This window comes from Mustelus asterias, chromosome 7 (assembly GCF_964213995.1).
Source record: "Mustelus asterias chromosome 7, sMusAst1.hap1.1, whole genome shotgun sequence".
In the NCBI taxonomy this organism is placed as follows: domain Eukaryota; kingdom Metazoa; phylum Chordata; class Chondrichthyes; order Carcharhiniformes; family Triakidae; genus Mustelus; species Mustelus asterias.
Window position 1 is genome coordinate 95,161,775 of NC_135807.1, and position 72,089 is coordinate 95,233,863.

The following is a 72,089-nucleotide window of genomic DNA, read 5'->3' on the forward strand; positions in this document are numbered from 1 at the left end:
GTAAAGGTTAAAATCTATCTCCATCTGAAAAATGCATAACTGCAAAATAGTTGAAAAAAAACAAACATTCACAAGATTGAAAATCTGAGATCTTTTAACTAAAATGCCACAAATAGCTCCTTATTGAAACTGTTTCCTCGAGGCAGTCTTTGCAAGTAAAGTGCACATTTCTCTCGTGCCATACCAAAACAGGTAGGACCAGTATGATGACACGTTTCACCACGTTCAGTGAGTTAGCTGGAATTGTCTTTTCAAATATTAAACTTTGCACTCCTGAGAAAGAAGCTGGCTTAGTGAAATAAAAGAATGCCTATCAGGCAGCTACTGAATACAGAGAATTCTTGTTTGTGTAATCAGTGACTTCAGACATGGAGGAATAAACACACACAGAGGTTCAATTCAAACTATTTAGTTACAGTAACTCCATACCAGCCATTGTTGCTTTATCCTGGAGCATGGGGGTACTATGCCCTGGGGCTCCTCTATCCTTTGTCTAATCTCGACTCCAGCTATATTGTCTATCTTTACATTCAACTAATTTGCTCCAACATGAACCCACAGCGCAATCTGGTCACTGAACAGGAGGGCTATCTCATCTGCATACAAAGATCATCTGTTTATTCATTCTCTTTCTACACAAATGGGATAAAGATGAGTAACAACATGTGACGACAATCAAATATTCACACAGACGTTCCAAGTTTCCATAGACTGGGGTATTACAATGGGCACATAATCCATTCTGGCAGGTTAACTCCCAGGTAGTGAAGTTGAAAATTATCCCAAGTCACAGGGAGTGGTTGGTAGCAGATTGCAAACCACATTCCAGCGTTTGCAGCTCACACACAAAAAAGAAACAGCCAGGGTAGGAATCATTAATGATTAACTTCAAACAAATAGTGAATAACCTGCAAGGCAGATTTGCCTTGTTGAAGCAAATAAAATCCTCTTCACCCTTTTGCAAACTGTAGATTTTTTTATTAACAGCAGACCCCTAAACTAATAGGAAACATTTATTTTGCGGCTGTAGTTCAGACCTGTTGTTCTCTTCCTTTGGTGATCTCAGATTAAATTAACCCAGATCAGTGATGTATTTAACAGCGACAGTCTCATTACTGAGGAATCTGCTCCAATTGTATTAAAGGGCAAGTTCCACAACATAGCTTGTGAACAAAGATAAAACAAACATGCAAAGTTTCCTTTTAGTCAAAGTTCATAGCTTTCACGATGCCGGGACAAAATATGGTTACTTGTGGAATTTATTCGCTCTCCCTTATTTTAGTCATCCCCCCTCTGACTGGTCCCTTGCAGGTCACCCCTATCATTGGAAGGGGTCTTTCAGTCTCCCGCATACTGTGCTATTGAATTCCCTCTGCCCCACCAGCTCCTTCTTGTCCTTTAAAATGACTCTTTAAACCTGGCCACATCATTGACCAAGCTTTGGGTCACCTGTCCACCTATCTTCTCCTTCAGCTCACTGTCTACTTCTGTCTGATTACACCTCTGTGAAGTGTCGTGGGATGGTCACCATATCGCAATCAGTAAAGACAGGTAGCAACACCTCCTCAATGATTATCCTCAACACTGGTGCCCTGCAAGTCTGTGTCCTCAGCTCCTTTCGATACTCCTTATACACCTATGACTGCGTGGCCAAATTCCACTCCAACTCCATTTTCAAGTTTGCTGATGACACCACCGTAGTGGGTCAGATCTCAAACAATGACGAGATGGAATACAGGAAAGAGATAGACGACGGGATCTTACAGTCTCACTCATCCCAAAACCATAAAATCCCGCTCAAGGTCAACGGACCTCCCTGTTGTCCGCTCCTTGGGCGGGGAAATAAAATTCTGGCCAGAGAATCTGGTGAAATGACAATAATCTCTCCTTCAATGTCAGTAAAACAAAGGAGATAATGGAGGAGAAAATGCTGGAAAATGTCAGCAGGTCGGGCAGCATCTGTAGGGAGAGAAAAGAGCTGATGTTTCAATTCCAGATGACCCTTTGTCATCTGGACTCGAAACGTTAGCTCTTTTCTCTCCTTACAGATGCTGCCAGACCTGCTGAGATTTTCCAGCTTTTCTCTTTTGGTTTCAGATTCCAGCATCCGCAGTAATTTGCTTTTATCTTGAGTTGGTGGAGGACATGCCCCTGTCTACATCAACAGCGGTGAAGTGGAAATGGTCGAGAGCTTCAAGTGTCTAGATGATTAGATCACCAACAATCTGTGCTGGTCCCTCCACGCTGACACTATCGCTAAGAAAGACTTTCACCAATTTTTACAGATGCACCATAAGAAGCATCCTTTCCAGATGTATCACAGCTTGGTATGGCTCCTGCTCTGACCAAGACTGCAAGACACTACTAAAGGTTGTGAGTGTAGCCCAATCCATCACGCAAACCAGCCTCCCATCCATTGACTCTGTCTACACTTCCCGCTGCCTCAGAAAAGAAACCAGCATAATCAAGGACCCCGGACATACTCTCTTCCACCTTCTTCCTTCGGGAAAAAGATACAAAAGTCTGCAATCATGTACCAACCAACTCAAGAACAACTTCTTCCCTGCTGCCATCAGACTTTTGAATGGACCGATCATACATTAAGCTGATCTTTTTCTTCATCCTATCTGTAACTGCAACACTATACTCTGCATCCTCTCCTTTCCTTCTCCCCTATGTACTCTATGAATGGTATGTTTTGTCTGTATGTTGCACAAGGAGCAATACTTTTCACTGTATCCTATACATGTGACAATAATAAATCAAATCAAATCACCAAGGCCCTGTATAATTGTAGCAAGACATCCCTGCTCCTGTACTTGAATCCTCTCGTTATGAAGGTTAACATAACAATGAATGCTGTTCAAAGGTACAGGGACAACAATATCTTGAATGGGTATAGTGCCAATAATATTTTAAAATTTCCCAATGTGCTTCAGGTCCCAGGAACATTATCATAAAATTTAACACCTGGTCACTTAAGGAGATATTTAGACCAGAATAAAGGTTTCAGGAGGGTCTTGAGTGAGGAGAGAGACGCAAGAAGACTGAAGGGTTCAGGGAGGAAATTTCAGAACTTAGGATCTATACAGATCAAGGCACAACTGCTAATGGAATGGCCTCGGACATACAGGCCAGAACTGTAAGAATGCAGAGTTTGTGGAAAGTTGTCAGACTTGAGGGGCTTTTGAGATAGGGAAGGACAAGCCCATGGAACAATTTAAGCTTAAGAATGAGAATTTCAAATGTGAGGCATTGCTGAGCGGGGAACCAATGTATGTCTGTGAGCACATGCGGTGATGGGTGAATGGGACTCGATGTGAGTTTGGATATAGGCAGCAGAACTTTGGATGAGCTGAAGTTTTTTAAAGTTTATTTATTTGTCACAAGTAGGCTTACATTAACCCTGCAATGAAGTTACTGTGAACATCCCCTAGTCGCCACACTCCGGCACCTGTTCGGGTACACTGAGGGAGAATGCAGCATGGCCATTGCACCTAACCAGTATGTCTTTCAGACTGTGGGAGGAAACTGGAGCACCCGGAGGAAACCCACGCAGACACTGGGAGAATGTGCAGACTCCACACAGACAGTGATCCAAGCCGGGAATCGAACCCAGGTCCCTGGCGCTGTGAGGCAGCAGTGCTAACCACTGTGCCGCCTATTTACAGAGGGCAAAAGATGAAAGAGAAAGACAATTTCTAACTCCCTAACATTTAATTAGTGAATATTTTGCTCGTCCAAAATATGTTGGGCAAATGAGGAGCAATGTAGGTATGGGCGAAGGCAGAGAGGGTGGGATAGAGTTGGATGTTGCTAGTGTAAATGTGGAAAATGGGACTCAGTCTTCAGATGATATCACCGAGGGGTAGTGTGTAGGTGAAAAATTAAAAAGGGTCAAGAGCTTATCTTTGAGAAACTACAGAGGTAACGGCACAGGCATTACCTGTGGAAATGGGTGGGATTTTACAGCCTCGCTCGTCCCGAAAACATAAAGTCCCACCAGAGATCAACGGACCTTTCCATGGTCCGCCTCTCGCACGCTCCGATTCCCATGGCGGGCAAGGTGGTAAAATTCCGGCCGATATTACTGACTATTTTCTGGTTATTAATGGATAGAAAGGAATGGAATCAAGGGAAGACAGTCACATTCAACTGAATAAAATAATTCATTAACTATCAAACTGTGGGGCACTCTGAAGACATCAAAATCAATATATAAATGCAAGTTCTTCATCTCTTTTTCAACATCACACAAAATTCACTGATTCTAAAAGCATGTTTTTATTCTGTGGCAACAGTCTTGCTGCGGCAACAACTTTTTCTCTTTCCTTGAACTGTAGCTGAATATTACAATAAAAGCTTGGCATCTCAGTGTGAGGCTATGTTACTGACAACCAAATCCATCCGCCACTTCCTGTCTCTTCATAAGCAAGCAAAGCTCAGGTGTTCCTCAGTGTAAGAAATACTTAACTCCTTAAACAAGACATTCTTCTACTCTAAAATTGACCTAACAATCTTGTAAGACATTTGAAATATTGGAAGGAATTTTTCAAAAATTATTGGGCAAAGAACAGGAAAATCCATCTAAATGGCTCAATCACTTCTTGAAAAGAGAATTTTGACAATAATTGATCCCCACATTCCTGCACTTCAAACTCCTCAAAATAACAATCTTGATGAGGAAATGTTAGATTCAAATGCATGTTATGTCAATGCACTTATTGCATATTATAGGACCTGGAAATATTGGGGAATTAAACAGTTTACACGGTTTGTCAATAATGGATCCTGTGCAAAGAAATAATATTAACTCAACTGAAGAACATACTGAGACCCTTTCGGGGTCAAGCTGTCAAAATGACACTGATGTGTTACATAGAAAGTAAGAGTGTGATTCCAGGCCCTTCCACACTAACTAGGCAGTTTGTGGTTTGTGCAGTCTGAACAATCACAGAATAATCAATAAAACTAAAAGGCAAAAGACTAAATACTGTTATGATTCTTTGAGGTACCGTTAACTGGTAAAGAATAAATCTTAATAACTAGCAATTAACCAACAGAACTACACTCCAAGATTTTAAACAAAATCCTATTTTATTGCATACGTGAAGAACTAAACAATTGACGAGCGCTATTAAACACAAGGGGGGGAATTTTCCTGTCCTGCCCGCCATGGGAATCGTAGCGGGCGGGACATGGACCACGCAAAGGTCTGTTGACCTCGGGCGGGGTTTTCCAGTTTTGGGGCGAGCGCGGAAGGAAAATCCTGCCCAATATCTTATAAAGCCTTATGCTATGAACTGAGTTACATTTTGTAACTTCCACCTCCCACCTCCCCGTCAACCCCCCCCCCCCCCCTCCGCCCCCCACCCCTCAAGAGTTCTGTTATCTTATGAAATCTTGTAGATTAATTCATTTTTTCCTGGGACCAACCCCAAAAGGGATGCCACAGTACTCTGGAATTTACTTTAATTCTCTTTAGTATTCTAGTTATTCCTCGGAGGTAAAATTCTATGGGGGTCCTTCCATTAGCTTTTTGGATATGTGACCCTCCACCTTTTCCTTTACTGACCTTTGGACTGTGGGTGCCTCAGCTCCTTGTTCAGGTTGCCATCAGATCCAACTGCCTTCCCACAGCTTTCCCAGTTAACCCTGCGAACTGTTTTCTGCTACGAGGTTCTGTAAGGAGTGCTGTAGATTTCTTCATCTAGCTACAAGCTAGAATAAATTTTACAGCTGCTTTTCCCTCATGAAATCTAGACTGAACTGCCTGCTTCTGTCAGCAAATTCAAACAGTTAAATTACACACAAGTACATTCTAAGCAAGGCTGCACCCTGAATCATAACTTCCACGGAAACAGGGCATGCTTTGGGATAATTCAACTAGAAATGCAAACAAGTGACAAGTGGGAGGGAAAGGTTGGGGAGAGGCTAGGTCTGGATTTGTAAAGATTTTTGTTAAAATGCTGTATTAGACAAATGATGATGTGGGATGGAGAAGCAGGACAACAGCAAGCTAAAGAGACCCAAAGCTTTATAGATTTGGCTGCAGAAATATTAGCAAATGGGCACAGCATGCCTCTGGTGCCACCTCAACTGGTTTGCATTCCCCATTGGTCCCGGTCTTCTCTCTCCAAAAAGCAGAGATCAAGCGGGATTGCTACGGAGGAACCCATTTCAGCATTATTGTGGCTGTTAGGAAAAATAGCTGTGTACAGCATTCCCAATCTGAGATATCATGGATCTGCAAAGTGTCCAGGCACAGTATATACGTATGTGAAATGCATATACATATAATCTGTTATATAGTATATATGTACATAGAGAGAGGTTTGTTGCTCCAGCGAGGAATGCTGACCTTGAAGATCAGCTGTAACACTCTTAGGGGGAAGGTTACTGGAAGGCACATTTCAGGAGATCCTACAGATTGACAGAGATGGTGAAATGATCTGATTGTCATCGAAACCAAGTGGGATGGGAATGGGTGACTGCCTATAGGAGGGAAGAGGACACAGGAGGAATCAGCACAGGAAAACACGGAATGTATCCAGCAGACATATCATTCTCAACAACAAAGATGAGAACAGGGACAGAAGCATAAAGAAGAGTAAATAAGAATGTCTCATTGATGTAGACCAAGTAGTTGTTCATGAGAACGGCAGACAAGAATTTGAGGAGATTCTACAATTAGAGCAATAGATACTATGCATTGCATTCATGATCAGAAGCACATGAGCTGGAAGAAGATCTGAAGCCACAGTCCGAAGCTTCTACAGTTCTTCCATGCCAATAAAAGTCACAATAGCATTCAATTTTGCCACCAGTAGGTGCCACAGCTGTACATCATCCAATAGATGCAATTAGGGTTACTGATGGCTTATTCTTAACATGGCACTGAGACACATAAGGCAATATTAGGTCAGATGACCAAAACCTTGGTCAAAGACATAAGGTGGGATCTTCCGGCCGCACTCGCCTCGAAATCGGAAAATCCAGCCTGAGGTCAACAGACCTTTCTATGGTCCGTCCCTCACCCGTTCCAAATCCCGTGGCAGGCGGAACGGGAAAATTTAAGGCGTGTAGGAAAGGAGGAGAGTGAGAAGTTTCAGAAGTGCATTCAGAGTTGGGTCCAAAGCAACTGAATAGAACATAGAACATTACAGTGCAGTACAGGCCCTTCAGCCCTCGATGTTGCGCCGACCAGTGAAACCAATCTAAAGCCCATCTAACCTACACTATTCCAATATCATCCAATAACCATTTGAATGCTCTTAATGTTGACGAGTCCACTACTGCTGCAGGCAGGGCATTCCACGCCCTTACTACTCTCTGAGTAAAGAACCTACCTCTAACATCTGTCCTATATCTATCACCCCTCAATTTAAAGCTATGTCCCCTCGTGTTACCCATCACCATCCGAGGAAAAAGGCTCTCACTATCCACCCTATCTAATCCTCTGATCATCTTGTATGCCTCTATTAAGTCACCTCTTAACCTTCTTCTCTCTAACGAAAACAAACTCAAGCCCCTCAGCCTTTCCTCACACGATTTTCCCACCATAGTGGAGACATTAAAACTGGGAATGCACAAGAGGCCAAAAATGGAAGAAAATAGGAACTAGCGATCCTCAGAGATCAGTTCCTCAGGGATCAGTGCTGGGACCTTTGCTGTTTGTAATATACATAAATGATTTGGAGGAAAATGTAACTGGTTTGATTAGTAAGTTTGCGGATGACACAAAGGTTGGTGGATTTGCGGATAGCGATGAGGATCATCAGAGGATACAGCAGGATATAGATCGGTTGGAGAGATGGCAGATGGAGTTTAATCCAGACAAATGTGAGGTAATGCATTTTGGAAGGTCTAATACAGATAGGAAATATACAGTAAATGGCAGGACCCTTAAGAGTATTGATAGGCAAAGGGATCTGGGTGTACAGGTACACAGGTCACTGGAAGTGGCAATGCAGGTGGAGAAGGTTGTCAAGAAGGCATACGGCATGCTTGCCTTCATCAGCCGGGGCATTGAGTTTAAAATTGGCAAGTCATGTGGCAGCTTTATAGAACATTAGTTTGTCCGCACTTGAAATATAATGTTCAATTCTGGTCGCCACACTACCAGAAGGATGTGGAGGCTTTGGAGAGGGTACAGAAAAGATTTACCAGGATGTTGCCTGGTATGGAGGGCATTAGCTATGAGGAGAGGTTGGAGAAACTTGGTTTGTTCTCACTGGAATAACAGAGGTTGAGGGGCGACCTGATAGAAGTCTACAAGATTATGAGAGGCATGGACAGAGTGGATAATCAGAAGCTTTTTCCCAGGGTGGAAGAGTCAATTACTAGGGGGCACAGATTTAAGGTGTGAGGGGCAAGGTGTAAAGGAGATGTACGAGGCAGAGTTTTTACACAGAGAGTGGTGGGTGCCTGCAACTCGTTGCACGGGGAGGTAGCGGAAGCGGATATAGTAGTGACTTTTAAGGGGCTTCTTGACAAATACATGAATAGGATGGGAATAGAGGGATACGGTCCCTGGAAGTGTAGGGGGTTTTAGTTAAGTCGGGCAGCATGGTCAGTGCAGGCTTGGAGGGCCGAAGAGCCTATTCCTGTGCTGTAATTTTCTTTGTTGGAGCAGGAGTAGGCAATTCAGCCCCTCGAGCCTGCTCCACCATTCAGTCCGATCATAGCTGATCTCATCTCGGCATCAACTTCACCTTCCTGCCCACTCCCCATAGCCCTTCAACCTGCTACCAATTAAAAACTTATCTCCTCCTTAAAGTTGCAAGTGTTAGGGCATCCACTACACTCTGGGGTAGACAATTCCACAGATTCACAATCCTTTGAGTGAAGTGATTCCTCATTTTTGTTTTTAATCTGCTACTTCTTAGCCTAAAACTATGACCTCCCATTCTAGAATGTCCAACAAAGGGAAACATTCGCTCTATGTCTATCTTGTCAATCACCTTTAACATCTTATAATACCTCAATTAGATCTCCTCTCATTCTTCTGAACTCAAGTAAGTATAAGTCTAAATTTCACAATCTCACTCCATAAGACAAATCCTTCATTCCTGGAATCAACCTAGTGAAACTTCTCTGAACCTCCTCTAATGCATTTACCTTATTCCTCAAGAAGGGGACCAAAACTGTGCACAGTTCTCTAGATGCGGTCTCACCAGTGACCTATACAGTTGCAACAGCATTTTACTACTTTTAAAGTCTATTTCATTAGAAATTAATGCCAAAATTCCATATCCCTTCCTGCTGAACCTCCATACTAACTTTCTGTGATTCATGCACGAGGACACCAAGATCCCTCTGCACCAAAGCATTTTGAAGTTTCTTTACATTTAGATAATAAGTTGCCTTCTTATTCCTTTGACCAAAATTAATAACCTCACAGTTATCCATGTTAAATTCTTTCTGCCAAGTTTTGGCCCATTCACCTAACCTATCCATTTGTAAATTTCACACTTCCTCAAAGCAACTTGCTTTCCCATCTATTTTAGTGTCATCTGAAAAAATTGGCTATAGTACATTCTATCCCTGCATCGAAGTCATTAGTATGTGCTCTGATAATCTGTTCAGCCAATAACTCTCACAAACTCCCACACTAGCCCTGCAAAGCACGGAGTCCATTACACATACCTAGCACATTGGAAGATGACTGTAGTTCTTGCAAACCAATCATCTCAGCACATCACTGAAGGAGTTCCTCAGGGTAGTTGCTCAGACCCAATCATTGTCACCTGCTTCATCAAAGACCTTCTTTCCATCATAAGGTCAGAAGTGGGCTTATTCGTTGATTGCATAATGTTCAAGTTCCACTCAGAATTTCTTACATAATGAAACAGTCAATGCCCGCAAGCGGCAAAACTGGAACGACATCCAAATTTTGGTTGGTAAGTGGCAAGTAACATCTACACCATATAAGTGCTAAGCAATGACTATCCAGTGACAAGCTAATCAAATCACTTCCCATAGACATTCAATTACATTTAATTACATTAATAGGCTATTGTTCAAGCTATCTTTTGACACCCCAGTAGATTGCAATCAATCTTCCCATATCCAAATGTCTGGTTTAACGGCCTCCCCCAGCCTGAGACATAAGCAATCTCACATTATAGAATTCTCCTCCCAACATTTATATGAAGGTCATATCTGTCATTTGGATAGTCGTTTTTTGTCTTCCTGTCTAGAACTAATGGCCTACAACTTGGTGTCCTGATATGCTTGTCTTTGCACTTAAACTGTTTGCAGGCTTTGTCGACTTGGTTGTCTCTTTAACCCTGTCTCTGGACATGGTTATTAATATGGCTACTATTTTCCTTCATGGTTATTAGTATGGATATTATTCCCCCTCACCTGCACATTGTTTCTTTTCAAATAATTATGAAATTCCCTATTAAATGTCTCAATCAAACCTATCTCCACAACATTCTTGGGCAATGTATTCCAGACCTAACTGTTTCCTGTGCAAAAATGCTTTTTTTCTCATATCACTTTTGCTTCTTTTACCAATTACCTTAAATTTGTGCCCTCTGGTTCTCGATCCTGCTGCCAATGGGAACAGTTTCCTCCTATCTGTTCTGTCCAAGCCCCTCACGATTTTTAATGCTTCTATCAAATCTCCTTTCAGGCTTCTTTTCTCCAAGGAAATGAGTCCCATAAAGTACCCAAGAGTCCACTTGCACATATATCACCATTCTATCATCATCATTGGTCACAATCTTGGAATTCCCAGCCTGGCAGTGCTCTGGGGGCACCTTCACTACACAGACTGCATTGGTTCAAGGTGGCTCAACTATACCTGCTCAGTAGGGATGGGCAATAAATGCTGGCCTTGGCAGTGATGCCCACATCCTGAGAATAATAAATACAATGATTTAGTGTTGATGGTGTTGCAGAGTCCATTCGCAGAAAAATAGCTGGAATGGGTACAGAAAATGGTAGTAACACATCCAAATAGACTCCCCAAGATCTGTCAATGGTAGCACACATACCAGAAAGCTGACTATTCCAGGAGGTGCCAATGGCCAGCACTCAACTCCATAAGCAGCTACTCCCCAAAGGATTTGTTTTTGCTGACAAGGCTCCTCCTCACCCAACCCTTCCCCATTTTGCTGCATCCATTCCACAAAGAACTAATATTTTATACTGTTCCTCCCTTTCCCTAATCACTGGTTCACCAATCGCTTTCCATGTGCCAGATCCAAATTCAGAGCTGTTAGTGCAACAGGTTCCTTCCTGCTGAGGTTTTAGTGTGGAAGGCCAACTCATCCTAACCTCACCCCATTGCTTCTTACTTTGGTGGAAAAGAAAGAGGGCTCAACCTTGGCACCACTGCCACTACCCCTAAATTCACTGAATTACACTGAGACCCTTCCTCTCCAGTCGAACTTGAGTTTCTGCCATGACCGGGATGTTGGGGACAGGGAAGAGAGTTTCCCGCTTTCCTCGGGCCTTCACTGAAATGAAAATCTTAACCATCTGAAAGAATGGATGAAGAAATGAGATATTCTCCAGAACTCCCTTTATCTTCACCAAAACTATGCATCCCATGTAGGCAAATGGTAAGTTTCCTATTTTAACTCCCTTCTTTGCCCTCACAATATGCTAAGGGAAGTTTCCTTCCCTTTGCTCCCCTGTCCCCGTCTCCTCCCCCCCCCCCCCCCCTCGCCCCGCATCCTTCTTTTCACCCCATCCTCCTGTTTTCACTATGGTTAGGTGCATTGGCCATGCTCAATCCTCCCTCAGTGTACCGGAGCAGGCGCTTTGAGAGTGGCAACTAGGGGATTTTCACAATAACTTCATTGCAGTGTTAATGTAAGCCTACTTGTGGCACCAATAAATAAACTTTATCCTCACCCCTTTTTCACACATTGTTGGTAATATTAGCAATGTTAGCAGATCTGCCTTGAATAATACAAAGGAATACAGACAATTCCTTCAGAACAGCGGGTAAGGGATTTTTCTGTCAGGGATTATAATGAAACGTTTGTTAACGGAAAGTTGCTGCATCATTTAACTTTCAGGGCATTGCAAGCTTGATTTTGCGCGGGTTGTTGTCAGGGACAATACCCAATGATTCTTACCTGGATACTACAAACAACGCCTGTTGCTGTTACTCACAACAAATCTGGCTAGGCCACTTAATCCTGAAATCACTAAACATTGTTCGCTTATAAAACATGCCAGATCCAGCTGAAATATGATGCGACCTTAAAAACGTCACCAAGGGCACCCTGTGTTTGCCTTTCTGCTCAGACGTGTTCTCTCGCAAGCACAATCGCTGCTTTCAAGGACATCTTGACACATTTTACTGGGTGACCGCTTATATTTACGGCATAGGTTTTTGTTTCTCGCAGCGCCCAATTATTGCATTGGAATGCTTCCCTGTCCGGGATTATAGTGTTCAAGACACAATTCAAATAAATGGCACAACTAATCTCACTATCACCCATCTCTCACAATAAGCACTCAGGTAAGCGGCCTGAGGCACGGTGCTGTACTTCTCCCCATTGGATCAGCCAGCCCAGTGAGCTCAGTCGGGGGGAGCGGGGCTGTGCTGTGTTGTGCTGGTCGGAGCTTGGGCTGGGCTGGGATGTGTTAGCAGAGGCTTTATCGAGGGCTGAGTTGAGTTCGTTTCGGTGATGCTGACGTCTGCTGTGGGAGTGGCTGTGCTGCAATGGGCGGGGCTGTGCTGGAGTGGGCGGGGCTACGATGGTGTAGGTGAGGCTGTGCTGGAGTGGGCAGGGTTGTGATGGTGTGGGTGGGGCAGTGATGGTATGGGTGGGGCTGTGCTGGAGTGGGCGGGGCTGTGCTGGAGTGGTCGTGCCTGTGATGGTGTGGACGGGGCTGTGCTGGTGTGGGGGGGGCTGTGCTGGTGTGGGCGGGGCTGTGATGGTGTGGACGGGGCTGAGTTGGTGTGGACGGGGCTGTGTTGGTGTGGATGGGGCTGTGATGGTGTGGACGGGGCTGAGTTGGTGTGGACGGGGCTGAGTTGGTGTGGACGGGGCTGTGATGGTGTGGGCGGGGCTGTGCTGGTGTGGGCGGGGCAGTGCTGGTGTGGGCAGGGCTGTGCTGGTGTGGGTGGGGCTGTGATGGTGTGGACGGGGCTGAGTTGGTGTGGACGGGGCTGTGTTGGTGTGGATGGGGCTGTGATGGTGCGGACGGGGCTGTGATGCCGTGGACGGGGCTGTGATAGTATGGACGGGGCTGTGCTGGTGTGGACAGGGCTGTGCTGGAGAAGGCAGGGCTGTGCTGGTGTGGACGGGGCTGTGCTGATAGGACAGGGCTATGCTGGTGCAAGCGGGGCTGTGCTGGTGTGGGTGGGGCTGTGTTGGTGCGGGTGGGGCTGTGTTGGTGTGGGAAGGGCTATGCTGGTGCAGGTGGGGCTGTGCTGGTGTGGGTGGGGCTGTGCTGGTGTAGATGGGGCTGTGCTGATGGGGTGGGGCTGTGCTGGTGCGGGCGGAGCAGCGCTGGTGTTGATGAGCTGTGCTGGTATAGATGGGGCCGTGCTGGAGGGGGTGGGGCTGCGATGGTGTGTAGATGGGGTGGGGCTGTGCTGATGGGGTGGGGCTGAGCTGATGGGGGCGGAGCAGCGCTGGTATTGATGAGCTGTACTGGTGTAGACAGGCCTGAACTGCTGTGGGCGGGGCTGTGCTGGTGTGAGCGGGGCTGTGCTGGTGTGGGCGGGGCTGTGCTGGTGTGGACGGGACTGTGCTGGAGGGGGCGGGGTTGTGCTGGTTTAAGATTTATAATTTTAAGTTTATTGATAAGTGTCACAAGTCGGCTTACGTTAACAATGCAATGAAGTTACTGTGAAAATTCCCCAGTCGCCACACTCCGGTTCCTGTTCGGGTACATTGAGGGAGAATTTACCATGACCAATGCACCTAACCAGCACGTCTTTCAGACTGTGGGAGGAAACCCACGCAGACATGGGGAGAATGTGCAGACCCCACAGAGACAGTGACCCAAGCCGGGAATTGAACCCGAGTCCCTGGCGCTGTGAGGCAGGAGTGCTAACTGCCCTGCCACCCACGTGGGTGGAGCTGTGCTGGAGGGGGAGGAGCTGTGCTGGAGTGGGCGTGACCAACCCAATGGGGGTGGAGCCATGTTGATGTGGGCGGGGCCATACCAATGGGGGCGGAGCCATACCAATGGCGGTGGGGCCATGTTGATGAGGGCGGGGCTGTTGCCATGTGGGCGGGGCTATCCTGGGATCAGCAGCACCTGTCCTGCCCGGGCTGTATCAGGTGCTCTCTCACACACCTGTGCTCACGCAGTCTCTCTCTCCGGCACCATGTCCGCTCCCGCCACCACCCCCAGCCTCAACTCCAACACTGTGGCTTTTCCGGCCCCGCGGCTAACCTTACCTGTCGGAACATCGGTGCTGCAAACCTATTCCGGAGCTTTAATCTGTTTGGAGATTGTGAGTAGTGGGTAATAATCGTTACAAGAGTTGCTGGGCGGTGATGTTTACTCAGTAAATCTCTCTCTCTCTCTCTCTTTACCTAAAGTTGTTCGGAGGGTTGGTGTGGATTCTAGTCGCCGCCTCCAATGTGCCCGTGCCTCTGATGCAGGGCTGGGTGATGTTTGTGGCCGTCACCATGTTCCTGTGCTCCACCCTGTACCTGAGTGTGTATCTGTGCGGACTGGCAGAGCGGCTGGACACCGACTGGAATTTGGTGGTAAGTCAATGCCCTTCCCTCATTGTCACCCAGTAATGGCTGGGCATCCGGACTCCAAGTACTCAGTCCCTCACAATCTAACCAGCCTTAAAAGTCTGCAAACACATGGACAATATCCACCCTCTCCTTTTACCCTGTCTGTGCAATCTAGCTAACATCTGGTCTAGCTTGTAACCAAACACCTTTTTGTGAATTAAGTCACATTGTCTGACTGTCGGTATAGAGTGGTATTGCAGGGTGCCACAGCATCCCCAAAGCGGTTCTACTTTGATTTGCTAACAGGACTAGTTTCTTCACCTGAAGAAACAATTGTTCAGAAACTTGGGCATATGAAAGAACACTTTACTGACGGTCTTTGGTTTGGATGTAACTTACTGGTAGAACATCAAATGCCCAGAAATGGGATCATTACACTCGAGTGCATTTCCAGTATTTTTCTCTTCACAAACTTTATCTTGTGTAATTCCAGCAGGAGTACTGGATAGTAATCTGATCTCTTATGTTTCTACCTCTGTATTGAGGTCAATTTAATGCCTCAGTTGCTGTCTCAAACTTAATTGAAAATTCAAACAAAACCTTCCTGATCTGATTTATTCTGACATCACTGGTGCTTTGGGAGTTATTTCTGGCTAGATTTTAAATATTCTAGTGATCATTTTCCATTTAGAGAGTACACTTTAATGTAGTCCAAGTGTGTTAAAATGCTTCACAGAAGTGTAATCCTAAAACATTAACACAAGGTGATATTGGGTCAGGTAACCGAAAGCTTGATTCGAAGTATGTTTTATGTAGGCACGGTAAGTAGTCTCACAACACCAGGTTAAAGTCCAACAGGTTTATTTGGTAGCACGAGCTTTTGGAGTGCTGCCCCTTCATCAGGTGAGAGACTACTTACTGCGTCTACCCCAGTCCAACACCAGCAACTCCACGAGATGTTTTCTGCAGAGAAGAGAAGATTAGAGAGCTGAACACATGCTTACTAGTGCAGATAGATATGTTACAAGCTACAGTTGGAGGTAAGCAGAGTTCTTGTGAAGCTGGAGGGAATTACAGAAATAGGGAGGGGCAAGACCAGGAGCCAGTGTAAGTTTGCAAGCATGTTTTTTTAAAAATTCATTCATGTGATGTGGTTGTTGCTGCAAGGTCAGAATTTATTGACCATCCTTAGTTGCCTTTGATAAGATGGTGGGGAGTTGCTGCTTGGATACAATTTAATGGCTTGCCTGGCCAGTGTGAACCACGTTGCTGTAAATCTGGAGTCCCATTTTTCTGTACTGAGTATGGAAGACCGATTTCTTCTTTTTCTGAAGGACATTGGTGAATCAAATGGATTTTATGGCAATCTGCTAGTTTCATGGTCACCGTTACTAAGACTAGCTATTTTATTAAACTGATTACTTAATTGAATTCAAATCCCCAGCTACAGATCATTCGTGTAGTTCAAATACATGCTACAGCATCCTCATAGTACCATGGCACAGTGGTTAGCACTGCTGCCTCGCAGTGCCAGGGACCTAGGTTCGATTCCCAGCTCAAGTGACTGTGTGGACTCTGCACGTTCTCCCCTGTGTCTGCGTGGCTTTCCTCCGGGTGCTCCAGTTTCCTCCCACAGTCCGAAAGACGTGCTGGTTGGGTACATTGGCCATGATAAATTCTCCCTCCGTGTACCCGAACAGGTGCCAGAGTGTGGTGACTAGGAGACTTTCACAATAGCTTCATTGCAGTGTTAATGTAGGCCTACTTGTGACTAAGAAATAACAAAGAATGAGACTGTGGATTTTTGGGCAATGGAGTTTTAAAGGAGCTCAGGTCTATGGCAAGTGGAGATTTCAGATCTACCTGGAGACTTTGTACCTCTAATTCATTTTTGGTATTCTAGGTATGATCTCAGCAAAGCTCTATGTTTGTAGCAAGACTCCCTTATTCCTGTACCCCCATCTCCCTTGCAATAAAGGCTAACATACCATTTGCTTTCCTAATTGCTAGCTGTACCTGGGGGTTAATTTTGCTTTCCTTCTGAGTACATTCGAGTCATGCTGTTCATCAATATTTATAAGCTTCATACCTTTTTAAAAGTATTCTGCGTGTCAATCTAATGATTGAAGAGAATAACCTCGCACTCCCCACATTATAATCCATCTGTCAACTTGTTGTCCACTCGCTTAACTTGTCTGTATCTCATGGCAACCTCTTTTGTGCCCTTCTCACTGCTTGCAATCCCACTTAGCTTTGTATTATCGGCAAACTTTGATTCATTACTCTTAATGACTTGGATGCAAAGGCAGATTGTAAATAGCTAAGGCCTCAGCATTGATCCTTGAGGCACTCCAATATACATGGATTGTCAGTGTTAAAATACCCCATTTATCCTAAGTTTCTGCTTCCTGTCTGTTAACCAATACTCTACCCCTGCTAATATATCACCCCCAAGTCCATGAGCCCTTATCTTGTGTATTAACCTTTGGCACATTCTTTAATGCTTTCTTTGGAAATCCATGTGCACTCTGCTTATTCCTTCCCTCTTGTTACTAGTTACATTACTAGCCCCACTAGTTATATTCCTGAAATTCAGCATATTTATCAAACAGGATTTCCCTTTCATAAAGCCATGTTGGCTTATTTTTTAAGTGCGTTATTAAGACTTTTAAATAATAGATTCTAGCATTTTCCCAAAGACTTATGTCTGGCTAATTCGCATGTGGTTCCCTGTCATCTTCTCCCTCTTTCTTCGAATAGTGGTGTTACATTTGCTAATTTCTGATCTGCTTGGATTTTTCCAGAATCTCGAACTTTGGAAAATCATAACCAGTGGATCCACTCTCTCTGCAGCTCCCTCTGTTCGATCCCTATGATGTAGACCTTAAGGTCATTGGGGTTTGTTGGATTCTAGTCCCTTGAATTTTTCTGGTACTTTTTCTTTGATATTAATTACTTTTATTTTAATTTCCCGGCTCTTAACCTCTAGGTTACCATATGTTTTTGGTATGTAACTTCAGTCTTCTACTCTGAAGACTGAGCAAATGTTTTATTTTGCTGCCTGTGCCATTTTCCCCACACTCTGATTATTTTTCCCATCTCTGCTTCTAAGAAACTACTAATTACTTTTCTATTTTGCATACTTGTAAAAGCTCTTAGAATCTGCCTTTATATTCCTGTCTGGTTTACTCTCATTTTGCTTTTTCCGTTTTTATCAACATTTTAGTGACTATTTGCTGATTTCATAAATACTCCCAATCTTCAGTATTGCTGTTATTCTTTGTGACATCATAAACCTTGTCTTTTAATGTAATGCCATTCTTAACCTCCTTAGTAAGCCACTGATTGATCCATGTTGCTGAGGTTTGTTTTTTCAATGTAATGTATTTTTGTTTTGAATTGTTTTAAAAATATTTTCCACTGTTTAATTGCCACCATTCCTTTAAGTCAATTTTTCCAGTCCACCTTGGCCAGCTCTTCCCCCATACTTATGACAATTAAGATAAATTTTCATTTTTATGATCGCTATTTCCCTGTAATTAATTCTGCCTCATTGCCCAATGTTAGGTATAAAATAACTTTTTCCCTAGTTGGTTTCACAACGTATTCCTTCAGGAAATTATTAAAAGATTCTACAAACTCATCATCCAGCCATCTTTTGCCAATTTGATTGGTCCCATCTTAATGAAGATTCCTTTGTTACAAGATACAATAATATTTTGTTCATATTCAGTCCAAAGATAAAACTACAGCTAGGGAATCTATCAGCTACTCCCACCAGTGGTTTTTTTTTTTTGACTCTTACTACTCCTAAGGTCCATCCATACAGATTCTACATCTTGATTTTCTCAGCTAAGAGTCTTTTTCAGTAATGTCCTTATGTCATCAGGGCTACCCTTCCTCCTTTTACACTCTGTCTGTCTTTTTAAAATGCTGTGCCCCCTAGAATATTTCCTTTCCAAACTTGGTCACCTTGTAACCACGTATCTGTATTGGCAGCTGGATCATAGAATCGCTACAATGCAAAAGGAAGTCATTTGACCAATGAAATGGTTTTTCTTGGGTACCGGGATGATGGTCATCTTCTTGAAGAAGGTATGGAGCTCATTGTTGTAAAGAGAGATTGAAGATGTCTGTGAATACCTCCGTCAGCTGATCTGCACAGGATCTGAGTGCACATCCGGGCGGTTGCTTTCTGTGGGTTCAAGAAAGCTGCTCTGACATCTGCAATGGAGACCCCAGATACAGGTTCATCCAGGGCTTCCAGGGTGGAGGGCATGCTCTTGCTGACCTCTTGCTCAAAACGGGCGCAGAATGCATTGAGCTCATCAGGGAGGGGTGTGTTGGAGCCGGCGATTTTACATGCCTCTCTGAGCATCTTATCCAGGCCACACACCCCCCCCCCCCCCCCCCCCCAACACCCTATCCCATAACAACATGCATTTACCCTACTAATCCCCCTAACCTACACATCTTGGGACACTGGGGCAATTTAGCATGGCCTTTCTACCCAGCCTGCACATCTTTGGACTGTGGGAGGAAACCGGAGCACCAGGACAAAACCCCACTGACACGGGGCAAACATGCAAACTTCACACAGATGGTCACCCAATTAAACTCAGATCCCTGACGCTGTGAGGCAGTAGTGCAAACCATTGTGCCAAAGTGCCACTGGTTCATCTATCGTATTATGGATGCTCCACAATAAGATAGATCTAAGGAGATCCATCAAAGATGTCAAAAAACAATACCGGACCAAGCTAGAGTCCCAGGCTAGTCACACCAACCCTTGCCAACTATGGCAAGCTCTGCAAGACATAACAGGCTACAAGATGACGGCATGTAAAATCGCCAGCTCCAACGCACCCCTCCCTGATGAGCTCAATGCCTTCTATGCCCGTTTTGAGCAAGAGGTCAGCGAGAGCATGCCCTCCACCCTGGAAGCCCTGGATGAACCTGTACCTGGGGTCTCCATTTCAGATGTCAGAGCAGCTTTCTTGAACCCACGGAAAGCAACTGGCCCGGATGGGGCACCCGGATGTGCACTCAGATCCTGCGCGGATCAGCTGATGGAGGTATTCACAGACATCTTCAACCTCTCTTTACAACAATCTGAGATCCCTATCTTCAAGAAGATGACCATCATCCCAGTACCTAAGAAAAACCAAGCAGCATGCCTATCAGTCGGTGGCTCTGACATGCATCATTATGAAGTGCTTCAAAAGATTAGTCATGGCACAAATCAATTCCAGCCTCCCGGACTACCTGGATCCACAGTTTGCCTACTGCTGCAACAGGTCCACAGCAGACGCCATTTCCCTGGCCCTGCACTCAACCCTGGAATACCTAGATAACAAGGACACCTATGTCAGACTCCTATTTATTGACTACAGCTCAGCCTTCAACACTATTATTCCCACCAAACTCTGTGGCCTGGGCCTCGGCACCTCTCTCTGATTGGATCCTGAATTTGCGGACACACAGACCACAATCAGAAAGGATAGGCAACAACACTGCCTCCACGATCATCCTCAACACCGGTGCCCCACAAGACTGTGTTCTCAGCCCCCACTATACTCCTTATGTATCTATGTGCAGCCAAATTCCCCTCCAATTCAATTTTCAAGTTTGCTGACGACACCACCGTAGTGGGTTGGATCTCAAACAATGACGAGACAGAGTACAGGAATGAGATAGAGAATCTGGTGAACTGGTGCGGCAACAATAATCTCCCTCCATGTCAACAAAATGAAGGAGATTGTCATCAACTTCAGGAAGCGTAAAGGAGAACATGCCCCTGTCTATATCAACAGGGATGAAGTAGAAAGGGTCGAGAGCTTCAGATCACCAACAACCTGTCCTGGTCTTTCTCTCTTCTTTCCCCCCCCCCCCCCCATTCCGACACTATAGTTAAGAAAGCCCACCAATGCCTCTACTTTCTCAGAAGATGAAGGAAATTTGGCATGTCAGCTACGACTCTCTTCAACTTTTACAGATGCACCATAGAAAGCGTTCTTTTTGGTTGTATCACAACTTGGTATGGCTCCTGCTCTGCCCAAGATGGCAAGAAGGTCGTGAACGTAGCCCAATCCATCACACAAACCAACCTCCCGTCCATTGACTCTGCCTATACTTCCTGCTGCCTCGACAAAGCAACCAGCGTAATTAAGGACTCCCCGCACCCCGGATATTCTGGGCGGCACGGTAGCACAGTGGTTAGCACTGCTGCTTCACAGCTGCAGGGTCCCGGGTTCGATTCCCGGCTCGGGTCACTGTCTGTGTGGAGTTTGCACATTCTCCTTGTGTCTGCGTGGGTTTCCTCCGGGTGCTCCGGTTTCCTCCCACAGTCCAAAGATGTGCGGGTTAGGTTGATTGGCCAGGTTAAAAATTGTCCCTTAGAGTCCTGAGATGTGTAGGTTAGAGGGATTAGCGGGTAAATATGTAGGGGTAGGGCCTGGGTGGGATTGTAGTCGGTGCAGACTCGATGGGCCGAATGGCCTCCTTCTGCACTGTAGGGTTTCTATGATGATTTCTATGATTCTCTCTTCCACCACCTTCGGGAAAAAGATACAAAAGTCTGAGGTCACGTACCAACTCAAGAACTACTACTTCCCTGCTGCTATTAGACTTTTGAATGGACTTGCCTTGCATTAAGTTGATCTTTCTCTACACCCTAGCTATGACTGTAACACTACATTCTGCACTCTGTCGTTTCCTTCCCTTTGAACAGTATGTTTTGTCTGTATAGCGTGCAAGAAACAAAACTTTTCACTATGTTAATACATATGACACTAATAAATCAAATCAAAACACATTCAGGTAAAATGACTTCAATTTTTTTTATAATGCTGTTCATTGTATGGGCTTTACTCTCTACTTTCATGATTAAATTCTTTGTCCTTTTCTGGCCCCACACAGATTGTATTTACCAACATCCAATATACTTTGTTACTGTTTAAACTTTTATTTGTGGATTACTAAATTTCCCTTCACCACCTCCCCTTAGTTTAAAGCCATTTTTTCCTTACTCTGACCACATTTTCTGCTATACTTATGTTTGTACACTGTCCCTTCTTGTCATACTCTGGTTGCCATTGCCCTAATCGCTACCTAGGCACTTCTCCCTCCATGTGAGCCCTCAAATTCTCCTCCCTCCCCCACCAAGTACCCAGTTTAAAGCTCCCTGTTTGCCTATACGACGCACTAGGATACCCTGCTATGCAGTTTGCAGGGCACTTTGGTTAAGACTGGAGGGATGACAACATAGATGAGCATTGCAGCAGGTGAAACAACAATGACAATTGAAGTAGTCTGCATTTATGGTGGAAAGGATGTGGTGTCAGACTTTCAGTAGGGGGATGGAAACGTAAAGGGACCAGAGTTGGTGGCAAGAGCTGAAGGCAATGGTTTTGCACTTCCCAAGAAAACCACAGCTTAACTAAGATTGGATATCAAGCAAGAAATCTGATGAGGGACAGCTTTAGGGGTATTGAGGTAGAACTGGGTAGAGCCAACATGTATGGAGGCACTCTGGTGCCCCAAAGACCCACCAGAGGCCTTGTTTGGGGCAGTCTGGAGGGTCCGGTTGGAGGCAGCGTATGAACTAACTGCTGGAAAATCTCTGGCTATAACTGAATAGGTAAGAATGGGACTATGTCAAGACAACATCACTAAGTTTAATTAGAGGAGGATGGTGTTGGCAATCATATTAAATACTGCAGTGATTGAGAAAGTTAAGGTAGGATTGTGCGCCACATTACAGCATTTCATTTGTGCCTTTGGGACCATTTCATTGATGTGACAGGGACCAAAAGCTAACTGTAAAGGTTCAAATGTTGAGTTGTGAAAAAGTTAGGTAAGGATTTGGGAGCTGAGAATGCTGTCAAAGACTTGAGAGGAAAGTGAAGTTGGAAATAGAATTGTAATTTTCAAGGACAGAGAGGTCAAAGCGAAGTTTTGAATCAGAAAATGATGGTGGGTTTGAAAACCAGGGGAAACAGGACTTGAGAGGGGACAATCAGCATGGAGCTTTGAAGCCAAGTTGGCTAGTTAGCAGTCCAGAGGGTACAGTGATAAAGCAGGAGGAAAGTCTTGTGGACAAAATGAGCTCAGTGAACACTAAGAAAGATGGAGAATCTAGTGAAAGATGTGTCAGGCCTGGACAAGGAGCAGGAAACTTGGTATGCTGTGTAAGGGATGAGGCAGAAACAGCTGTGCAATGCTCTCAGTCCGAGAGGCCCTTCCTCCTCCCTGGAAATGCCATTTAAGGAGGTAAAAATTGCTGGTTTGGAGGACAACTGAGCCCAGAAGCTGTTTGGGAGGCAGAATACATTAGGACCAGTTCAAGGGTGGGGTGGGACCACATCACAGATCAAACTCAATGCCCCACATGTTCACTTTACATTAAGAAATCGATAGCTGCAAGTCAACTGTTTGAAGTAACTGCATCTTTGGCTTGGATAAGCAAATTTAAGACCACCATGAGAACTGATACTCTGACTCAGAACGTTTATTAGTCTTCACTTTTACTTTTTCCTGATCCAGGAGCCTACAGTGGCAAAAGAGACATAAATAGGAGTAAAGGTAGACAATGTGGCCCCTTGAGCCTGCTCCACTGTTCACTAAGGTTGTGGTTGATATTCTACATCAGTGGTTCCCAACTGGTGTGGCACGAACCATCCCCACCCCCACCAAGCGTGCTGTGAAAAAAGATTCAAAATTCATGTAATTAAATTAAAACTAACCTTTAGTTCTGTGGTTGGCATCTCCAAGACCCAACAAATCTTGGGCCTCCCACGCGTGTCCTGGTCTGGATTTATGTTGGTCAGGCCCATGTACATGACCATGTGCTCACACAAAAAGAGAACTCAAAGGGGGCAGAAACCCTGGGAGGATGGGAGAAGTTGTGAAGGATAAATGAGTCAAGATTGGCCTTTTGGTTAAGATCAAGCCTTGGATAGGGTGCAAAATCTTATCTTGTCAGCTTGGATCTTGTTTGTCTCTCTTGTGGGGACCATGAATTGGATTCAATTGGAATTTGAATTTAGCTTTTAGAGCGCGCCAGGAATGGATTCCGGTCCAATCTGAGCATTGGCTTTCTAATTTTAAGGGTGGAGTAAAATATTAAAACAAATCTTGCATCTGATGCACAGATGAGTAAGAGACTGTAATCACCATAAATAGCGGAACTTGCTGGCTAGGCTTGATTCTTGGTTTGTATAGAATTGAGCGATTTGCAGGTAACAGTTCAAGGATGGTTGATATAGCGAAAGTAGATGAGTTCATTATTATATGGGCATGATGGGCTAAATGGCTTCGTACTGTAATGATTTTATGGTGTAGAAAAAAGAAAATGTGAAATAAACTCGGCAGAAAAAGACTTGAAAGCAGAAGAACAAAGACAGCAAAGCATAAATTTGAGCAAAAATGAGTAGCTTTCATTTTCCACTGGGCTTTAATTTGTAGCTGTGAGTCAGTGCAATTAGCTTAGGATAAGATATACCTCTTGGGCTAAAGACTATATTGTTCCAATCAATGTGCTGTATCTAGTGTGTAACGGTAATAACAGCATCATAGAATCATAAGCACCGAAGGAGACCATTCAGCCAGTGTTGGCTCTTTGAAAGAGCTATCCAATTAGTCCCATTCCAATGCTCAGACCCAAAGCCCTTCAATTTTTTCCCCTGTGGTAATGTGTGGGCATGATGTGGAGATGCTGGCATTGGACTGGGGTAAACACAGTAAGACGTCTAACAACACCAAGTTAAAGTCCAACAGGTTTATTTGGTAGCAAAAGCCACTAGCTTTCGGAACAGGCTGTCCCTTTGTCGGGTAACTCCCACCCACCTGACGAAGGGACAGCCTGTTCCGAAAAATGTGTGGGTGGCATGGTGGCACAGTAGTTAGCACTGCTGCCTCATAGCGCCAGGGACCTGGGTTCAATTCCCAGCTTGGGTCACTGTCTGTACGGAGTCTGCACGTTCTACCCGTGTCTGCGTGGGTTTCCTCCGGGTGCTCCAGTTACCTCCCGCAGTCTGAAAGATGTGCTGGTTAGGTGTATTGTCCATGCTAAATTCTCCCTCCGTGTACCCGAACAGGCACAAGAGTGTGGCAACTGGGGGATTTTCACAGTAACTTCAATGCGGTGTTAATGTAAGCCTACTTATAAGAAGGATGTGGAAGTGCTGGAAAGAGTACAGAGGAGATTTACCAGGATGCTGCCTGGTTTGGAGGGTAGGTCTTATGAGGAAAGGTTGAGGGAGCTAGGGCTGTTCTCTCTGGAGCAGAGGAGGCTGAGGGAAGACTTAATAGAGGTTTATAAAATGATGAAGGGGATAGATAGAGTGAACGTTCAAAGACTATTTCCTCGGGTGGATGGAGCTATTACAAGGGGGCATAACTATAGGGTTCGTGGTGGGAGATATAGGAAGGATATCAGAGGTAGGTTCTTTACGCAGAGAGTGGTTGGGGTGTGGAATGGACTGCCTGCAGTGATAGTGGAGTCAGACACTTTAGGAACATTTAAGCGGTTATTGGATAGGCACATGGAGCACACCAGGATGATAGGGAGTGGGATAGCTTGATCTTGGTTTCAGATAAAGCTCGGCACAACATCGTGGGCTGAAGGGCCTGTTCTGTGCTGTACTGTTCTATGTTCTATGTACTTGTGACAAATAAATGAACTTTCAAACTAATGTTTTGTGAATTACAGGCATTACCGTGAGCATGGTAGCACACCATACCTTTAGTAATTCTTGAAATTGGCCTAGAGTTCTAACCCCCCTCCCCTCCAAGTTGCTCACAAGGTTATGCATCATTTTGTATGCAGTTGTTTTTGAATGCGCAACTTCATGCAGATAAAAACAAAGTAAATTTTGTCCCACCTTAATAGATCAAATATAAGTTATACCCTGTTCTATGATGGCGTGAATGCTTGTGCAACTTTTACATTTTACATTAATTCCAGCATTTTGGTAGATTCAAGAAGCAAGCTATTGACACATTATTGATTCAAGAATCAAATCTGGACTTGTTAACACTTGGTGACTTTTTAAATAGAGGAATTTGCCTACTGGTGGGACTATTGTGGATTTATTGAAAAAAAATGCTTTTATTTATGGAAAATCTTGTACAAAATATAACATGGAATAGGTGTGATTTTTAACCATCCAGTGTATTCTTAAATATTTCTTGCTTTTCCAATTCTATTTATGGGCTTGGAACAAGTTGATAGCTAATAACATAAATTTCTAAATCAGCTGAATTTGCATACAGCACAAGTATGACCTTAGTAAGAAGTCTCTCAACACCAGATTGAAGTCCACTAGGTTTATTTGGAATCAAGACTTTTGCATTGAATTAAATATTATTGCCTGAATTAGACTCTGCGCATCTCATTGAGGATTCTTCAATCTGGTTGGAAAGGCATGCTATTGTTTACCTTGTTCTATCTCACCACGTATCCTCAGTTGTCACCCTTGCTGCTCAGGTTTATAAAGTGTGTGGCCAACTATGAGCAGAATGTACTTTCATTGCTGACTACAAAACCTGAGCCATTAATTTTCTTGCTGTAGATTGAATTCTAGCTGTACTTTTGCCACTTTTTAAACTGGTGTATCCTGCTTCCTGTTGCTTCTTGAAATATTGCCAGGCAGAGAAAGTGGTTACTCATGCAGTCTTTGTATTTAAATTGTATGGGTGTACTGCATGTTAACACCTCGTATTGAGATTCTCTTGTCTGTTGAAGTTCAATTTTTAAATATACACATTGCAAACATCATGCAAGCTTAAAAATCGTGTATTTGTTAATTCTGCACTCCATTTTCTATCTTTTCACCACAGTCTTTCCTATTTTGCTTAAAGTCCATGGTTATATCTATGCAAAACACTGCAGATGCTGGAAATATGAAATAAAAACAAGGAATTCTGGAAATGCTTTGCAGTTCAGGTTATTTCATTGGAGAAAGAGACGCTCGTGTTTTGACAAAAGGCCATGATTGTTAACTGTTTCTCTCCCATAGATTCAGCCTGACCTGAGTATTTCCAGAATTCTGTTTGTATTTCAGGTTTCCATCTGCAGTATTTTGCTTTTGCATTAAATTTTCATTTATTGATGCTTGTCAATTTTCAATGGTCTACTATTCTCGCTGTGAAGCCTTTTTGCGATTGCAGATTCAAGATGTTATGTTGTCTCCCTGGTGTCGGGGACAAGGGTGTTATTGTGTTACTGAGTGACTGAGCACACAGCACCAAAAACAGGCAGTGAAAGGGGTGCAGTCAGGGGCGCATCTCATTGAGGATTCGCCCCTGACTGCACCCCTGGTGTCGGGGACAAGGGTGTTATTGTGTTACTGAGTGACTGAGCACACAGCACCAAAAACAGGCAGTGAAAGGGGTGCAGTCAGGTTTTGGGAAGCTGGGAAGGAGACCAGCAAACTTGACTTCAAAGATGGTAACCTCTGGATTGCTCCAATGCCATGTTCTAGTGAGTGCAAAAGTAGGAGGATAGGGCAGATTAGTGCATGGTTGGAGATGTGGTGCAAGGATGGGGAGGGCTATAAATTCCTGAAGTATTGGGACCATTTCTTTTTGAGGTGGGGCCCATACAGACTAGGTGGCTTGCACCTCTACAGGGCTAGGACCAATATCCTGTGGGATGGTTTGCTCATGCCGTTTAAGTTTTAAACTAAGTTGACTGTGGGAAGGGAAAGGAGAAACATGCTGCATTTAGGATTGGAAGAAGCAAATAGAGGAAATACATTAAGATCAAATTTGGGTTTGCAGTACATGTATATAAATGCATGTGATAAAGTTTGTAAGCTGCAGATGCATACAACCACATGGAAATGTGGTGTTTTGGGGATAATGGAGACCCAGCTCAAACAGCAGCAGAACTATATATTAAACATCCCTGGATACAAGATGTTCAAGAAAGATCGTCAGGAAAGGAAGGAAGAGAGGTGGCAGTATTGATTAAAGTGTATATAACTATGTTGGAGATTGAGAGTGGTCAAGGACAGAATCCGATTGGAGGTGCTGTTTCACTATTGAACGTATTCTGTCGACTACCAACTATTGGGAAAGATATCGAGGAGAAAATTGCAGAGGGGCAAAAACTTAAGAGCAGTGATAATATGGGACTCTAATTACAGTGGTGCTATCTCAGTTGGTAGAGAGGAAGAATAATTTCTGAAGTGTATTCAGGGGAATTTTCTTGATTAGCACTTTCTGATCCAATGAAGAAGGTATTGCTGGGACACTGGGGAATGAAGTAGGTTGAGTGAATGACATCAGTCAGAAACATTGAAGGTACTTGGTGATCTTGGTATCATGTTTGGGTTGGCTATGGAAAGGGACAAGAAGCAATCTAGAATAAAGATACTTTATTGGAGGAAGGTGAATTTCGATGAGTTGAGAATAGAGCTGTCCCGGAGTAAATTCAAATGAAAGATTAGCAGGCAAAACTGACGTGGAACCATAGGCTGCCTTTTAAAGAGGAGATGGTTTGGGTACTATAGTGGTACATTCCAATGATGGGAAAGGTAGACCAACCAAAGCCAGAGCTCCCTGGATGAAGAAAGAGATGGAGAGTAAGATGAAGCAGAACAGTGTGACAGATAAACAAAACTGAGAACCAGGCTGAATATAGCAAGTTCAGAGGGGGAAATGAAATAAGATCAGAGAGATAGAGGACCGTAACAGATTAGTACCTTAAGGGGGGATTTCAAAAGTTTCTATATGCATTATTTGCATGATGAATTCTCCCATCACCTTCAGGTGAGCATTCAGCAAGTAATTGACCCGTTTACAGCCTAGGTTGATGTTGTCTGATAGAAACACAGAAACTAGAAGCAGACGTAGGCAATTCAGCCCTTCGAACCTGCTCCATCATTCATTTTGATCATGGCTGATCATCAAATTCAATATCCTGATCTCTTTTCCCACCTCCTTCCTCCCTCCGCGCCCCCCCCCCCCCCCCCCCCCCCCCACATCCCTTGACCCCTTTAGCTATCTTTTTTCTTGAAATCAGAGAATGTTTTGGCCTCAATTATATTCTGGGGAAGTGGATTCCATGCATTCACCACCTTCTGGGCGAAGAAATTTCTCCTCGCCTCGGTTCTAAAAGGTTTACCCCTTATCCTCAAACTATGACCCCTAGTTCTGGATTTCCCCCAACATTGGGAACATTCTTTCTGAATCTACCCTGTCTAACCCTGGTAGAATTTTATAATTTTCTATGAGATCCTCTCTTCTAAACTCCAGTGAAAATAATCCTAACCGACTTAGTCTCTCCTCGTATGACAGATCTGCCATCCCAGGGATCAGCCTGGTAAACCTTTGTGTACTCCCTCTGTGGCAAGGACATCCTTCCTCAGATAAGGGCACCAAAACTGCGCACACTATTCCAGGTGTGGCCTCACCAATGCCCTATGCAATTGCAGCAAAACATCCCTATACTCAAATCTTTTCACTATGAAGGCCAACGTATCATTTGCCACCTTCACTGCCTGCTGTACCTGCATGCTTACTTTCAGCATTGATGCACAACATCACAGTCTCGCTGAGTATCCACTCTCTCAATTTACACCCATTCAAGTAATCTGTCTTCCTATTAGTGCTACCAAAGTGGATAACCTCATTTATCCACATTATTATTCTTTCCTTCTCTATAAACAGTATGCTTTGTCTGTATAGCATGCAAGAAACAATGTTTTTCACTATAATATGTGACAATAAATTTAATCAAATATATATGTTTGCCTTGCATATGCCCCCACACACAGCCTGTCCAAATCATCTCTGCATCCTCGTCACAGCTCACCCTCCCATCTATCTTTGCATCATCTGCAAATTTAGAGATAATACATTCAGTTGCCTTTTCCAAATCATTAATATATAATGTGAACAGTTGGGGTTCTAGCACAGATCACTGCGGAACCCCTCTCGTCACTGACTGCCAGTCAGAAAATGACCCATTTTTGCTAACTCTGCTTCATATCTGCTAACCAGCTTTCTATCCATCTCAAGACATTATCTATATCTATAATCCCATGTGCTTTAACTTTACATAGTAGTCTGTTATGTGAGACCTTGTCAAAGCCGCCTGACAGTCCAAATAAACCACATCCAATGGATCTACTGTTCCCAGGGCCACTTCCTTAGTCCTCTGGGATGAAGAATGTCAGGACCTGAAAATTTATCCACCTTCAATTCCATCAATTTCCTCAAAACTATTTTTCTACTAATGCTGATTTCCTTCAGCTCCTCACTAAAACTTGTTTCTCTTAGAACTTCTGGTACATTATTCATGTCGTCTTTTGTGAAGACTTCAGCAAAGTACGAATTTAATTCCTCAGCCATTTCTTTATCCCCCATTATGAATTCTCCTGTTCTGACTGTAAGGGGCCTACATTTGTTTTTGTCAATCTTTTTTCTCTGTACATATCTGTAGAAACTTTTACAGTTAGTTTACTTTCAGACTCTATTTTCCCCCCTTAATCCCTTGTTTCCCCCTTTGTTGAATTTTAAACTGCTCCCAATCCTCAGGCCTGTTGCTTTCTCTTGCCAATTTGTATGCTTCTTCCTTGAATCTGATACCATCTCTAATTTCCCTTGTCAGCCATGGTTTGGCTACAATTCCCTTACCACTCTTGTGCCAAGCAGGAATAAACAACTTCTGGAGTTCACCTATTCGTCTTTTAAAAGCCTGCCATTGCCTCTCCACTGTCTTTTGTTTCAGTAATGTTTCCCATAGCCAATTCATGCTTCATACCATCATAATTACCTTTATTGAGATTCAGAACCCTGGTCTCAGGATCAACTAAATCACTATACATTTTGACACAGAATTCTACCATATTATGGCCATTCATCACCAAGGGTTCACTCACAATTAGATTGCCAACTAATCCTTCCTCATTGCACAACACCCAGTCCAAGATGGCCTGTTACCTTGTTAGATCCTCAACATATTGCTCCAGAAATCCATCCCGTATGCACTCCAGAAATTCCTCCTCTATTGTACAGTGACTAATTCGACTCTCCCGATCTATATGCAAATTAAAGTCGCTCATAATGTCTTGTGTGACATTAGGCCAGGTCTGGACTTGCAACCGATTGCAAATACTGCTTATGAAGTTAATGTTGGAGGGATGGATAGAGGCATTGGCTTTGCGATTCTCCCTCATCCCGAAGGCACTTTATTCTCCTCAAATGTTAAAATTTCTTGATGACAGAGAATTTGCCATTTGGGTTTGTCCAGGGCTTCTCTTTCAAGGCCTCTCTGTCTTAAGTGTGCGGGAAGAGAATCTCCCATGCCAACCACATGACTGACTCTCTTCGCAATGCCGGGTAAGGCCTGGCTGAGGTGCGATGTGAAATCTTTTCACCCTGTTTACCAAGGGAGAATATTCTGCTGAAGTCATCCTGAGGGAAAGGGAATTCAGACTCTGGATAAGCTAAAAGTTGACAGATGAAATATTTGAAATACTGGCTGGACTTGAATATAAGTCATCAGGACCTGATGAGCTGCATCTATTGATGCTCACAGAAATAAGGGTGGAAATTGCAGGAGCATTGGGCCATAATCTTCCAATCATCTTTAGATAGGAACGGGTGGTGCCAGAGGACTAAAGAAATGCAAGAATTTTTTAAAGTGTAAGGACAAACCCAGCAACTACAGGTAGTCAGTTTAACCTAGTTTAAGGTTTTAGATTATTACTTAAATAAAAAACTTTTTCCTAAGACAAAATTAACAGCTGCTTGGACAAGGCCGGACTAATTAAGGATATCCTGTACAGACTTGTTTAAGGAAAATCATGTCTAACTTGGGTTTTTGCCCTTGCTGATACTGTTATTGCATCAATGTGGTTGATCTGTATATAGACTTCCGAAGGACTCCTGACGAAGTGCCACATAAAAGACCTATAGATGAGGTCCATGGAATAAAAGGGACAATGGCAGCATGGATATAAAATTAGCTGACTGACAGTAGGCTGAGCAATGGCAAACCATTTTTCAGATGGAGGAAGATAAACAGTTTCCCAGGGGACTGTACCAGCGCCACAACTTTCCTTAATATATATTAATGGCCTAGACTTCAGTTCACAGATGACACAACAGTTTGACGTATTGTGAACTGTGAAGAGGACAGTGTTAGACTTCAAGAAGCAATAGTCTGGTGGAATAGGCCTGTATGTAACAGATTTAATTTAATGCAGAGAAGTCTAAAATGATGAATTTTAGTCCAAAGAATGAGGAGAAACAATAAAAACTAAAGGATAGAATTCTAAAGGAGATCAGGAATAGAGACCTGGGAGTATATTTGCTCAAGCTGATGAAGGTGACATGGCAAGCTGAGAAGAACAAAGAACAATACAGCACAGGAACAGGCCCTTCGGCCCTCCAAGCCCGTGCCGCTCCCTAGTCCAAACTAGACCATTCTTTTGTGTCCCTCCCTTCCGACTCAGTTCATGTGGCTATCTAGATAAGTCTTAAATGTTCCCAGTGTGCCTGCCTCCTCCACCTTGCTCGGCAGCGCATTCCAGGCCCCCACCACCCTCTGTGTAAAATACATCACTCTTATATCCGTGTTAAACCTCCCCCCCCCCCACCTTGAACCTACGACCCCTCGTGAATGTCACCACCAACCTGGGAAAAAGCTTCCCACCATTCACCACCCTATCTATGCCTTTCATAATTTTATACACCTCTATTAGGCCAGCCCTCATCCTCCGTCTTTCCAGTGACAACAACCCCAGTTTACCCAATCTCTCCTCATAACTAAGCCCTTCTATACTAGGCAGCATCCTGGTAAACTTCCTCTGCATTCTCTCTCTAAAGCCTCCACGTCCTTCTGGTAGTGTGGCTACCAGAACTGGGTGCAGTATTCCAAATGCGGCTGAACCAACGTTCTATACAACTGCAACATCAGACCCCAACTTTTATACTCTATGCCCCGTCCGATAAAGGCAAGCATGCCATATGCCTTGTTCACTACCTTCTCCACCTGTGAAGTCACCTTCAAGGATCTGTGGACTTGCACACCCAGGTCCCTCTGTGTATCTACACCCTTTATGGTTCTGCCATTTATCGTATACCTCCCCCCTATGTTAGTTCTATCAAAATGCATCACTTTGCATTTATCTGGATTGAACTCCATCTGCCATTTTTTTGCTCAAATTTCCAGCCTATCTATATCCTGTAAAAGTGGGTAAAAAGGCTTACGAGTTCCTGGGCTTTTATAAATAACAAAAGAGCAAAAAAGCAGGGACATTATGGTGAAGCATTATAAAAGTCTGATTCAACCTCAAGTATGTGTCTAATTCTGGGCACTGTACTTTAGAAAGGAAGTGAAATCTTTGAAAGAAATTGAGAATGGCTTCACAGATGAATCAGTTAGTACCATTCTCAATTATTTTCAAATCTTTCACTTTCTAAAGTAATTGAGAATGGTACTAACTGATTCATCTGTGAAGCCATTCTCAATTTCTTTCAAAGATTTCACTTCCTTTCTAAAGTACAGTGCCCAGAATTAGACACATTTGAAGTTGAACCAGAACTTAAATATGCTGATTTATGTTGGTGTAATTCCATGGATGCCAGTAGACCTATGACCCATTGAGATTCTCACTTGGTCATAGATGATGTCATTGAGGAGGATCATAAATGCACTCAATGCTACCCTTGCTCAAGATCCATTGCGTCCGTTCATTTCTGGCAGATGTTGCCAAATAGTGATGAGCAAGGTTTCAGCTTAATTTTGTTTCCAATTCCCTCTTTTCCACTCAGTACAGACTAATGTTGAGCCCAGTTGTAGTGCCCAAAATTATGAACCTACATGGATCGAGGATTGAACTTTATACCTTTTTATGCTCCTTGTGGCATAATACTGCACCAAGGAATGTTTACCCACAGAGCCATCTGAATCAGATGTGATGTTTTTTACATTGGTCTATTGTCTAAAGTTTACTTATTGACTCATCATGGTACTTTGTCCTGATCAGTATCCAGCAACCACTTCTGGAAATGGACAGGATCTGACTTGTCTGTGATGCCCCCTGCAGTCAAATCGTCTAATGCTAGTGGCTTATTTTTACAGTCCTGGCAAATACATAAGGAATGCTAGCTCAGGATAATGCTTGAGTAGTGGTAGTTCAGACTATGTGTAGGGAAGAAACTTGGTGACGGGAACACAAATGTTAACTTAACCTTTTGAATTTTAAATTGATTTACTAGGTAAATGGTGTGTTTTTCCTTTGGTAAACACATTAGTCATCAGAAATATGTGAAGTTCCCATGACTGAATTTTCATAAAGCAATAGATGCAATAAAAATTCACTCTTGCCTCAGATCAGCTAACTAAATACTGAGCAGGAATTGAACCAGGGATTTCATCGTGAGTGGCTTCGGATAATTGGGTGACATATCGAAAAATAATTAAAGAATAAGAGATACTTTGACTTGGAGCCATTTATCTATCATACATTTAACATGCCTATCACGCTATAATGTGAACTGTTGTACAGTTTGTTTTATTATAGGAGTCGGGCAGTTTTTGCTGGCACTTGTGACTGAAATTCACTACCCTGATGCTGGCCTTCAGTGGTGGGGTATGGAAGTCAATGAATTAACTCATGGTTTTTATGGCTGGAACAGTTAAAATTGAATGGAAAATATCAGAGGCTGCTTGTGTTGAGTTAGTGGCATTTACTTGATTCTTTTTGAAGTTGATAATGTAGAAACATTAAATTATCTTGTGTTAATCTATAAATTGTAATACACCTCATCAGAACAAAGTATTATATTTGTTTTGTAGTAAGACTAATAGGGTGATATTACCGGCTCTTCATGCTAGTTGATGGGTGTGGCGAGCCAGTAAAATCGCAAGAGGTGCGAAAAACCGGGTTCGCACCTGGTTTCTTGCCCCTCGTAATACTGGCCCTGGATTGCCAGTGTGATCAACCTCACATCAGCCCTTCATTTTAATATGTTAAGTGAGCCCAGGCTGGAATTGTCCAGCTCACTTGGTGTAACGGCCTCGCTGGTTGAGGTCCTCACTTGGCGAGGATCGCGTATAGTCCCAGCAACGAGAACCTGTCGTGATGGTCTTGCCTGTGGACAGGAGGCCATTGTGCCCCCACCCCAGGTGATCAGGGGCAGGGGGCACTGCCAGCCAGGCACAGGGCACCGAGCAGGGCCTAAGGGGAGGCCCCTCAGACAGTTGGTGAGAAAATTGTCATCGGATTGAATGCCATATGATCTGATCTCCAGGAGTATGTCAAACTAGAACTGGCAATCCTAATTATGGACCAGTTTTGCATTCTGTTTTGACCTGCCAAGTCCCTTTGCTCCCTTAATTTTAAACACTTATCAAATCACCATTTATTCTGATGATAAATGGCTCAAACAAAAGTCTTTGTGTTACTATTTCTTCACACCAAGTAGAATCATTGCTACAATGTGAAGCCTGAAATTGAGAGATCCTATGTATACTGAGCCCTGTTTGCTTCAGTCTACGCAAAGACTTCATTTTAAGATATTTCTGCCTCTGCAACTAACTCTTCCTACTTGACTACATGTGGAATCAGAAGGCTAAAGGTTAGCTAAAAATTGACTGCATTCCTGAAGGGAAACAAGCTTTTCATAACAGCAGCTGCAAGGAATGTTTTTCTAGACTGAGACAGCCTGCAGAAAACATTTCCAACGAGATAAGGGTTGACATATAGTTTAGATTTTAGTGTGTGTTTTCAGTTTATTTTCGAGATCCGTTCAGTGTGTTCAGGTTCAGCACGGGGCTGGCAGTCAAAGCCAGTCTCCAAGTTCGCTTTTCTTTTTCTTTTCACTTCTGTCATGTTAATTCTTTTTAAGTTCTGTTCAATAAAGGAAACTATTTTAAAGCTCATCAGTGCTGTCCCCTTTTCTATGCAAAAAATGAATGGACCCAACACTCTCCATAATCCAACTGTGGTCTTACAATTTTACATCAAGCCACCTTGCATCTTGATGTTTTTCATAGGCAATGCTACATTATTTGGGCTCACTGTACAGAGGGGTGCTCCAATAAACTAAACTACAGAAGTTGCACTTTTTTTTAGCAGCTTGGTGAAATGTAAATTAAATGTTTCAATTTAATGAGTTTTATATGCTTTCTCATCACTATCCACGATTAACCAGGATAACAACCAGTTATAATCTGAGTCGCTCGGTTTTTTGGTGCTGCTGTGACTGCTGCTGGTGGTCAGGTCCCAAAATGTCAGGTTTCATGGTGTTGCAGTGAGAGGGTTATAAAATCTGATCCTGAAATTACTGGGAATGCTTGAGGGTTTAACCAGGATGTGACTATCAGTTAAATCAGTAAGAAAGAAATATAATCCATGTGGATAGAGATTTTTAAAAGATCAATGGCACTCATTGGGAAGTCTACAGACCACTTAAATAATGGAAGGAAGGTGGTGAAAGAAGAGCATAAAGGTCTTCTGCCACATTCCTACACTCCGCACCTTTGTTCTGCCATTTACACATTCCAATCTCTCAATGGACACTATCATCACCATTCCTACCCTTTATCATCACCATTTACACCCCCTTTGTCTTTTTGTCTATGTCATCCCTATCAAATACAGCTCCCCTCACAGTATAATTCCTGACTCAAAACATTGCTCTATTCTCTCTCCACATATGCTGTCAGACCTGCTGAGATTTTCTAGCATTTTCTGTTTTTGTTAAAGATTAAATGGTACTATGTCTGGAATTGGATTGGAGCAGGTAAGAGGTAAAAAAACATCCACGTAATAATGGTCATAATATACACTTAAAATAATAATTGAGAGTGACGCGTGCGATTAAACCAGGACACCAGATTGGAGAAAAGGTGATTTTTGGGGGTTGGGAATGAAATTTGACAAAAATAAAATCGAGAACAATACTGGCAAACAATGTCGATCAGCAGTGGAAAATATTTAAAATGGTGTTCAACAGAGTCTATAAAAATTCCATTAAAAGAAATGAGCAAACAACACTAATGAAACACCATGGATGAACAAAGATGTAGGCAAAAATTTAAGGTAAATAAAGGGACGCACGCTAAGTACGTGAGTGGCAGGGAAAAGCATCACGGGGGAGAATACAAAGAGTTCAGGAGAGATGTCAAAAAACATTAAGGCAAAGATGAACTATAAAATTGTTACCAATGAGCATTAAACAGTTAATATTTTACAGGCATATAATTGAAAAAGAGATAAGTCAGGCTGAGAGTAGGGTCACTAAGGGATGGCCAGGATAAAAATGCAGACAACAATAGCAACTAGGCAGAAATATTAATTAAATTGCTTCAACAGTTACCAGGGAGATGGAACAGGTGGACATGACATCAGGAGGTGAAATTAGAAATGATGTAACTGTTTAAAATATTAAAAATAATTTAACTCGGGATGAAACCTTGGTCAGGGCAGATTTCATCTGCATGTTTAAACAAAAACTAGGGAAGGGATAGTAGGGGTACTATTATGCAAATCTAATTTATTAGGAAAAGGTGTAATAATATTTAAAGTATATTGATTTGGAGATGCCGGCGTTGGACTGGGGTAAACACAGTAAGAAGTCTCACAACACCAGGTTACAAGTCCAACAGGTTTATTTGGTAGCAAAAGCCACTAGCTTTTGGAGCGCTCGCTGCTCCTTCGTCAGGTGACGAAGGAGCAGCGAGTGCTCCGAAAGCTAGTGGCTTTCGCTACCAAATAAACCTGTTGGACTTGTAACCTGGTGTTGTGAGACTTCTTACTAAAGTATATTGACCAGGATAAATGGCTGGGGCTGCGACAGGACCTCAATGTTTCTTCTCTTTCTGACATATCAGTTGGCCAATGGAGGCTAGCCTCTGGGTGATTATGTAACAGACTATGACAGCTTGGGAATCTTGTGGATGGTTCCTGGAAGTCGGAAGTTGGGGGAGCTGGAGATTAGGGCTTGAGGTTGGCAAACTAGTGACTATTGCTCATGCAGGATGTCTGCAATCAATAGGCTGTATGTCAAAGACTTTCTTGAGGAGTGGGGAAATGCTCTCTTTCCCCCCTAGTTCACAAGGAGTACTATAAAAAGCACTTACCTTTTTGAGCCAGAAACTGCTTCCTAACTTTCACTGCACCCTGGAAAGACCCATAAGGAAATTGAATTTAAATCTGGCTCCTAATTGCACTAGGAGCCTGGTTTAAATGTTGAAGTGTCCCACCTCTCCATGATGAGGAACTTGCAAGCCACAAAATCCAATAACGTGAAAATGGCAGTTGGTGCACATGTGGTCACCATTGTACATTTTAACATTTTTAACCTTTCTCCCTCTATCATTGCCCTCATGAGGTTTGGGGGTGTTGTTAATATCAGGCTCTGTAGATCTCATGGGTAATGTTTTTAAACCTGTTTTCTGGATAACGACATCAAATAACTTACAGTAAATATGTTATGATGAGATTCTGTAATCTGTTCCTTTTAATATCCAAACAGTATCATACTTTGGTTGAATCTAAATTTTTGTAATGACTGAGGTATTCTAATTCAGATTACCTGAAAATAATTTACCACGTTCTGTCACCTTTGTTTATTGGTGAAGGTTGTTAGCAGATTAGGTGGTTAATTCTGTTTTAATTAAACTCCTAAGTCTGGAATAATTTAGTGTCATAAACCCCTATTTTATTCATGGATTTAGAATGCACAAGGTTTCGGTGTTTGCTTCTTGATGCTGAGTTCAGACATCCTGAACTGTTTCGAAAATTACATGAACCTGCTTTAAAACAGCCTAGTAATTATTTGTCAATAAAATGGAAAGTTTTATAGTTAAACCGTTATACTAAAATTACTGTAATGTGCTTGAGTAACTTGAGTTAGGAGCAGGAGTAGACCATTTAGCCCCTCAAGCTTGCTCTGCCATTCAATAAGGGTGGCACAGTGGTTAGCATTGCTGCCAGAAACTCTGGCCCGATTCCAGCCTTGGATGACTGTATGTGGAGTTTGCACGTTTTCCCCGTGTCTATGTGGGTTTCCTCCCACAATCCAAAGATGTGCAGGTTAGGTGGGTGAGCATGCTAAATTGCCCCTTAGAGTCTTAAGATGTGTAGGTAAGGGGGGGGGGAATTAGTGGAGTAATTGTGTGGCGCAATGGCGGTAGGGTGGGGAGTGGGCTAGGTAAGATGTTCTGTCAGAAAGTCAGTGCAGGCTTCACGGGCTGATGACGACCTTCTGCACTGTAGGGATTCTATGATTCCTGCCTACCACTGATGATCCTTTCACTCCCTCGTTGGTCAGGAATCTTTCTGCCTCTACCTTTGAAAATAGTCAACGACCTTGCTTTTGGGCAAGAGAGTTTCAAAGACTCGTGATGCTCAGTGGAAAAAAAATCTCTTCATCCCCATCTTAAATGAGAGATCCCTTATTTTTAAAAGTGTCCACAAGAGGAAACATCCTTTCGGCATCCACCTTGTCAAGTCGTCTTGATCTAATATTTCAATAAGATCGCCTTTCATTATTCTAAACTCCAATAGATACAGCCCCAGCTAGTTCAAACTTTCCTTATAAGATCACCACCCCCAAACCCAGGTATCAGTTGAGTAAACCTTCTCTGAACTGATTCTAATGCATTTATATCCTTTCTTAAATAAGGAGACCAAAACTGTACACAGTACTCCAGATGTGGTCTCACCAACGCCCTGTACAACTGTAGCAAAACATATGATGGAGCTCTGAAAATACAACAAGGTACAAATTGTTAATTTGATAAGTTTTTTTGGTTTAAAAAAAAAAATAGCTTGAGGGCTTACTATTTAAAGGCTTAATCATCCCAAAGAGTTTGTCTTCTGCTTTTGTGTGCCCTTTACAATGGTTATTCTCTGCTAACCACTACCAAAACCCCCCAGCTGTACCTGCTAAAAACTGGAGAATCTGATGGTTTAGGGGTGAGTATTCATGTGCACCTACCAATCACATAATGTAAAAATATACATTTGAAATTCTGACTCTAAATTTTCCTTTTATGCCCATTAGCTAAAAGTACTGTGAAGATTAAGTATTTAGCTTTAGAATAAAAGTTAGAGAACAAATGGAACACAGCCATCTGCCAGGAATTACTATTTCCCACAACCCTGCTAAAGATTGTAGCATTGTTTCATCACAAAATCTGCTCCCAAACCCCATCAGATTTGTGACTTTTTAAAGCAGCTGTCGTCATCGTGTATGAATTGCAATATCCCATAATATGATTAGAAGCTGAATAAATGTGTTTTAATTGATTTTATCGTGGCTTCAGAGTGTGATTGCTAAGCCAAAACGTTAAGGATACAAATCAACTTGTGAAATGAATGCACAAAATGACTTTCTCGCTTAGTGAATGAATGTACTCATCTGAGTAAATATTGGTTTAGTTTTATTTTACATTAAATGATATGCATGAAATTCAAGTAAGGATCCTTTCGAATGAGAGGTTTGACTAATCATTTGAGATTGATTTAAAGAACATTGGACACAATCAATCTTGCTCGGTATTACTCAAAAACATCTCTTAATGGAATACTTAATAACATTTGCATTAGATTAGTCTGCTAGTTAACCATTGGAAAATGTACACAACCATGACCTTCCAAAGTTTCACATATTTAACATTGCTGGGAGATTGTATTTCCAAATTCAACTTAATTATGACCAAAATTACCCAGAAGTGTAAAGGTTGCTAATAAGCATTTGTGCTTGATTGGTCTAGACCCATTTATTTCTCTGACAGCCACCTCATGCGAATCCCAGAAGTGCTGAATGTCAATATCTTCAGCTTCTTCCTATGCATCAAGTCAGTCAACCACATTGCATATTTTTAAGTTCTAAAAATGCCTACCTCTTCCCCCTACCTCCACTGGCATAAGACTCATTCTCCAACCGTAAATGTGTTGAACTTGCACCTAGAACCTCTACAGATTGCAACATATCAAATACCTACAAATGACTGTCCTCTCCAATAGCAAATCCATCACACTCATTACCTTTGTTCTTGAGCTGCACTTTCTTCCTACACCCGAACAAACTGACTTTGACTTCAAGTCCCTGCATGGCCTCATCCCACCCTGTGTAATTTCATACAACTTTGTATCCGTGGTATTCTCCAGATTTGCATGCCAGCTGACTCTTAAAGAAGAGAAGTCTTGCTACAGTTGTACAAGGACATTGCTGAGATCGTACCTAGAATACTGTGTGCATTTTTGGTCACCTCACTCTCCAGTTTGGAGAAGATTCGCTAGGCTGATTGCTGGTATGAAGGGGTTGTCTTATGAGGCAAATTGAGCAAGTTTAAATAAGAGATGGTCTTATTGAAGTATGTTAGATTCTGAGGGGGCTTGATAATGTAAATAATAGAATGTTTCCCTTTGTAGGTTAATCTAGAACAGTTTCAGAATAGTGGATTCCACTTGAAATGGAATTCCTTTTCTGGAAGGGTCATTAGTGCTTGGAATTCTCTGGAGTCCGAATAATTGAACATATTCAAGGATGAGTTCGATGGAGTAGGCAGGAAAGTGGAGTTAAGGCCACATCAGATCAGAGGAGGCAGTGGCATCGTGATATTGTCACTGTGGTAGTAATCCAGAGATCCATAATAATACACTGGGGACCTGAGTTTGAATCCCACCACAGCAGATTCAGTTTTTTTTAAAAACTGAAATTAAGAGAAAACAATTGTTAACTGTTGTAAAAAACTGATCTGGTTCGCAGATACCCTTTACGGAAGGAAGTCTGATGTACATGTGATTCCAGATCCATAGCAATGCAATTAGCTCTCAAATGCCCTCTGAAATGGGTAATTGGGGATGGGCAATAAATGCCTTCAATTCAGATTGCTGAGTTGTCAGGATTTTTGGAAGCACTTGGTAAACTTCCTTTTATTCCTTAGGGTGGTATGCATGATATTTCTCATGTTTTCTCCAGCAGGAATTAGACATAGGGATATGAAGAATTTTTGCCAATCATAACAATTGGGTCCATTATGTCAAGAATAAATATGTTTTCAAAAATTATCAACTGAAATATTGTGGTTGTCATAGCTCGTTTGGCATTAATCAAACGATTCATCTGTAATTTACAAAGATATTAGTTAGTAATCTCTTGCTCTTCAATCTTTTTCTCTGACTAACTATAAGGAATGCCAAGCTTGCAATCTTTGGCTCTTACCACAAGCTCTGCTGACTTTGCCATTGACACAATTGCCCCTCCCTGACCATTGCCTTTGGGCTGAACTGGAGAGTTCACAACTTCAGTGTCCTAGGTGACCTTGTATCTCCCCATTAACAAAAGCTGCTGGCTTCTGTGTCCATAAAATGCTCTGTGTCAGCACCTGAGTCCAACTGTTACTGAAACTCTGCCTGCCCTCAGACTTCCCAACTCACCCACTAAGACACTATCTTATCAAGTCCGATCCTTCACTGCCCATAAATACCAGCTTACCCAAGACCCTACCCAACTATCATTTATATTCTTCTTGATTTGCATTGGCTCCAGGTTACCCAAATCCACAGACTTAAAATCCTTACCTTTGTCTTTAACTTTTCTTTGACTTGTCACCTGATCTCTTCTGTGCAACATCTTAAAACGAACTTTGTTCCCCCACCTCCACTGAAGGTGCGGTGCAGTGGCATAGTGGTTAGCTTTGCTGCTTCACAGCACCAGGGACCCGGGTTCGATTCCCAGCTTGGGTCACTGTCTGTGTGGAGTCTGCATGTTCTCCCTGTGTCTGCGTGGGTTTCCTCCGAGTGCTCCAGTTTCCTCCCACAGTCTTTTAGACATGCTGTACCTTTGTGTACCTGAACAGGTGCCAGAGTGTGGCAACTGGGGATTATTGCAGTGTTAATGTAAGCCTATTTGTGACACTAATAAATAAACTTAACTCCCAATTCTTCGATTCTGTCATTGAGCATTAGTCACCAGCTGCCCCAACACCAACCTTGCTCCACCTTTGACTTTCATTCACTTAGGCTGATCTACTGCAGTTCTGTCCCTCAGCATCTTCATCCTGCAGCTTCCATCCTTTTGCGAATCTTCTGAAACTCAACTGTTCAACTAAGGTTTTGCTCACCTCTCCATATTTCTTCCACCTTTGGAGAAGGTTTCTATATACCTCATGCCTTGGAAATAGTTTGAAATGTTTGTGATAAAGGCACCATACAAATGCAAGTTGTTGTTGTTTTGGGAGTTATCAAAAAGAAAGTAAAGTCTTTGAAATTAAATCAAAATTGAGATTTCCTGCTGTATTTGATCAAAGGGATTAACTGAAGCATACAGCTGCAAATGGGCCTAATGACAGAAAAGGCTTAAACACCAACTGAAATTTACTTAATTTATCTCATGGAAACTGCGCGGCTCTAATGTAAAATATTCTTGCATTGTCCATGACGAAAGATATTTTGGTTCCATCATATTTGTTCACCAATCAGTTTTTCTGTTCTTGGTGTCTGCATCCATAATCTGTGATTGCAACTGCACTTAACCAATAAGAGGCCCAAGCAGAATCGTATCCGAGCAAGCTGAGAAAGAAAATTGGAATGTGCTGCGGCTACTTTTGCTTATTTAAAACACCTTGACTCAGAACAGCTAAGGAACATGTAAATGATGTCTGGTTTCTGACAGTTTGTCACGTATTGGTATACTGTGAAAAGTATTGTTTCTTGCGCGCTATATAGACAAAGCATACCATACATGGAGAAGGAAAGAGAGTGCAGAATGTAGTGTTAGTCATTGCCAGGGTGTAGAGAAAGATCAACTTAATGTGAGATAGGTCCATTCAAAAGTCTGATGGCAGCAGGGAAGAAACTGTTCTTGAGTCGTATAATGAGAAGAAAAGTATTATCATCTCCATTCAGCACTGATATTTTTTCCAAAGTATTAAATCAATTTTACGAAGATCAAGAAGCCATAGGCATGGGATCTTATGGATTCTTCTCCATCAGTCAACTGAGTATTTAGACATTTTGTTTTCCTCAAAATTAGGCAACACAAATTTTTAAGTCTGATTTTTTCATTGTTTCAACTTCTGTGCAATCCTTCCCCACACTCTAATTTTAAATGACAACCACCCTCATTATTTCTACAAGTCAAGTCAACACAGTTAATTTATATTTTTCTCAAATACTGCATGTCAGTTTCCAGAGTTATGCAGGAGCCTAACTGGAGGTTAATACATTTTTGAAATGGTAATTTCACCTTGAAAATAAAGGAAGATTTTTCTCTTGTAAATGTTCTCCCATGTCTCCTGGAAGCATTGACTTCCTGCAGGGCATGGCTCCTTATTGGATATGGTTTCATAGTTGCTCTTTCCACCTTATTGAATTGGCAGTTGCCTCTAAGTAACTAGGCTAATCAGTTGAAGGTATGTTATTAATGAGCCTGAACCAGTCTGCTCCTGACCCACATGCCTATCTCATCAATGGATAGATGGCCTTTGGCAATGACAACCTTGTTCTCTAACCCAGAGGTACTGATGCTAGATACAGTGCCATTTTGGTTGAGAATTCTGGGAAAGCAAAGGTTAAACCTGGGACCACCTTGAAGAATGACTCATCAATTCTCTGCCCTAACCAACTAAGTTATGAATGGAACCAGAAGGTGTTTTTTTTTAACATTTGGAGTTCCGGCCACTTGTGCCTGAGCAGCCATTGAATTTATGGTTCCATTCCATGCTGGATGTTTCTCTCAATTTTGCATGTACAAGATTTAATATAGAATTCTTATGTTTGCAAAACCTTTTAGTCAACCGCTATTAATAAGGTAAGATTGACAAACCTTTTTTGAGTAATTGCTGGGTTATACTGTGGTAAGATTTCAAAGTAAGTGATGTACTGATTTCTTTTAAACCCGAGTACTGTTTGTAATGGTCACTTTTTTAATTACAGGATTTTGTCTACCATTTTATTGCCTTTGTATTCTACTTTGGGGCATCAGTCCTTGAAGCTGCAGCAACAGCTGGAGCTGCGGAACGCGAGTCCATCAATGCAACTGCCGTTATTTTTGTAACAGTTCTAGATTATCGGCAGTACAGTATAAATGTTGCTGCTACGGTAAGTTTTCTTTTCATGTTTAACGCAATACAATGTAGTGCTCATTTTTAAGAATTAATCTAAATATAAACTAACTTCAAAGAATATACAACATCTTGTGTTTTTCATGGGGAGTGTTTGGAGCATATCTAATATTTGACTACTGTTGAGATTCTTAAACATGGAGGTCCCTTTTTTAAAGTCACTTCAAGTTTGCCTATAAGACAATGCAACTGTAGCTGTTTGGAAACCCCTGAGATCTGTTTACTGATTGAACAGCAGAACCCAGTATGAAAAAATTCTCTGAACGGTTTTATATCTGTGATTAAGATATTGCTGAAAAAGCGACATCCTGTTGAAGCTTTTCACATTGTACTCATTGGGACAGATCAAGAACACCAATTACCAAAGAGAATAACATTTAATATCAAATGACTGGTCGATTACATCAAACGCATATCCCTTCAGCTGTTCGAAGTGAACAAAGTATGGGCCATACTCAACCTGCCTGTGCTTACAAAGCTCAGAACATATTGTCCAACATTTGATGTGATTAGAAGTGTTTTATTAAACAATCCTAATTGTGCTAAGGATTACACGAATAAGCACTTTAAGATTATCAGTCAGGTCCACAATGTGGCTCACTTGTGCATGCTGGAAACTATGTATATTTGCACCCATGCCCTGTCCATTGCAAACAAAAAGATCATGTCCATGCATTGCATGTATTCTACTAAACAAAAGTTTGAGACAGCTATTCCCTGGTTTGTTCCTCATGGTAATGCGTTGACCAATCAGAGTTGACTTGCCTGACTTTAATTTAGTCAGAAGCTTGGCAGTTAACTGTTCTCTGGTGCATTCTCCATGGCAACATTAGTAGCAATCAATCCATTTGCCAACCAATTAGTACACTTTCTCAAGCAGTATAAATTTTTGTTCCCTTTGAGATTTGGCATCCTTGTCTGTAAGTGTGATATCAACACTGTCTCTTTTTTTCAGCAATACTCTGCTACCAAGTGACTATTTGAGACTGATGTTGAAAGGAGGCTTTAACACAACTAATAGAATATTTAGTTGTCAGAATTATGAAGATATTTGAATGTTCTAATCAAATAATCCCTTGAATTGAAGATTAATTCTCTTTCTGATCCCATTTATCAAAATGATTGGGTTAATGTCTGATTTTTCAAGTACAGAATAGCTTTATAAATCTGCTCTCTCACTTGGTAAAACTCAACTCAATCCTAGATGCTGTACTCTTGTGTAATTTACTTGCATACAAATATTTTAAATGTTCAAGGAAGTATCACTTTCCAACAGGGCTGTAGATAGGGCTTTAAACTAAATAGTGGGGAGGAGATTCAGTTGTACGGAGAATTAGAAAATCAAAGGTAAAGGAGAGGGTACGAGTGCAGGTTAATGATGAGGACTTTCAACTAGTTAAAGGAGCCGAGGGCTCAGGAGAGGTTAGTAAAGTTTCCAGACCATGTAATAGAACAGAGTATAGAAGGTGGCAGGAATCTAACCTCCGGCAGAGTGAAAAAGGTGACGAGCATGAGAAGGGAGGTGGTCAACACAGTGCAAGGAGATGGTATGGGGGAGAATAACCAGTCTGTGACAGGAAGGGACAGAGCAGGCAAACAAAGGAATGCACTAACAAATCGGGTCCAGGTAAGAAAGACTAACATAAAGACACTTTACCTGAATGCACGTAGCATTCGAAACAAAGTGAATGAGTTGACGGCACAAATCAGTACAAATGGGTATGATCTAGTGGCCATTACAGAAACGTGGTTGCAGAGTGACCAGGACTGGAAACTAAATATCATGGGGTATCAGACAATTTGGAAGGATAGGCAGGAAGGAAAAGGAGGTAGGGTAGCTCTGTTAATTAAGGGTAACATCAGGGCGGTTGTGAGAGCCTATATCATCTCTAAGGAGCAAAATGTGGAATCAATGTGGGTGGAGATAAGGAATAGTAAGGGGGAAAAGTCACTGGTGGGCGTAGTCTATAAGCCCCCAAATAATAACTTCAAGGTGGGGCGGGCTATACACAAACAAATAACAGATGCATGTGAAAGTGGAACAGCAATAATCATGGGGGATTTTAACCTCCGTATTGATTGGTCAACTCCAGTCGGACACGGTGGACTTGAGGAAGAGTTCTTAGAATGCTGTCATGATAGTTTCCTCGAACAGTATGTTACAGAACCTACGAGGGAGCAAGCTATCTTGGATCTGGTCCTGTGTAATGAGACAGGTAAAATTAATGATCTCCTTGTGAGGGATCCTCTTGGAATGAGTGATCACAATATGGTTGAATTTCTAATACAGATGGAGGGTGAGAAAGTAGGGTCCCAAACCAGTGTCCTCTGCTTGAACAAGGGGGAATTACAATAGGATGAGGATGGAGTTGGCTAATGTAGACTGGGAACACAGACTAATTGGTAGGACAGTGGAGGATTTTTAAGGAGATTTTTCTCAGTACTCAGCAAAAATATATTCCAGTGAAAAAGAAGGAATGTAAGAAAAGCAATAACCAGCCATGGATAACTAAGGAAATAAAGGAGAGTATCAAATTTAAAAACCAATGCATACAGTGTCCAAAATTAGTGGGGAACTAGAAGATTGGGAGGGCTTTTAAAAAACAACAAAGAACTACTAAAAGCAATAAAGAAAGGAAAGATAGATTATGAAAGTAAACTAGCACAAAATATAAAAACTGATAGTAAATGTTTTTACAGATATATAAAACGGAAAAGAGTGGCTAAAGTAAATGTTGGTCCCTTAGGAGATGAGAAGGGGGATTTAATAATAGGAAATGAGGAAATGGCCGAGGCCTTAAACAAGTTTTTTGTGTCGGTCTTCACAGTGGAGGACACAAATAGCATACCAATAATTGGCGGTCATGAGACTGTAGGGGGTGAGGACCTTAAAACGATCACTATTACTAAAGAGGTAGTGCTGGGTAGGCTAATGGGACTAAAGGTAGACAAGTCCCCTGGTCCGGATGGAACGCATCCCAGGGTACCAAAAGAAACGGCAGAAGTAACAGCAAATGCATTAGTTGTAATTTATCAAAATTCACTGGACTCTGGGGAGGTGCCAGCTGATTGGAAAACAGCTAATGGAACACCACTGTTTAAAAAAGGAGGTAGACAAAAGGTAGGTAACTACAGGCCGCTTAACATCCGTAGTTGGGAAAATGCTGGAATCCATCGTTAAGGAAGAAATAGCAGGACACCTGGAAAAGAATGGTTCAATCAAGCAGACGCAGCATGGATTCATGAAGGGAAAGTCATGTTTGACTAATTTACTGGAATTATTTGAGGATATAACGAGTGCGGTTGACAGAGGGGAACCGGTGGATGTGGTGTATTTAGATTTCCAGAAGGCATTCGATAAGGTGCCTCAAAAGGTTGCTGCATAAGATAAAGGTACACGGAGTTGGGGGTAAAGTGTTAGCGTGGATTGAGGATTGGCTATCTAACAGAAAGCAGAGAGTCGGAATAAATGGGTGCTTTTCCGGTTGGCAATTAGTGACTAGTGGCGCAGGGATTGGTGCTGGGGCCTCAACTATTTACCATATACATAGATGATCTGGAGGAGGGGACTGAGTGTAGGGTAACAAAGTTTGCGGATGACACAAAGATGAGTGGGAAAGCAAATTGTGTGGAGGACACGGAGAGTCTGCAGAGAGATTTGGATCGGCTAAGTGAGTGGGCAAGGATCTGGCAGATGGAGTATAATGTTGGTAAGTGTGAGGTTATCCACTTTGGAAGGAATAATAGTAAAATGGACTATTATTTAAACAGTGAAAAATTACAACATGCTACTTTGCAGAGGGACCTGGGGGTCCTTGTGCATGAATCTCAAAAACTCAGTTTGCAGGTGCAGCAGGTAATCAAGAAGGCAAATGGAATGTTGGCCTTTATCGCGAGAGGGATGGAGTATAAAAGCAGGAAGGTCATGTTGCAACTGTACAGGGTACTGGTGAGGCTGCACCTAGAGTACTGTGTACAATTTTGGTCCCCTTATTTAAGAAAGAATATATTAGCTTTGGAGGGGGTACAGAGAAGGTTCACCAGGTTGATCCCGGAGATGAGGGGGTTAGCTTAGGAGAGATTGAGTAGACTGGGCCTGTACTCATTGGAGTTTAGAAGGTTGAGGGGAGATCTTAGAGACATATAAGATAATGAAAGGGCTCGACAGGGTAGAAGCAGCAAAGTTATTTCCACTTGCAATGGAAACAAGAACTAGGGGGCATAGCCTCAAAATACGGGGGAGTCAATTTAGAACAGAGTTGAGGAGGAACTTCTCCCAGAGGGTAGTGAATCTTTGGAATTCTCTGCCCAATGAAGCAGTAGAGGCTACCTCGTTATGTGTTTAAGTCACAGATTGATTTTTAACCATTAAGGGAATTAAGGGTTATGGGGAGCGGGTGGGTAAGTGGAACTGAACCCACTATCAGATCAGCCATGATCTTATTGAATGGCGGAGCAGGCTTGAGAGGCTAGATGGCCTACTCCTGCTCCTATTTCTTATGTTCTTATGTTCTAACAGGCCAGCATTTTTATTTAATTACAAAGCTTTTTCATGAAAACCATATCCAGGAAATCTGAACAAAGGCCCATTGAGTTGCAGCTTGGCACTTGTTTTCCAGTGCCACTCAGCTGTTAATGAACGAAAAGGTTATTTTAGCCTTTGGGTTGCAGGTAAAATTTGTATTTTGGGGACAGTCTGGTATTGCAAGTTTCAATTCTGTAAAAATATATTTTCCCAATACATTAAGCAGAGATTAACAGGTAGAACATAACCTCCAAAGGAATGAAAACAAATTGCAAATTTGCTATGATCAGTTTGCTGAGCTAGATGTTCTTTCAGTGTCTGCCCAGGTTTAGTACTGGCAGGTGAGTCTATGTGCCTTTTTTCTTCCACAAAAGTTGACTGTCTGCCCTGAATTTGGTAGTGTGATAGCAGAAGCCGGTTATGTAACAAAACTGTGAAGTGGTCATGATATCTTAAGCATGTGTAATTCTTTTAATCTTTTGGGTGTGGCAAATTGATGTAATTTGGTTTGTAAATTGCTTTATTCAGCTGTGGGTAGAATGTACATACTACTGAATGTAATAGTCAATTGGTACAATAAAAAAAAAAATTGTCCGCCAGCCAACTTTGATATAAAAACACAAAGTCCCTTTGACCACAAGAACCATTTGGTGCTTGAAACCTGGTGTTGCCGGTCAAACTTAGATGTCTTTGTTGATTCTTTTAAAAGTCTCCTTTCAAAGAATTTTGTCAATACCAGGAGACATCTAGCACCTTGAATGACCAGACGTAGTTAACAATTGGGTTATTATTTGGGACCTGTACAAAGTAACTGTCTATTTCAATCACTCTTCGTATCGATGTCTACCAGTATGGAACTATCTAAGAAAAATAATAGATTATGAAACAAAATTAATTCGTATCAAAATAAGAATTGGGAGCAGGTATAGGCCAATTGGCCCCATGAGCCTGCTTTGCCACATAACTAATTTGAATGTGGTCTCAACTCCTGTTTCCTGACTGCTCTTCCATAAGACTCCTTTGTCAATCACGAATCTGTCTAACTCGGCCTTGAACATCTGCAATTACCCAGCCTTCACTGCTCTGAGGAGGCGAACCATCATCTCTCTACCTAAATGGGAGACCTCATCTTTAAACTGTCTCCTCGTTCTAGTTTTGTCCATAAAACCTCTGCAGTCTCTCAATTTAATCAATCTTTTCTATTCTTCCTGCCAAAGTGGACAAGTTCACATTTCCCACATTATACAGCATCTGCCAAATGTTTGCTCACTTGCTTAACCTATCTATATCCATCTGTAGACTCCTTATGTCCTCTTGATAAATTGTTTTCTACCTATCTGCTGATTTAGCTGCTATACATTTGGTTCCTTCATCTAAGTCATTGATGTCGATACTCCACTAATCATATTCTGCCAACCTGAAAATGGCTATTTATCCTTACTTTACTTCCTGTTGGCTAACCAATACTATATCCATGCTAAAGTATCCCCCTACACCATGAACTCTTATTTTATGTGGTAACCTTTGCTTTTGTCCAAGCCTTTCTTGAGTAGTGACAGGATCCCAAGCCATGGCCAGTTTCAGCATTGTATGTAAATATCACAGTTTGGGCCAGAGCATTGAGCTATGGAAAGTGTGGATTTGGGTCGAAGGAGGGAGCAAGGCATCTCCCTCTCTGCTCTCTAATCCAACCTTATTGCTGGTTAAGGCTGTTGCTCCCACTTAATAGTTACCACTTAATGCATCGCATTGTGAGTAACAGCACTTGAATATTTTTGGTCACATCAAAAATTCCTGGCCACAACATAAAGCAGAAAGTCCCCTCCTAGTGAAGAGTGCATTTCAGTAAATATAGTGAAGACTATTCTTCCAAGGAGGAGAAATAGAAAGTGGAATTGGAAGGAAAGAACCTTGGGGTGGTATGGAGGCTGATAGAAGAAAGGGTGCCTCTGAATAAAGTATCATAGCAATGATCATAGAAACCCTACAGTGCAGAAAGAGGCCATTTGGCCCATCGAGTCTGCACTGACCACAATCCCACCCAGGCCCTATCCCCATATCCCCACACATTTACCCTACATATCTAACCTACACATTCCAGGACACTAAGGGGCAATTTAGCGTGGCCAATTAACCTAACCTGCACATCTTTGGACTGTGGGAGGAAACTGGAGCACCCGGAGGAAACCTACGCAGACATGGGGAGAATGTGCAAACTCCACACACAAAGTATGTGTGCCTTTGTAAAAGATTAATGGGCTGAAGTACTCTGAACGCAAGATGCAAATTGGACCCTGTAGAAAACGTATGCAAGGGATGAAGATCTGTCGATGAGTAAGAATTAGTTTTGTTTAACCTGGCAAGAAATAACTTGCTCATTTTGATAAAACTTCAGGTAACTTGTGAAGATGATAGGTCACACTGGTCTGTTGAATATAAACAAACTGAAATGTTTATTTTGCTTCCCTATCAAATGTGCAAAAAGTTCTAAAATTAATCAGAATGCACAACTGATCCCCAATTCCAGCATCAGCAATGAAATGGATAGCTTGAAACAGGTGAGGAGGATATGGTAAACCAGGACAGTGCATTTGAGACATTCTAGTATTGAACTTCAAACTCTCACTCCTATTGTCAGTGTTGCTCTTCAGCTGAATAGGAATATCATGAGGAACATGTTATGACCAGGATGAGAGGAGTGCACCTGTCAGTCTTGCAGCACAGAAAGATGCCCTGTGGCCCATTATGTCTGTGCAGGACAACAAACACCTTTTTAATTCCATTATCCAGCGCTTAGTCTGTAGCCTTGTATGCTATGGCTTTTTAAGTGCTCATCTAAATGCTTTTTAAATGTTAAGGGTTCCTGCCTCTACTACTCTTTCAGACAGTAAGTTCCAGATTCTGGCCACCCTCTGGTTGAAAATGTTTTTCCTCAAATCCTCCCCTGACAAAGCTGTGCTGGCTATCCTTGATTAACCCTTGCCTCTCCAAGTGGAGGTTGATTCTCAGATTTTTTTTTCCCCCATTAATTTCTCTATCCCTGATAGATTCAAATGGCTGTGTTTTTCCTACTTCTCCTCTTGAATAATGGTACCACGTTCGCTGTCCTCCAGTCCTCTGGCTTCTCCTGTTGTGGAAATGTGGCAGAGAAAATTTGAAAAATAGCATCGGAGCCCCTGCAATCTCCTCCCTTGCCTCACAAGGCAACCTAGGATATATCTCATCTCAGCCCGGGAATTTATCCACTTTTAAGCTTGCTAAAACTACCTTTCAGCTCCGCATACACTGCAACTTTGGTCCCTCATGGGCTCGATTCTTTCCCTGTTTACCCTTTTGTCCTCAATTATAACTTAAAACACCTTTAGGATTTTATTTCCTTTATTTTACCTGCCAGTGTTTTTTCATGCCTCCTCTTCCCCCTCATTTTTAAGTACCCCCTGCACTTTCTTTACACTAGGCAATTCACTGTTTGAATCTCCCTGTATCTGCCATAAACATCCCTTATTTTCCTCATTAAATCCTTTATATCCCTTGAAACCAGGTCTCTGAATCTTTTGGTTCCACCCTTACCTTTGCAAGGTAATGTTGGCCCTGTACAACTCCCACTGCTCTGATGTGCGTTTTCCTACAAGTTGCTGCTCCCAATCCACATTAGTCAGATCTTGTCTTAAAATCGGCCTTCCCCCCCCCCCCAATTAGCACCTTTTATTTCCACTCTCTTTTTCCATAACTTCTTTGAACCTTACCGAGTTATGGTCACTGTCACCAAGTGCACTCCCATTGACATTCTACCACCTGCCCAATTCAGTCCCTAAAATTAGGTCCCGTACCACCCCCTCTCTTGTAGACTTTTTACATGCCGGCTCTAAAAGTTCTTCTGGATGCACTTTAAGAATTCTGCTCCCTCTAAGTCTTTCATACTTTGCCTATTCCGATTAATATTGGGTAACCTGAAATCCCATTATGATTATTACCCTATTATTTTTACATTTGAAATTTGCCTACACATCTGCTCTTCTATCTCGTCCTGACAATTAGGGGTCTATAACACTCTGCCCTCTTTGTTTTTACCCTCCACCCATGTGAGCTGAAGTTGAGTCCAAGATATCACAGCAGTCTGCATTGCAGTAATTGATTCCTTGTTCAATATTGCGACGCCACCTCTTACATTCATCTCGTCTTGTCTGAAGATTCTATACCCGAGAATACTGAGCTGCCAATCCTGCCCTTCCCTCAACCATTCTCTTGTAATAGCAAGAATATCATACTCCCATGTGATAATCAACACTCTGTTCATCAGCCTTACCCATAAGACTCTTTGCATTAAAATAAATGTTATCCACTCTTGCCATGTTCCCTTGTGCCCGAACATGTCTATCTTTGCTCTGCCTTCCAAACTGATTTGGTTTTTCTATATTTGGCTGTGCATCACCCCCTACTGTACCTCCACTTGCCCTGCCAAATTAGTTTAAACTCCTCCCAACAGCACTATCATACCTCTCTGCAAGGATGTTGGCCCTGTTCCAGTTCCGGTGGAACCTGTCTGACTTGTATAGTTCCTACCTTCCCCAGAAATGAACCCAGTGATCCAGTAAACCAAAACCCTCCCTCCTGCACACATTGATCCGTTCTATCCTCTTATTCCTATACTCACTAGCCCTTGGCATGGGGAGTAATCCAGACATTACAGCCATTGAGGTCATGCTTTTCAATCTGCTACCTACGTCCCCAAATTCCTGTTGTAGGGTCTCATCCCTCTTTTCTATCTGTCATTGGTAGCAATGTGAACCATGACCTCTTGACTGTTCAGCCTTTTCTATCAGGATGCCCTGCAGCCATGGAGTGACATCCTTTACCCTGACACCAGGGAGGCTACACACCATCCCAGAGTAATGTCTGCAGTCGCAGAAACACCTGTCAGCACCCTTCGCTATCGAGTCTCTACCACTATTGTTGTTCTTCTCTTACTGCCATGAACCTGGCAATGACTGCACTCCAAGTGGAACCGTCACTCACTGTCTTCCAACACAGTAAAATGATTCTCGAGTGTGATGCACTGTTGAATTCACAGAAAACCTGGAGGAAATCACGCTGGTTTTTTCAGTGGGATTTCCAATGATCTCCCACACTCTGCAGTGCACAGAGTCCACTAACGTAAATCCCATTGAAAATCAGTGGGCAGGGCCTATTCATGCTGGAGAGACTGGCAGCATAACGCTGAGCGGACCATTGTGCATGTGCCAATCTGCCAGTGCCAAGATCAGTGTGTGCGCAGTAACCCTGCACTGTCAGCCTCTCAATCGCTGACCAGCCCGGTGACCCGGCATCGTCGGATTTTGTAGCACAGGAGGCTGGGTGTTTTGAGCAGAGACCATTTCGTGGGTTCCCTGCTGGGTACCACGGCGTCTGCAATTCTCCAGTGCTGGATTTCTGGCGCTGTCGGCTCCGTGCCAGAAATCGGCAAGGAGCTGAACAATTCATGCACACGTCCATTTAAATCCCATTAGCAGGCCCAGGACTGAAATCTCCAAGCCCGCTAGCATCTCGCAGCCCGCTGCAGTGAAGGGGGGCCATCCCAACCCCCAGAAGGTTAGGAGCAGGGGGCATTGTGTCCTCTGGGCATTGCCAGCCAGGTCTCCTGGCACTGCCTAAGGGGCAAAGTGCCAATGCATGGGATGCCTTGGCACTGCCCACCAGGCATCAGGCAGTGCCAAGGGGTCGGGGCCTAATGGGGGTGGGGCCTCTGAAGGTGATCGGTGGGGGTGTCCTGCTACCATTCTGCATTTGGGCTCAGTGACAGAGGGAGGGAGCCAGCAATCGGGGTGGGGGTGGGTTAGGGGTTGAGGCTGGCCCGGACATGTTCAGGGGGCCAGTGATCAGGCCGTGGGAGGGGTCGCATGGCCGGCACTGCAGGGTTGCGGGGCTGGCCAGTAATCGCAAGACCAGCAGTGCAGGCTACTGCGCATGTGCCAATATCAGCGCTGACAGATCGACACATGCGCGTGACCCGCTCAACGCTATGTTGCTGGCCTCTCCATTGGGAATAGGCCCTGCCCCCTGATTTTTTTAATGTGATTCACGCTAGTGCACTCTGCAATGCACAGTGTGGGAGTTTCATTTTGAAACTCCTGCTGAAAAAATCAGTATGATTTACTCCAGCTTTTATGTGAATTCGACACTTGGAATGTTTTGGGAAAATTGCCCCCATTGTTTTTAATGGAGCTATCCAAGAAGGCTAATCTGATGGACTTTCATCTGTGTCCGCGGGTGTACATTTCACAGACCCACTTCCCCAATGCTTTGCATCAGTTAGTTCTTTCCCTCCAAGCTCTTATCAAATCCAGCAGGTTTTTCATAATGTTGGGTAACTGTAACTGCAAGCTGAACAGAAGCTAGTCGATTGAAAACTAACAATCCCAAATATAGAATTTGGGAACAAGTAAATTTCCTTTAATTTTGAGACGGGGCTTACATTTGAATTTAATATCTATTACTTCCTGGTTTTTAATATTCAAAGCAATTCTTTAAATGATTTATTCCTGAAGAATTCTTGCATGCATTTGTTTTGAGTCTGGATTGTGAATCACTCTTGTTATGTAATGCTGTAATTACACTCAGCAGTGTCCACATAAGAGAACTCCAGGGAAAAAAAGCAGCCTTTGACAAATAGGTTTGTTCTTGCTAGACCTGTCATGAATACTTTTGCTGAAATGCTTCAAACCTTGAATATCTTCTCTGCAGAGACTTTGTTTTGTTACTGTGAGCTGTTGTTGTGTGATATGTACAGTCATTAAAATGACCAATCAGTTAAAAAGAGTAGTACATTTTTAAAATTGAGAGATCTGGGATAGCTGGGTAACCTAACGAACAGAAAGATTTGGGTGTTCAAGTTCACAAGAAATTAGAATAGCATCTCAAAGTGTATAAAGTCATCAACTAATTGAATACTGGATTTTATAACCAGTATGAAATATAAATCTAGATGTAATGAAATTTTAAAAATCAGGGTATTCTTTTTGTAGTTTGGTGCTCCATGCTATAAGGTGGACACTTGCATAATAAGGGAACAATGCAGATTTACTGGTATATGTAAATACAAAGATGGAAAAATGACAAGCCCAAAATTAGGTGCAATGCCTGTTCTTGTCGGCTTGGATCTAGTATGTCCCTTATGAGAATTATGAATTGGATTCAATTTGATTTGCTTTTTGGAGCAAGCAAGGAAATGGGTTAAGGGTTTACCTTGTCCACTCTGCACATTGGCTTTGTAACTTTGAGAAAGAAATATTTTTATTTTGAAATTGAGATTTTTGTCAGAACCAAGGAGATTAGATGTAAATTTGACAGGTGTTTAAAGCATGATCAGACAACAAACAATTTCGTGAATGAGGACTTCAGAACATGAAAAATATAATTTTCAATGGTTTGTGGAATAAACTTTAATGGAAGAGAGTGCCAACAATTAAGATTTGGTTCTAATAGGTGGCTGCAGGAAAGGAGAATAAACAATGAAGGGTGGGAGATGCAAATGAGATTAAAGCTATTTCTCAATTGGAGAATAAACACCCAAGACAGACTGGTTGGACCAAAAGGTTTCTTTCCATGTTGTAACTTGCACATGTTTTAAAAACTAACAACTGCAGTCAATTATACAGAGAAATATAACAGCCCCAAATTAAGACAATGCAGTTTTTAATTTAATGATGAGACTAATTTTCTCCCCTTCTTATTTCAGATATTCTCTTTTGTCGTTACTCTGTGTTATGCGTGCAGTTTGGGTCTTGCTTTGAGAAGATGGAAGCTGTAAATTGCAACATATGAACTGTTTGGAAAGGTGTGGATGGTTGGTTACATTATCATTGGCACAAAATTCCTTCAAACACCGATGGAAGCTGCTTCCCGAGAGAAGGGTAGTCCTTTCCTAGGCCAATTCTGTTTTATATTGAAGTATTTTTGCAGCAGTGATGGCTTTTGTTTATAAATTAATAGCATTTTTATGATCATTCTCAGTGTTAAGTTCAAAAGTTGGCGAAATAGGAAATTTAAAATAGTTTCCACTTTATCTGAATGTTGGGCGCCGAGTGTGTTATCCAAATATTTATAGTTTTCAAAGTATTCCAATACTAGTAACAGCAGGAGTTCATTTACTGTAAACCTAAATTCAGTCAAATAAGATCCAAAGGGATTAGATGAAAAAATTCAGACTTTATCTGTCCATTATTTGGTTGTGAACACTCCCCATTTCTTTCTTTAAAATGTAGATTGTTTTCATTGTGTGCTTGACACTTCCTACAACTATAATTCTAACTTGCAGTTGAACAGTTTTCTAAATTTGCATAGGTTGCATAATTAACCATTTGCATTTTCATGACTATAACATACAATTAGCTTACAATTGTTGAATTTTTTGAGTACAGTAATTTTTTGTAAAACAAGATTGTTTTTTTGTTTCCATTATGCCATAATTATTCTATAGTTTTCTAATTAAAAATGTCAAGAACTTTTTTTAACTAAGTGCCTGTGGTTCAAGAATACATTGTGTGCATTGGATGTGTTGGGTTTAAAGTAGTTTTGCCAAATGTGATCTATAACTCAACAACAGGTGAATTGGTGCTGTCCGTGACCTAGTAATAAAGCTTTCTGAATTTATTTTTTAATAAGTCATGTTTCAGACAAATCAACAACAAAAGTCTTTTACTGAAAAATGCACACATTTGACACTTGTTACAAGTTCTAGCTTGCCACAGAAGTTTTAAAAACTGATTGCACCATATATTGCAAATTCTGTTTACTGTACATTTCTATAACCGTTTAGAGCTGTGGCCAGATTTTAGGAATTAGCTTTGTAAGTTCATACCCATAAGCAACGCAAACCAGGATTTCCAGTGCTATTGGCCATGACTTTCATGACTTGTATCTGAGTTTCCCATTTGTACTGCCAGGATCTGATCACAGGTGGTAAAATTGTCCTTTACAGAAATAAACCATTGAATAGTAGCAGTTTTATTGATGAGATCAAGCTTCCTGATTTTTCTTTGTTCAGGTTTTTATTTAGCCAAAATTACAGATTGCAGTTCCTTCTATCAGGAAGTAAGTATTTGTTATCGTCATGGAGGTCAACTCATTTAGTCATCTCTGAACAAATATAGTTGGTTACCAAGTGACTCTGCTTGATTTAAACTTAATTTATTGCATTTCTCTCAACTGGTTTTTAATGAAGCTGAATGGAAACTGTCCATCTGCCCACACAAAGTAACCATCACCCAATGTGCTATCAATTTCTAATGGTTCACGTAGTGTGTGTCTCATCATTTTTTCTATTGGTTTCTTATTTTGATGTTAAAATACTTGCACTGAATAAAGTAGTAATCCACAAAACCTGTCTATGGGCATTTATCTGGCTAATTATCAAAAGTATTATCTAAAGCTTTGTAGGGAGCCAATTTTAGGCTACTTTTTGGCTGTTGGTGAATTACTTGGATCCCTGAATAAACTCGTACACAGAACTGAGCAATATTTTTACAACTTGCTTTCGATAAACTGCTTAGCAGTTGCAGCAATTACAAAAATATTTCTTCTGTGCTCAATGGCAATATCCCAACTTTGGATGAGAAGGAGCACCGAGAGGAAGGCCATGTGCAGATGGGCAGTGTGGTGGTGAATGTCTCTGTGCTGGTGGGCAGTGTGGTGGTGACTGTCTCCTCTGACCCTTTCATCCTCCGAGGTAGTGTCAGGCTAGCTGCGGGCTGTTTTCACTCTGTCATGACTGTATACCTGTATGGAGAGCACCAAGATTAGACTGATTTTTATGCATGCTCCTTTCTCCATCAATGTATCACATCTGTATCCTATTTACCCAATTCTAAGCACCAGATTGGGGACATTCTAACACTGACTCCCTGTGACTTTGACTTCTCCATGGAACATGCACCATCCTTCTCTGCCAGTTCCATAGCTGCCTCCAAGGCAGAGGTCTGAATTCTGGGATACGTCCACAGTCTTTATTTGCTCCCTTGTCATGCACTACTTTATCCTGCAGACAGAAAGAAAGATTGAGGAATTCTGGGCCAGGTACTTAAACCATAATTATCTAATTGGTTGGTCGCCATATTGTGTGGCCAGCCATCCCACCTATGAGTGAAGTCCTGTACACATCCAGTCCTGTCTCAGGAACGCTTAATTACTACAGAGTGCTGCACAGTCAGTTAACTATGCAAATGTTTGTTTTATTTCTTCCACTTTGTCCTGTGTGCACTTTCTCAATTGTATGCTCAAAATATAAAGGATCTTTATTAATTGTGAACTTTCTTATCATGCAAATGTTGCTGTGTTCAGCAGGTGCAAGTCTAATGATGCCACAGGAGGCATTTCATGGCACATTGTCTTATCAGACATGAAATAAGACACCATCTGTGTGGTACAAACACAGCCGTTTCCTTGGCAACTCCCTATGAGGGTGCAGTGCTAGGAACCTCCTGGCTATTGGTCCTAAATTGGTTTTAGAAAAGATAGGGCAGATCACCTTTTATTCAGCCTTGTTAGCTTTGTATTCATTTCTATAAGTAAATGCATTTTTTAATCCAGATGTTTGGGGAAAAAATATTATTTAGCTACTTGTGTGATTCAATGAGAGCACCATTTTTAAAGAGCAATAGAATGATATTGTACAGAAGAAGGCCATTAGTACATAATCCCTATCAGCTATGTGAAAGAGCTGTCCAATTAGTCTCTCAAACCCTAACCTTTCCCCATAGACCTTCTTGCAATTGCTTTGTTCAGGGCTAACTAGAGATTTTCCTTGCATGTGGTTCACATGCAATTCCTGCTGCTAATGAATTTACTTTTAGATAGAACTCTTTCAACACAACTGGGTGCATAGTGGGTAAGACACTGACTTTTCACTCATGGGACCTGTGTTAATTATCTAGCCAAGACGGGTGAGATGAAAGTCGTCTCGGTGTGCTGGCAGTATCTGGACTATATGAAGTGTGTCAGGGCAGCCTCAATTCTGTTCCTGGCAGACATGAACCTACATCAACAAAATGATCTTAATTCAACATAGGCCTGGTGAATGAAATAGCCAATGACTATTAGATGGAGAATGGTACAATTCTAAACTGGTGTAGCAGAAGTGCTGTAATGTTGGAACTGAGTAACATTGGGGTAGACAAATTATTTTCAACAAAATTCTTCAAATGCTCGCGATCTGAAATAAAACAGAATGCTGGAAAATCTCAGCACGTCTGGCAGCATCCGTAGAGAGAGAAAGAGTTAACGTTTCGAGTCCATATGACTTCAGAGCATGTAGTTTTTCTGCATCTAGTTACACTGCACTTGGCAAGTGCCTGATATTGGTACTGTCTGTGGGGGATGGAACATCTTTATCCCAGCACTAACATCCCAATATTTATGCATGCAGACTTTCCACAAATCGGTGTGAACACCGATTCAACACCCTAACAATTTAGTTCCTGAATCAACCAACAGAGGGCACCTATAATCCATTAGTTGTGTCTGAACAGGGAAATAGGCTTTCTGCTCCTGGCTACGGTTGTAACATTTGAATTTTTCAGGGATTATTGATGTCATATGCCAAATTTGTCACCGATGTAACTGCAGACAGCAGAATGCAACCTTTCTTCAGAGACAAACTTATGCTCTTCACAGTGCAAATGAATCGGGCAATGTGCCACCTCGTTCTAACTTCTTAGCTGGTTTAATGGTGTCCATTGCTGTATGCTTTGCAATAATTTGAGGTACAGTGCTTATTTTTTTCAATAGAGCAGCCACTTGGAAAATTTCTGTTGACTTGCTGTTGATGTATGGAAGACAACAGAAGCATGACACAGCCCCTCCATAAACTTGTCATTTAAAAAAAAAAGATTTATGATTCCAGGGTTAAGTTATTGCAACTTTTCCTCAGCAGACAGAGGAACGAGTCAGCTGAAAAGTTGAATTATCTGTTTGAGGAACTGAATGTGGTTTGAAAGTAATGCCCTTTAAAGCTATTGTACAAAAACATGGGAATTTTAAATAAAAAGGTTTGGGGAAAGTGAAGGAGACAATTGGGTGGGTTTAAAAATATAATGCTGGCTGAGTTAAAGCTGATAAATCACCAGGTTCAAATCGGATACATCTGAGGATGCTGAGGAAAGTAATGTAGTAAAATTGCAGAGAGATTGGCGATAATTTTCCAGTCCTCCTTCGATAGGAGGGCTGGTGCCGGAGGACTGGAGCAATGCAAATGTTAGTTTTGTTCTAAAAAGGGTGTACGGTTAGACCAGCAACTCAGGCCAGTCAGTTTAAATTTTGAGAAACAATAAGCCTAGACAAAATTAATGTACCTCATTGACATGTGGATTGTTTTATTCATTGGGACATAGGGCGTCAGCGTTTATTGCCTATCCGTAGTGCCCTTGAGAAGGTGGTGAGCTGCTGCCTTGAAATTCTGTGGGGATGCCGGTGTTGGACTGGGTGAACACAGTAAGAGTTTTAACAACAGGTTAAAGTCCAACAGGTTTATTTGGTAGCAAATACCATTAGCTTTCGGAGCGCTGCTCCTTCGTCAGATGGAGTGGAAATGTGCTCTCAAACAGGGCACAGAGACACAAATCACACATTAGAATGTGAATCCCTACAGCCAGCCAGATCTTAAAGATACAGACAATGTGAGTGGAGGGAGCATGAAGCACAGGTTAAAGAGATGTGTATTGTCTCCAGACAGGACAGTCGGTGAGATTCTGCAAGTCCAGGAGGCAAGCTGTGGGGGTTACTGATAATGTGACATAAATCCAACATCCCGGTTTAGGCCGTCCTCATGTGTGCGGAACTTGGCTATCAGTTTCTGCTCAGCGACTCTGCACTGTCGTATGTTGTGAAGGCCGCCTTGGAGAACGCTTACCTGAAGATCAGAGGCTGAATGCCCATGACTGCTGAAGTGCTCCCCCACAGGAAGAGAACAGTCTTGCCTAGTGATTGCCTGGTGATTCTTGAAATGCTGCAGCCCACGTGCTGTGGGTTGACCCACAATGGTGTGAGGGAGGGAGTTCCAGGACTTTGACCCAGCAACAGTGAAGGAACGGTGATATATTTCCAAGTGAGGATGGTGACTGGCTTGGGGGGGGGAACCTGCATGGATTAATTAAGGAAATGATGTGGAGATGCTGGCGTTGGACTGGGGTAAACACAGTAAGAGTTTTAACAACAGGTTTATTTGCTACCAAATAAACCTTTTGGACTTTAACCTGGTGTTGTTAAAATTCTTACTGTTAATTAAGGAAAGCCAGCACATGTTTAAGGGCAAGTCTTGAATGTTTATTGATGAGATAGCACTGAAGGTTAATGAGGGTAATATGGTGTACATGGACTCCTGAAAGGTATTTGATAGAGTAACATTAACAGGCTTGTCAGCAACGGCAAAGTCCACGGACAAGTGGTAGTATTGATGTGAAAAAGAGTTGCAATGAATTGTTCTTTTTGGGCTGGAGGAAGGTGTAGAGTAGGGTTCCCCATGAGACGGTATTAGGATCACTACATTGCTTGATCTATAATAACCTGGAGTTGGGTGTGTAGGTAACAACTTTTGTAATGATGCAAAACTTGGGAATGTCATGGACTGTGAATAGATAGGGATAAACTTTGGTGGAATGGATGGACACATGGCATTAAAATTTAATGCAGAGCAGTGTGAAGTGATACGTTTCAGAAGGAGAAAAGCGAGGCAATGCAAATTAAAGGAAACTCATGGTCAGGTTGGAAGGGAACTGCTGACAACCCCTATTCCCTTTTCAAACTGCCTGTGCTCAGTGAATTTCAACAATAGGCCTGGTGTTTGTTTGTTTTAGCCCCTGACTTTCTGCATTCAGAATTTCTTATTCAAAAGATTCAAAAGGAAGATGGCTTTCCACAATGTGACTCCTCGCAACAAGTTCTGTATAAAATATGGTGTTTGTTCTTGTATTGAACCATATCCTGCTGTATTGTTTCTGGATTACTGTCCCTTTGATTAAGACATCACCTTGATGGTTTAAAGGTTTTCTCTTTCTTTCCTGCAAAAGGCTCATTCAATCCAGGAGTGCCTTCTGATGGCTTTTCAGGATGTGCAAATCACACCTTTCAGGCTGGAATGCACTTTTGTCCTTGAGACAGAATCCATTCTTTAACTGGGTTACGGAATCCACACTGCAGTGTCACCTTACATTCAGCTGTCGTTTTGTGGACACAGTAACCTTTCTAAACCAATATTTTGAACAGAGTCTCTGTTCAATGGCCACATCGAATGATTGTACTTTAAGTTAATGAATATGCCGTGCTTTGCATAACTGCCCAATGCTAAAGATGGTGCAGGAGCAGAGGAACCTGGGGTGTATGGGGGCAAATTGTTGAATGTGGCCTGGCAGGTTGAAAATTGGTTCAATAAGGTTTATAGGATACTGGACTTTATAAGTAGAGTAAGAAATCTCAACACCAGGTTAAAGTCCAACAGGTTTATTTGGTAGCAAAAGCCACTAGCTTTCGGAGCGCTGCTCCTTCATCAGGTAAGTGGGAGTTCTGTTCACAAACAGGGCATATAGAGACACAAAGTCAATTTACAAAATAATGGTTGGAATGCGAGTCTTTATAGGTAATCAAGTCTTAAAGGTACAGACAATGTGAGTGCAGAGAGCGTTAAGCACAGGTTAAAGAGATGTGTATTGTCTCCAGACAGGACAGTTAGTGAGATTTTGCAAGTCCAGGCAAGTCGTGGGGGTTACAGATAGTGTGACATGAACCCAAGATCCCGGTTGAGGCCATCCTCCTGTGTGCGGAACTTGGCTATCAGTCTCTGCTGGCTGTCTGACTCAGGCTGTCTGACTCTCTCTCTCCTCCCCCCCCCCCCCCCCCCCAAGGAAAACCAGTCGGAAGCTGGTTCACCTATTTTACATGCACACCTGCCCCTCCCTCACCAACTAAAACATGCTTAGTGGCGGCACTTAAAATCCAGCCTACTGTGTTCAATTCTCAGCATTAGGCTTTAGGAAGAGTCAAAAGACTGGCAGAGTGCAGAAAAGCTTCACCAGAATGGTTCCAAGGAGAAACTTCAGTTACGTGGATGGATGGAGAAGTTGGGGTTGTTTCAGAAGAGAAGATTGAGGAGAAATTTGTGGTGATCAAAACCATGAATGGGATCTGGAGAGAGGAGATCGAGAGGACACTGATTAAAGGGAAGTGAACCAATGGTGATAGGAGGGACCAGCTTTTACACAAGTGGGTAGGCTTTGGAATGAACCATCTGGGAGTGTGGTGGAGACAGTCGTTTGTGGCTTTTAAAATAGAACCGGATAATTATCCCAAGAGGAAAAAATTGCAGAGCTAGGGGATAGAGGCCAGGGGGTAGGGACCAGCTGAGTGTTCTTGCAGAGGGCTGCCACAGAAACCGCTTCTATTCTTTCAGTTTCTATGACTACCCTGATGATTGCTATCTGCGGGACGACCTTCAAAAAGGCTGTAAAATCAAATTGGAATCAGATCTCCTAGGTTTAGTATGGTGAATGTGCACATTCTGAAATCAATTAGAAACTAATCTTTCTTGGTGAAATTTGATTTTAAAACAGTCTTGTGAAGCAGCAATCCTTGTCACCTGACTTAGCAGAACAAATGTTTATATTGGCTTACTGGATTCTGAGTTGGGGAACAGCACACAAGTCCCCAATTGCTTTCATTCTTGATGGGCTCGGTTATCAGGATCGGGGGGGGGGGGGGGGGGGGGGGGGAGAGATGAGAGAGAGAGGAGGAAACGACAAGCGTCCTTTCCCTTTTGTTGGTATATTTTTATTTCAGATAAGTGTGACAAAGGGGGCTGGTTAATTCAATTGGAAGGATGGCATATGATTCAGAATAATGTCCAAAGTGAAGGACTCTGAATCCCTACTGTGGGTGACATAGATTTGGGGCCTGTCTCTTCACCCTGCTCATAGTAATAATCACAGTGCAAGATGTGGTAGGGTGACACTTGAATAGTTTAAGGTGCTATGTGAAGAAGTGCAACAAATTTAGGAATGAAAAGGTACAAAGTGATTTTATGATTTCCTTTGAGAAATTGTCTTTTTTATCTGCACGATTTAGGTTTATTTTTAACTTGATGGATTATTTTTCCGAAAATCATTTCATGGTTTTATAAAGAAAACAATTAATAAATACATAAGATTAAAAGCTCAACAATATCATTGATATATGCATGAATTAGAATTGCCTCAACAAAACAATGTTTTGAATTTCCAAAAGGCATAATCTTTTGCAAATTAGATGTTCACTCTAGACTAACCCAATAATGAAACTTTTATACTTAATGTTAGCCCAATCTTGTTAGCAGGATTTCATTTATTTGAATGGAAGCTGTAGCATATTGTTCCTTCATAACCTTACAGTTCCACAGCCTGAGGTTGTGCCCTCTGGTTCTAGTTTTTCCTTCTAGTGGAAACACCCTCTCCACGTCCACTCTATCCAGACCTCGCAGTATCCTGTAAGTTTCAATAAGATCCCCTCTCATCCTAAACTCCAATGAATACAGACCCAGAATCCTCAAGCGTTCCTCAGATGACAAGTTCTTCATTCCAGGGATCATTCTTGTGAACCTCCTCTGGACCCTTTCCAAGGCCAGCACATCCTTCCTTAGATAAGGGGCCCAAAATTGCTCACAATACTCCAAATGGGGTCTGACCAGAGCCTTATGCAGCCTCAGAAGTACATCCCTGCTCTTGTATTCTAGCCCTCTCGACATGAATGCTAACATTGCATTTGCCTTCCTAACTGCCGACTGAACCTACACGTTAATCTTAAGAGAATCTTGAACAAGGACTCTCAAGTCCCTTTGTGCTTCTGATTTCCCAAGCATTTCCCCATTTAGAAAATAGTCTATTCCTCCTTCCAAAGTACATAATCTCACACTTTCCCACGTTGTATTCCATCTGCCACTTCTTTGCCCACTCTCCTAACCTGTCCAAGTCCTTCTGCAGCCCCCTGCTTCCTCAATACTACCTGTCACTCTACATATCTTTGTATCATCTGCAAACTTAGCAACAGTGCCTTCAGTTCCTTTTTCCAAATCGTTAATGTATATTGTGAAAAGTTGTGGTCTCAGCACTACCCCTGAGGCACACCACTAGTCACCGGCTGCCATCCCCACTCTCTGCCTTCTGCCAGTCAGCCAATCCTCTAAGCATGCTGGATCTTACCCTTAACACCATGGACTCTTAATTTATTTAAGTCTCCTATGTGGCACCTTGTCAAAGGCCTTCTGGAAATCTAAATATATCATTTCCATTGCTTCTCTATCTAACTTCCTTGTTACCTCCGCAAAGAACTCTAACAGATTTATCAGACATGACCTCCCTCTGATGAAGTTGGGCTGACTCAATCCTATTTTATTATGCGTTTCCAAGTACTCCTCGATCTCATCTTTAAAAATGGACTCTCAAATCTTGCCAATGACCAAAGTCAGGCTAACCGGCCTATAATTTCCCGTCTGCTGCCTCCCTCCCTTTTTAAACAGCAGTGTTACATTAGCTACTTTCCAGTCCTCCAGTACCCTCCCTGCCTCCAGTGATTCCTGAAAGATCACCACCAATGCCTCCACAATTTCCTCAGCTATCTCTTTTAGAACCCTGGAATGTAGTCCATCCGGTCCAGGTGATTTATCCACCTTCAGACCTTTCAGTTTCCCCAGAAGCACCTTCTTAGTGATGGCCACTGCACTCTCACCTGTGCCCCCTGACTCTCCTGGAGCTCTGGCATCCCACTGCTGTCTTCCACAGTGAAGGCTGATGCAAAGTAACTATTCAGTTCCTCTGCTATTTCTTTGTTTCCTATTTTTACTGCTCCAGCCTCTTTTCCAGTGGTTCAATGTCTATGTTTGCCTATCTCTTGTATATTGAAAAAAAACTCTTCCTATCTTCTTTTACATTACTAGCTAGCTTACACTCATATTTCATCTTCTCTCCCCCTTATTGCTTTTTTTAGTTGTCCTGTCTCGCTTTTAAAGGCTTCCCAATCCTCTGGCTTCCCACTAATCCTCACCGTTTTGTATGCTTTTTCTTTTGCTTTAATGCTGTCCTTGACTTCCCTCTGAAGATAGAACTATGCAGCAATGGGCCATATCCACCTGAATCATACTAACCACTTAAAAATCAATAATACAAATGTTTTTTTATTTTCCTCCTTCCTTTCTCTTAGTTCATAGCATCGCCAAAATGCAATGCACATTTTAAAGTTGCATCATTCGGATTCCAAGTTAACAGGAATGATTTTATGTTAATCTGAACCGCAGGTGATCTGACCTTATGAGTTGGCTCTCCACGCTGTGGTTGACAGCTAACTGTGAGAAAGGGAAGTGCGTAAACAGCACAGATACTCCACATGACCAGCTGGCACCTCCCTTGTCTCTCGCACTAATTAATATTAATCTTCCTTGACAGAAATTGCCTCTCACATCCCAAAGAGAATTCTCAATTGTGGGCTATAACTCTACAGAGAGACTGTAATAGACAGAATTGAGACTTGAAGTTGAGTACTTGTTTACCAAGGCAGGGGTTTGGCATATTTGAACGGGCAGATTGTAACAGTAAAGTTTGGAAATGCAATCTTTGCACAACCTTTCAGCAATTTTTCTTCCAGTAAAATCTATGATTAATATTTAAAGCTTCCATGATGCCCAAACACAATTGGAAGCAGTTGTCAACAGATACATAATGATTGAAATCTTCACGACTTTTTTGTTCTCTTCTGATTTTTCTTCAGTCCCTTCCCCCCTCTTCCTGTATTGGCTCCTTATCTGTGATACTGTTTTAGATAATGAAGCAGTTGAGGCTAGCTCATTGAATGTTTTTAAGGCAAAGATAGATAGATTTTTGAACAGTAAAGGAATTAAGGGTTATGGTGAGCGGGTGGGTAAGTGGAGCTGAGTTCACGAAAAGATCAGCTCTGATCTTATTGAATGGTAGAGAAGGCTCAAGGGGCCAGATAGCCTACTCCTGCTCCTAGTTCTTATGTTATGTACTTGTATCTCACGTGTCCTTTGGTACAAATGGATAAATGTCAGCGTGCTGTTTGACTACATGAGCAGCACAACTTAGTCCAAATCTATATGTATTCAATGTACACACAGATGTACTTCCAGTGGGGTTACCTGAACAGCAATTTTGGGACCCTGGGAAATTTTATCCTTCTTAATCCAACAACACTGAGGCAAATTGTAATGTTCATTCTACCATCTCTGCTGAGATAAACATGTTACAGACAGTGCTGAAGGATGCATTGTTTTGTTGCCAGGCATATCAGGCTATCAGAACCTTGTGTATGAAAAGTTTTTCTGAGTGCAAGTAGCTTGAAGTTTAAACTTGATTTGTCTTTTTTGTATTTGTGTGCTAAGAAAGGGTTAAAACTTCAGTTTAGCCTCATGTTAAACAAAGGTGCTTGCAAGTCTATAGTTTAATTTCAGTTTGCCTGCATTGTAGTTGATGTTTTACAATGTAAAAGCAATTACAGGCTTTTAAAAAAACTAAGCTCTTGCTTAACAATCAGAGGTCCACACCAAAAAGCAGAAGCGTCTGAGTTGAATTGAAACCAGGTAACCCAGCAGCAAGAAGCTTTCCACAGAACTGCCAGTACAGGCAAGACAATACAGAGGGACAGAAAGCAAATCCCAGAAGCTAAAGAACATTCAGAAATCAGGGAATGAAAGTTCCAGGAAGATAAAGGAACAGACAACAGAAAAGGGAAAAGGGCCCTGTTCAGTGAAGTCAGGAGCAGAGAGAGAGGCTCCCAGTTAAAGACAGAGCTGCAAGGTCTCCAGACCTGGAGATGTCGGCGAGCAAGAGCCAAACCTCTGAAGTGATCCTAAAGTTGGTGATATCTTAATACAGCCTGTGAAGCAGTGGTGTTCTGTACAGCCTGTGAAGCAGTGGTGTTCTGTGCAGCCTGTGAAGCAGTGGTGTTCTGTACAGCCTGTGAAGCAGTGGTGTTCTGTGCAGCCTGTGAAGCAGTGGTGTTCTATACAGCCTGTGAAGCAGTGGTGTTCTGTACAGCCTGTGAAGCAGTGGTGTTCTATACAGCCTGTGAAGCAGTGGTGTTCTGTACAGCCTGTGAAGCAATGGTGTTCTGTACAGCCTGTGAAGCAGTGGTGTTCTGTACAGCCTGTGAAGCAGTGGTGTTCTATACAGCCTGTGAAGCAGTGGTGTTCTGTACAGCCTGTGAAGCAGTGGTGTTCTATACAGCCTGTGAAGCAGTGGTGTTCTGTACAGCCTGTGAAGCAGTGGTGTTCTGTACAGCCTGTGAAGCAATGGTGTTCTGTACAGCCTGTGAAGCAGTGGTGTTCTGTACAGCCTGTGAAGCAGTGGTGTTCTGTACAGCCTGTGAAGCAATGGTGTTCTGTACAGCCTGTGAAGCAGTGGTGTTCTGTTGGCGTGGCTGGGTATCTGAAAGATTGTGTGGTGTATCTGAGGACATTTATTGGTTTACATGGGCCATCTATTTACTGAGAATATTAAGAGTGTGAGATTTTGTAACTTGTGTTATCCTTATAAATCAGTGTGTACCTGTAAAGGTACAGTTGGGGCGAAGGAGTAATATATTGTAGTTAATATTTTTCATGATTAATAAATGTTTTATTCATTTGTTAAAAATTCATCAGCAGTCCTGTGACTCTGTTCATCCATGTCTCTAAACAGAATATTAAAGTTAGGATCTATTGAGCAGACTCCCACTCTGAGACCTGACTGTCCAATAGTAACATAATCCGGGATTGTAACAAGATGCTATTCCATGATTAAGGACAACACAATGACTAATGTGAAGGAGGCTTTTACTCACATCTAGCTCACACCATTTCTGATTGTTTAATGCCCAGTGAGCACTAACATTCTCCTACACTGATGGTCCTCACCCAGGGTACAGAATTGGATTTATCTGTGCTGCCCCTGTAGTCAAATAACCTGCTGCCATTAACATATAGCGAATGGCAATCTACCAGTTAACACCCAGGCCTGAATATTGTGCTAAGGACAAGGGTTATGGTGGTGGCAACAGGAGATGGTGCCATTTCTGTTTGGTTGTTAAGTGCCCTGGCCAATTCATTGAGCAAGGCATGGGAGCTGTCCACTCCAGTGCCTGAGGTGGAAGACGGGCAGTGAGGTTGGCATCTGCTGATGCAGCAGTAGGTGCTGACACCATATTTAAAAGGATTCCCTCCTTCTAACTTCTGTCTTGAACCATCTTTGTCTTCCTGCTGTTCCTTAACTGCATCAAGGAGCCCACCAAGGAATTGAGTGGAAGGCTGGAGCAGGAACGGGAGAATAAGACCCTTGCGGGGCCCCATGGTTTAACAATGCAGCAGGTATTCCTTCAGGTTGTAAGGGCAAGACAGGAGGTCCTCTTTCTCAGGGATAGGAGGAGGAGAGAGTTCCATCCGACCAGGGTAACCTGAATGCAGATCGCAGTGAGGTCACTCCTCCCCCCACCAATCCCACCCCACTTCACCCCATCCCACCACCACCCACCCACCCATGGAACCAGATCCAGTGTTGAAATGGTGTCAATGGAATACAGTGAGTACTCACACCCGCATTCCTCTTTGGGACCTGTTGCTGCCAAAGCAGAGGGAATGCTAGGGAGTGACCACCCAGTCAAGGGCTTCAGGTAGCGGCGCATCCTGTTAGAGGCATGTTTACATCATGTCTGAGGAGGGATCCTTAGCGAATGTAGCACTGTGTCGTTTCCCCTCACCCTCCACTGATACACAAACCCTCCTATTGGTGGGGATGTGGTCACGGTAAGATTCAGGGTCACAAGCAGCTGAAGACATTACTGTCACACCCAGGCAGCCAAAGGGAGACTGTGACAGCTGATGGCAGCCAGAGAGGATTGTGGGAAGCCAGCCCCAGGCTGATGCTGTGCCTCTGGAGTCAACTGCAGCAATTGCAGCTGTCCTAAGAGGTAAGGGAATATCTGATGGAGCTTTCAGAGGCTATAGGTACCAATGCAGATTCAACAGAGGGATCCAGCTTGACATGAGGGTTCCCACATCTCTCACTTAATCAAAAGATTGGTGACTCTCATGGCTCAATGGATGTCAAAGCTTTTCATCGACAATGCACGCCATCACGTCCATGAGCTCAATGCAGCCGTGCCAAGGCCAGAGGGAGATGAGGCAGCTAGCTCCTCCAGCAGCTCCTCTCCCTTCTCAAGTGAATAGGGAAGGATAAATATGCCTTGTTAGGGAGGAAGAGTGACTGTCTTCTACATCTGGGGCTCCTCTCAGGCTGTTCCTGAAATGGACAATGGTTCCTCAGCCTCAAAAGGCTGTGATGAAGGAGGAAGGGGCTTACCAGGCCTCAGGCAACCAGGGATGGCCACATGGTCACTGCAGTCCTTGGAGCATTTGCTCAGCAGTCTGTCGCCACCGTAGCTGTAGACACAGAGGGAGCAGCTTGTAGGAACGCTCATAAGAGAGTTAAGGAGAGAATCAAGCTGTACTTGGGGCCACAGTTGATTACAATTTGTAGGTATTTATCGTTTCTGTTCTATGCCTCAGTAAATCTTTCGCTGTTTCTCATTCTAATTCTTGCTGCCCTGTGAGATATCATCGATATCCTTCCTCAATGGCTGGAAGCTACAGACAAGGACATATCTGCTTAGCTTCTCTGCATTGTTGTTGTGCAATGTGCAGCTGGGCAGTGGTGACTGGAGTGTAAATTGACGGAGGCAACAACTGATTAAAGGTAAGCCTTTAATCAAATCTTTCTGAAAGGGCTGAAGG

General features: G+C 42.5%; 1 protein-coding gene and 1 long non-coding RNA gene across 2 annotated transcripts in view; one reads left to right on the forward strand and one right to left on the reverse strand.

The window, feature by feature from the left end:
• Positions 1-5,703, reverse strand: part of LOC144496142 (uncharacterized) — a 21,982-nt gene extending 16,279 nt beyond the window's left edge. Inside the window, exons 1-2 of the long non-coding RNA XR_013498376.1 lie at positions 5,576-5,703; positions 3,947-4,101 (exon numbers count right to left, since the gene is read on the reverse strand). This is a non-coding gene — a long non-coding RNA (uncharacterized LOC144496142). The remainder of the gene's footprint in view (positions 1-3,946; positions 4,102-5,575) is intronic.
• Positions 5,704-14,241: 8,538 nt separating this feature from the next.
• mal2 (mal, T cell differentiation protein 2) lies at positions 14,242-57,547 on the forward strand. The gene is made up of 4 exons (XM_078216494.1): positions 14,242-14,440; positions 14,529-14,699; positions 44,588-44,752; positions 57,036-57,547. The coding sequence occupies exons 1-4, from the start codon at positions 14,312-14,314 to the stop codon at positions 57,105-57,107; spliced, it is 537 nt and encodes a 178-aa protein (XP_078072620.1). The 5' UTR covers positions 14,242-14,311; the 3' UTR covers positions 57,108-57,547.
• Positions 57,548-72,089: the final 14,542 nt, after the last annotated feature.

Bases quoted from the DNA above. Each gene is read 5' to 3' on its own strand.
- mal2 (XM_078216494.1), top strand. From the start codon at position 14,312: ATGTCCGCTCCCGCCACCACCCCCAGCCTCAACTCCAACACTGTGGCT. The intron at 14,441-14,528 runs GTGAGTAGTGGG...CTTTACCTAAAG, and splicing joins CTTTAATCTGTTTGGAGATT to TTGTTCGGAGGGTTGGTGTG. The intron at 14,700-44,587 runs GTAAGTCAATGC...TTTTAATTACAG, and splicing joins ACACCGACTGGAATTTGGTG to GATTTTGTCTACCATTTTAT.